The sequence below is a fragment of the Protopterus annectens genome, chromosome 12.part0 (assembly GCF_019279795.1).
Source record: "Protopterus annectens isolate FY-2018-M chromosome 12.part0, PAN1.0, whole genome shotgun sequence".
Taxonomy (NCBI): domain Eukaryota; kingdom Metazoa; phylum Chordata; order Ceratodontiformes; family Protopteridae; genus Protopterus; species Protopterus annectens.
The window spans coordinates 1105597219-1105664597 of NC_056746.1; the positions used below are offsets into that span (position 1 = coordinate 1105597219).

The 67379-nt window shown below is 39.5% G+C and overlaps 1 protein-coding gene across 1 annotated transcript; it reads right to left on the bottom strand.

Annotated features, from left to right (window-relative positions):
- Nucleotides 1-9681: 9681 nt before the first annotated feature.
- LOC122816255 (extracellular calcium-sensing receptor-like) lies at nucleotides 9682-60680 on the bottom strand. The gene is made up of 5 exons (XM_044088992.1): nucleotides 60672-60680; nucleotides 48241-49062; nucleotides 44009-44122; nucleotides 36748-36871; nucleotides 9682-10598 (listed from the first exon to the last, which is right to left on the bottom strand). Exons 1-5 carry the CDS (start codon nucleotides 60678-60680, stop codon nucleotides 9682-9684), a joined length of 1986 nt encoding a protein of 661 aa, XP_043944927.1.
- Nucleotides 60681-67379: the final 6699 nt, after the last annotated feature.

The window sequence follows — 67379 nt, forward strand, 5'->3', positions numbered from 1 at the left end:
CACTGTGGTCAGAAAGTCCTTCTACATGGCACATCTCATTACTAAGGGTTTTGCATCCAGGAAGAAAGAGGTCATTGTCTCCCTCTACTCTTTCCTCATTGGGCCAATCATTGAGTACAATACCCCATTTGGCATATACCTCACTAGACATCTGCAACAACTGGAGAGGCCGCAAAAGTACCTCACAAAGAGGATCCTAGGCCTTAAACATTTTTCCTATATGGACAGACTCAAAAAACTCCAACTATTCTCTGTCTCATATTGCTTACTTAGAGGCAATCTCTGCTTGACTTACAAAGCCATGTCTGACCCAGCTCTGTTAGAAATGCTACATCTAAAGAACTCCCAATCCCTCTGCACCACATGCTCCAGAGACCTCAACTTCATTACCACACTCAACAGAACATGGTGGATGGACAGGTTCATAACACAGAGACTGCCCATACTATGGAATAGATTTCCCATACATGTCAAGCAGAGCACCTCACTGGCCCTCTTCAAGAGAAATCTTGATGGGTAGATGGGAAATAGAAAATTCACTCCGGGGATCACTCCACTGGCTCTACTCAACAGAGACACTATGAACTAAGGTCGGGTGGCACGATGCCAGGGTAATCCTATGGGCTAGGCTTGTAAAGACTCCAGGGCCATTAGCCTAGTACACACCTATGAACCTATTTATTTATTCCTTTGTAGCAGATCATGGCTCAAAATGGACATTCGTGGTATAGTCAATCTATATTTGAAATAATAAATAAACAAGCTGTATTCCCTTTCCCTGAAAGAACTATATGTTGGTGGAAAAAATTTTAGCATAAAGAACAGTAAACTATGTGCAAAATTCCTTCTTGTGCTTTTGTGACGTTTTCTTTGTCCCATCAGGTGTACCACTTATGCAGAGAGTCATGTGCAGTTGCCTAAAGTGTACTTTGTATTGCTGCTTTAGAAACCTTGCTGTGTGACAAAAATTAAGACAGAGGAATCACCAGGGAAAAAAAAAGTTCAGACATCCCCTGTAGCACTCCAGTAATGACAATACATTCTAACACTTCCTGCAGATTTTTACTTAAAGTCTTTGAAATGGTGTTTTTCAGTAAGGCTCTTTTTCAAAAGCTCTGTCCCAAGAGAATGCATCAATAGATCAAGTTGTGTTGTCCATCTAAAGTGTAAGTTAAATGATAATAATAATTAAAAAAAACATATTAAATGGTCACTGTTGAGTAATCTTTAACATTCTACATATTTTTGAAATGACCTATAATTTATTACATCAGTGCCCACTGCCTATGAAAAAGGAGAGGGGTACAATGACTCCTGGATGAATACCATAGAGATGAAAAACTTGAACTATTCAAGAAGACTTCAGACACTCTTGCTATATTCATTTTCTTACTATAGATTACGTAAAGATGACCTCTGCCCAGCTGAGGATTACAATAAGGGCAATTTAGATGGTCGCCCAGGAATCTTGAATGTAGGGAGTTCATGGCTGGCTACATACTATTACTGCTTCCTACCCCAAGCTGCTTTTTTTCCTAATCTAACTGCTTTAATTTCTTCATATGTTTGTTTAAGTGTGCCTACAGGGTAAGCACAGGAATGGTAAGGTGCATCGGCAGACTTAACCTCACCTGTGCTTAAACTGCTTGTTCTGGGGACGTCTGAGCTAAAGGGACGCTAATGTGCATTAGCATTTTTTCCTTTTAAACACATTAAATTGCTGTTTCTGAATGAATGACTGACTTTATATTATTAGTGAGATAATCTGAGAGATACAGGCAATTTAGGTAAGGTGATAAAGTCAGTCAGTAAGGCTAGTCATTAGAGTTTCATAGTTCATAAAAGGGCTTCCCACTTTTTAAATTTATTAGTCAGATAAACTACTTTATGGCGACCTAGGAGCACTGTCTGGTTAAGAGACTTACTTAGATCACAGAATAGGTAAATGAAGGTAGAAGGACTCAAACCCCATCCCCTTAACTACAGGAAGCTGCTCATTAATAGCTTAGAGCTGTAGTCCTCTGCATTAACTGCCAGATCTCGATTAACTTCTTCATTTTCTGGTAAATTCCTGAGGATTATGGTAAATCAATAATACAAGTCATTAGAGTTTCATAGCTCTTGTCATTGAAAATGCACGTTGATGCCAAACCTATTCTATTAACTTTTTAAGTGAATTAGAACTGCCTGGTGCTCAGTTGTTGACCACCCAAGCCCTAGTCTACATATACACCTTAGAATAATCTTAAGATCACTAATTTTCTCAGATAAGTCTGGGATACATGTCTGGCCTTAACGAGGCCCATGTGGTCATTAGACTAATATGGTCTAAATATGTTGCATTTTAGTAATATAGGATCATAGGATCATAGGATCATAGGACGTTACTATTCTATTGGCCCTGAGGCCCATACAAACCTAGCCAAGAATTTAGCCCATGTTCCAACAAGTCAGCATCCTATGCCACTGTCCAGCAGGGACACAGGTGGAATCCCAGGGGTGTATTTTCTGTTTCCCATCCAGTTATCCAGGTTGCGCTTAAAAAGGTTTAATGAGGTACTCTGCTTTATGTGGAGAGGGAGACTATTCCGCAAAAGGGGGAGTCTCTGGGACATAAATCTGTCCCACCAACAAGTCTTATTGATGTCACAGACCAGGTTGAGGTCTCATGTGCGGATTACTTGAGTGGAGCTTGACTTAAGAATATGCAACAGTCCCACCAGGGCAGGGTCTGAGATTGCTTTATATGCCAGACAGAGGTCACCTCTGAAGAGTCTGTAGGAGACTGAGTAGAGGGACAGGGCTTTTAGCCTATCTGTGAAGGGTAGATGTTTGAGGCCCTGGATTCTCTGAGTGAGGAATCTCTGTGGTCTCTCTAGCTGCTGCATGTGCTTTGCAAGGTATATGCCAAAAGGGGCATTGTATTCAATAATTGGTCTTATAAGGGTAGAATACGGGGATGTTATGACCACCTTGTCCCTGGATGAGATACCCTTACTAATGAGGTGGGCCATGTAGAAAGCTTTCCATACAACGGAGGCAGTATGATGGTCAAAAGTCAGTTTGATATCAACCTGGGTTCCCAAGTCCCTCACGACTGATTGCATGCTTAGTGCCTTATCATCAGTGCGATAATTTGAGGGGACGTCATTCTCCCCAAAAGGGATGATGATGCATTTTTTGGCATTCAGTTTGAGGTCATGTTTCTGGCAGCAGTCATTTGTTTGGGTGAGACCCTCTTGAAGGATGTCCACATCACTAGGGGAATTGATGACAGCACCCAGTTTACAGTTATCTGCAAACATGGTCAGCCATAGCCCACTCGATTTGGCCTGCACCTCTGAGAAGTATATCCCAAACAGCAGAGGCTCCAAGACTGATCCCTGGGGTACACCGCTTGTTATGGGTCTACTACTTGAGGTGGCTTCCCCTGTTTTGACTAGGTGGGTACTATCAGTAAGCCAGTTTGCTACCCATCTGGTAACATATGGATTGATACCTAGTTGAGAGAGTTTATCTATTATACCTGAGTGGGGAATAGTAATGAAGGCCTTGGCTAGGTCAAGGTAGGTGGTCTTCCTCCCGTCTATGGCCTTGGTGAATGTCTCAAAGAAATAGACGAAATTTAACAGGCATGACCTCCCCTTGAAAAAAACAAACTGTGTGGGATCAAGTGTCTGGAGGTTGCCAATGTCCTTGTTAATGGGATCCATGATAATCTGCTCCATGGCCTTGAAGATCAGGCTAGTTAGGCTGATGGGTCTATAATTTCCTGTGTAGGTCGACACTCCACCTTTGTGCAAAGGAATGACAGTAGCTGTCCTCCACTCTAATATATTTTGCAGTGCCTTCTTTGCAGCCTCCAACAACTGTAAAAGGGTTGATATTTGTCAGGTCAGTATAGCCTATATTATTTGTAGTGGCGATCAGAGCTGCCTGGTCTTCAGCATCCATTACATAGTCATTGTTGCATATTACTGCGATACCGTCTTCTCTACAAGATCAGATTGTGAACGATTTCTACATTTAGTTAAAAACTGTTACTCTGGCTGGCATTTGGGTAAGAGGACATAATCACTGACTTATTAATGAACTGCTTCTCAGCCAAAGGGGCAGGGTTTGAATCTTTCCACCTTCATTTACCTACTGTGTGACCTTTAGAATCTTACTTAACCAGATAGTGCTTTGGTGCAATCGAGAATTTGGGCAAGCTCCCTTAATGATCTCCTGGGCTGCATGCCTCGTTTCTAATTATGAATCTGTGATTGCTTCTTTTGCCAGCCATTGCCTATGGCATATCTGATCTATTTAATTAATTAATTTATTTTATTTATTTTAACTGATGAGTATGGATATTGGTGGATTATGATGACAACAGTTTGACCGGCCATTTATGGTTGAAATGTTCTAAAATGGGTAGTTTGGTCACTTGTTTAATAAATTTTGTTTCACTACTTACCGGAAAAATGTTCAAAATTACAGATTTAACACATTGGTGTATTAAACAAGAAATTTAATTTAAAACAATGAGGAAGATGAATCTAAAAGAACACATGCATGTATGACTGGTCCTAAAAATGTGTGCAGTGGGGCCCATGGTTTGAAAACAGCACAGGGCGCAAGGTACACTTAATCTGACATTGCATTGGCATGGTGTGAAGGGCAACATTATTACATTCAGTGCTATTTGAAAGTCTAAGCCAAGAATGAATTGATTGGGAGCTAATGTAACATCAGGAGCATACCTACTAAAACTATGTGTCAGTAATAGAAAAAAGTTGTTGTTGTGTCTTTCGGCTTATCCCAGTTAGGGGTCGCCACAGCGGAACTCCGGTCCGCTAAATGTTTGGTAGTGGATTTTTACACGCCGAGTTACCAGCCCTGACGCACAACCTTCAACGAAGACACGTCCATTCACGCATGCCTCCACACAGAAGACGCTCTAGCTGAGAATCGAACGGGACAACGTCTTGCTGTGAGGCGACAACGCTACCAGATACATTGTGCAGTGCCTTTCCACGTCATGGAACAACTTTTCACTTGCAATCAGTATAAGATAACTATTAACTACCTTCTGAACTAATCACAGTAAATACATGGAAAGAAGAAAATATCATTGTGTATTTAGTCAACAGCCCAAAAAAGCTTCTTGAAGGTCAGTGTTTCTTGAGCTTCTTAATCAAACCAATGAACCTGTCTCAAAAATAAATATGACATTTCTGGCAATATGGCACACAGAATATTCATTAAGTTTTGCAAATAGAAATTTAATAATGTTCTTTTCATTAAATCTTTGCAGTGGATGTATTAGTTATTTTATGTACAAGTTTTATGTTGCAATTTCCCTGCTGATTCCAATGTCTTTCACTTGCTGTCATTTATTTGTCATTGCTTTATGTCCTTGATTTGGGTCAGCTGAAGACAACTGTTTAAATTGTCTTGTTTTCCTTGATTCAGGCTAAGCCAGGGTAGTCAAGGAAAATTGACAAATGCTAGACAGCTTCAACAGCAAAGGTTAAACAATTGTGATGCTCTACCACCACCATGTGGTAACAGTTATAAATTGCACACGGCTGTTCTTCCACAAATGCTAGTGAAACATAAAAGTGCAACTGCTAATGAGAACTGGAAGTAAGCAGAACCACTGACTGCTATTTTTTGTACTGAATTAAACATATGCCTAGGACATTAATTTCTTGAAGTAAAAAAAAAAAATAATAATAAAAACAGCCAGCATAGAATCTTTCAGAAGTTCAGTAGAGAGGTGCTCCTAGTTTGGTCAATGCAATCTGGAATTACTATGCCATTAAGCAGTAAGGTTCTGCTAAATCTAAATAAAGTCACTGGTCTGTTTCATATAAATAGGCTTGCAAAGCTAACTACTGTATTACATTTGTCGTTTGTAACTGGATGATCTTACTGATATGGGGAGGTCTTTTTTTTGTGAGAAATTTAAGTATTAATTTATAATCACTTGCTTTTGGAAATATGATTGCCTAAAACTTCCTCGCACAACTATTTTACATAAAAAACACTTGTGAATATTTTCCATGCATATTTCTGTATTTTTCCTCATTTACGTCACATCACAAATACAAAGACCACACACAAAAAAAATTTATTTTGAACCAAGATGCTCAGAGGGTTAAGACCACAAGCTGTTAATGAGCTTCATTATGTAGTCGTGGGTTTGATTCCTTTAGTTACCAGTTTCCTCTCACAAACTGCATGAGTTGAGCAATTAACTTAGTAAACAATGCTCCTGGCTTAAAAAGGTGCACTTATATTCGATGGACTTAACTAGTCAAACATAACTAAGTAAATACAAATAAGTTAAAAATAAAATTGTTTTTAAGGATATTCTTTCTCTGTCTGTCTGCTGCTATCAATATTTGCACATTAATACCCTGTTTGAGATAATTTATTCTCCATTGGGATATCAATGTACATTTTGCCCATTAACTAAAATGGAATAATCCATGACATCAGTTCACCAGGTTATCCAGCAACCAGGCACTTGTCAATAAATTATCAAATGCTATGCTTAGAACTGAGAATAAAATATTGCTGTTTCTGTTACAATAAACAACTCTGAATTGTACTACAAGGCCATCACTTACAGAATTATTCTTAAGAAGGCATGTCAGATCCTGACTGGGCCTAATGAAACCAACTTTGAGTGGGACTATTGGAAAGAAACATTACTTGCAAAAGTTCCAGCACGACAAACAAACTATAAACAGGACAGTCAAAAATAAAGATTGTGTTTATTTACAAAATACCACTGGGCATGTCGTAAGTGGATTAGAAAAAAAGGGTTCCAAATTCTTATTGAGCTCAAGGAAGTGACTGAAACATTTTACAATGCAGGAGGCATTCCAACCTAGACTTTATATAGCCGAGGGCACTGCCACCCCCTGAAGAAGAAAATTAAATTACACATGTATGGACAGTGACTGTGTTGATATGCATACCACAGAAGATATGACAGTTTTCAGTCCTGACTTGTTCCTTAAGACTATACAAGAGGCTGTCATACAAACGAGTATGAACTGCCGTACATTCAAGAATCCTTGCCTGAAATTAGAAAATCAGGGAGGATTAGAAAACAGCCTCAGCATCTTGCCTATTAACTAATAATGAGTATTGGCAGGTATACAAAACCTACAAATGCACTAATTGTATAACATTAATAGATGAACTACATCACCCAATGGACATTATCAGGTGGCTGTGGAAATGTTTTTAACTTAACTAAATGTGATTAAGTATGATTGATCTGTGAAGTGCATTATGCATGTAAGTGCAGCGTCTCTGTAACGGTGAGCCCACACAGAACAAGAACACGTGACTGTACATGTGCTGTATTCAGTGTGTGCCAAGTAATAATGTGACTTCAGACTTGGTCTGCGTGTGTGTGCATGTGTTGTGTTCAGGGTATACCACTCCTTCCCACTGTAATAAAACAAAAAAAAGTCAGTCGGTTGTAAAAGACTCCACACTGATCTGCTCTTCAAAAACTATCCCTGCAGTTAGAAATCAGTCACAAAACAGTTTTCTCCTGGTATAAGACTGGTTAGAAAAATCAGGACTTTTCCTCAGTGTAACAAATCCCAAAGCTATAGTGTTTACAACTAGTTATCCAAACCCCTGTGATTCATCTAATTTAAAAAAAATTCTGTCAAAAACAAAAGCTCTCTCATGGTTGTCATATCAGCACTATGAAAGTATTGGACATTAAAACTGATCGCGAACTGAAAGTCTGTCAACCCATCAAAAAGGTTATGTTAAGAACTCATCAGTAACAAGGCTTACTCTACGGTCAAACATTTCCTGACTGACTATGCATGTATTTCATTGGTTCATTTGTACCTTTTCTAAAAGCTACAATGTTTCTAATGTTTGTATCACTCTTCAGTTTGCACTGTCTTCAACAGCAGAGCAAGCTTACAATAGCATGGTCAGGGTTGCATTTAATAGCCAGAGCAAAACTTGGAAAAGAAAATAATTGGCTAGAATTAAACCAATATTAAATATAGTAGACTTAAAGAAAACACGTGCTACCCCTTACTCTCTGGAAAGGCACCCAGCCGTTCCGTTCTTAATTCAGGTGTACATTCCTGGTCCAACCTAAAGTTTCATATGAGCATTACATCACCTGGTGCAGATGAAAAAGTCACAAATGATTCACCTATGTAATTTCTAAATTGTGCATTATACTGCCTAAAAAGTCAAAACATTCTGTCTAAATCTCATTTAAGAAAGCATTAAAAAGCCACACCATCATAAATCTGGAGTGCATTTAAGGTTTTGATATTATATGACAGCATCTTTTAAATAGTTTACTATCACAATTTTGAAGCCCACAATATTGAAAATCACAATATGTGACCATAATATTAAAAAAAAAACAAAATGCTGAATACCACAATGTCTAAAAATCTTGAGTACCAAATCCCCCTACCAGGAAACTAAGAAAGAGTGATTTCATTGTCCTGCAGGGGTATGGACCCAGGAAGAAGTGCTAACATGGGTCTTGCAGGTGAGCAAGTCCAAGAGTTCAATATTATGGCCTTCAGAATTTGTTTTTTTCGATATTTATGGCATCAGGGTTATGACTTTCAAGACTGTAGGTTTCAAGATGGTGATAGTAAACAACTCAATATGTACTTATCCATTATCCAAACAGTTTTCAGTTATTTTCAAGTGAATCCTTTGCTTGTATATATGCTTAATCTACTTCTGTTTCTGAAATAGATAGATAGATAGATAGATAGATAGATAGATAGATAGATAGATAGATAAACAGACAGATATTGCCAAACCTTGCATTTTATAATAATGGAATCTGTTCAGTCACCAGTGTCAGGATTATATCATTTTGTTGTTCTTCTGGTATTATGATAACTTTCTGTTGGTTGTGGGAAGTTTGTTCTGGGTTTTGGAGTTAATGCTGTTTTTTGTTTGTTTGCTTGCTTGCTTTTGGATATTCTGATAATAAAGGTTTCTGAAAAGAAAAACATTTGACTCTTTTTTTTTGTTTTTTTGTTTGAATGCATTTTTTGTATATTTTGTGATGATTGTGGATTTTTTTTCTCCTTGGGCTGCTGCAGAAAATAGTTAATGTCCAATAATTTCATTATAATCAAATGCAAATAAATATATGGTCAAATAAATAAACAATTAAATAAACAAAAATGCATAAATAAATAAATACATAAATAAACGAGGAGTACAAGACTAGAACTGAATAACAAGCTTATTCATCATCTTATAATGAACAAACAGACAAAAGGGACATTCAATGCTGAGATGTGGCTATATGTGTCTCCTTCCCAGATGCCTAACACTATATAGCCTAAATACTACACCGGGGCAAAATATTTCAAACCCATTGTCATTACTTGACAAATTAATCTGTAATGCGCCAAGGGAGGATGCATTCTGGCAGCTTACTAAATTAGGGACCCATTTTTGACACCATAATTGGTGGTTACTGTTTCACTTTGATTTATACTCTAAATTTTGGTTTCGGTTCTTTGTTGTCTGTGGTAAGTATGGTATCAGTATTTTCTTTTGCCATAAGAAGATGAATTTATGCTTAATGAATCACTAGCCTTTGTCTGATCCATGTATACAGCACGTGCCTACTACATACTTAGATTTTGTTTATGTATATACTTACATTTTACCAATAAAGGTTTCCTTTCTTATTAAATACTCCCTGGTATTCATTTCAGACCTGACTAATATAATATAACATTTTGGAATAAATATACATATAATTAAACCACTGCTAGAAGATAAAATGGCAAATATCTCCACAGCAACCATATACTTTCCCCTGGTACTCAGGTAAGCAGGGATGAAGGACAGCCAGACACTGACAAACACCAACATGCTGAATGTGATAAACTTGGCTTCATTGAAACTGTCCGGCAGTGTCCTGGCTAAGAAAGCTACCACAAGACTTATACTGGCTAAGAGGCCCATGTAACCCAAGAGCCACCACAAAGCATTACTGGACCCATCATTACATTCTATTATTATTGTATCTAGTTTGAATTTCATGTTTTTTTCTGGAAAAGGAGGTGTAGTTGACAGCCACACCACACACAGAGTGATTTGAACTATTGTACAGAAACAGATGATGCAACCAGGAAGTACAGGCCCCATCCATTTTCTTAACTTACTGTTTGGATTAGTGGCCTTGAAGGCTATGACTACTGTGATGGTTTTAGCCAATACGCAAGAGACACAAAGAGCAAACATTATACCAAAGACAGTCTGACGGAGCATACACATTAATACAGTGGGTTTTCCAATAAAAATCAGAGAACAAAGACTACACAAGACAAGAGCTATGAGAAGAATATAACTCAGTTCTCGATTGTTTGCTTTTACAATAGGAGTGTGACGGTATTTAACAAAAATAATTAATACTGAAGCAGGAAGCAGTGCAGTGATGCTAGTGATGGTAGTCAGTATTGCTCCAAGGAAGTCCTGATAAGAGAGGAACTCGATGAATTTCTTTATACACTCATCCTGTCCTTTATTACTCCATGAATCATCTGGGCACTTAATACAGTCATGGGCACCTGAAAACAAAATGAAAGACATAGGTAATGCATTCTGTTTGCCATTCTAGGAAGGATTTCATAACAGCTAATATAACATACTTTGCAATATTGCACCTGGGAACAAGTATCCTCAGTCTATTATTCATTGCAATCTACTTATTAAAGGCAAATACAAAGCAAAGTAACATACTATGCTAGTTACTTTGTCAAATATATTGCCATTATATTAAAATTGATTTATCTATTTGGGAACAATTTGAAATGTTTGGGCCCACTAGAGTGAGTCCAAAATATGGAGGATGAATGGCCAAAAGAATGGAGTTACATATACTAAGTCCGAGATGCCATTTCTCAGCATATTCCCTTTTTTCTGAGGTATGGCGATCTTGGAGTTTGTATATATAAGTTGGGGGTGTGTAGGGGCTTGCCCCCACATAAGGAGGTGCAGGAAGGCTTGCCCCCCTGCAAAAAGAAGTTAAAAGAAAACAGCAATTTTCAAGATTTGCTCTTCTCCTATGTTTTCATTCTTTTTTTTTTGGTTTGTCAGTACTTGTTATTTCGAGTATCGACATTTCTTTAGGGAGCCATTTATTTGGTCCCTACTGTTCTGACTTGTGTGTATGGTTTGTTGTGGAAGGTTTTATTTATTTATTTATTTTGGTCATTGCCATGTAGAACAATGGATAGTTGCATTTTTTCAGTCATTGTTATGCAAACATCCATGACATCTGAAGGGAGTATTTCCAGTGGCATTAAGCAGACATGTTGGTGCTTCAGTGTCCTAGCAGATTAAAGGGACTTCCCCACCTCAGCTGAAAATCACTTTGAGCTCTTTATCTGCTTCTTATCACCGTCTTACTCTCCCGCACACTACATGCATTAATGCTTACTATCAGTGGTACTGGCAGGTGTTCAACCAATGTACTTCCCTCCAAAAAAAAAAATCACTAGGTGCAGCTAGTGTCCACTCCCTACCTCACCCAGGTGATATCCAATACCGTTACTCAAAACACAACAAGTACAGGTATTGGTAGTTCACCAATCTAAAGTGAGGTACTGTGAAGCTGACTTTAGGCAAAATAAAGTAATTAAAAATCTCATAGTGTATTCACTGCATTTTCCCACTCACACCAGATACATTACAAGAGAACTATATATATCCAGTTCCAACATGCCAGCAATCTCCCTAGTGGTATTGGTCAGTATGTCGTCTACAGTGCATCCATGAAATAATGAAAAAGACATTACAAATCACAGTTATGTTTTAATATTTCCAGTTACCCATTGGGGTTGCCCTTCCATTTCTCAGTTGCATGAGAAGACACATTCAGGATGAAGAAGTTTCCCAGCAGGCAATGGAGGAGAAGCCTGAGGAGGAGCTTGAGGAGGAGCTGGCTGCAGGGTAGGACTACGCCAGATGAAGGTGAGCACAGTGCATTGTGGCACTGGCTAAGATGCAGGTGCTGGTTCATAATTATGGGCCAGAATAAAGCAGTATACAGTCAATGCATGCAAACCTTTACCCAAGTTGTGCTCTTCCATCCATAGACTGGCCATACTGTGCATTAGACATAAGCTACCTAAGTAACAGAATAGAGAGTGCAGGACACAGTTATCATCATTAGTATAAGTTGGGAGGGCTACAGTGTTAAGTGTTAGTATAGGTGAAAGCAGCTTGGTAATGTGGGTGTAAGATATAGGGAAGGAGCTAGGGGTACACTAGCAGGAGGCCAGTACTGTTCCCATTGTTGTGCATGTGTGTTTGGAGCTGGGCTTTGTGAACATGTGAGTGTGTGTCTTTGTGAGGATACAGCCTTAGTAACTGTTTTATTATGGTGAGATCTTACATTTGGGTCCATGGCACCCACAGGAGATGTGCGTGTGTGTGTGTGTGTGTGTGTGTGTGTGTGTGTGTGTGTGTGTGTGTGTGTGTGTGCGTGTGTGTGTGTGTGTGTGTGTGTGTGTGTGTGTGTGTGTGTGTGTGTGTGTGTGTGTGTGTGTGTGTGTAGGCAGTGCATGCTCCCATCTATGAAAGCACCTTCTCCTGTGAGGGTCACAGGTATTATGCAGACTTTGCCTTGAGCATGAATGTGAGTGATGAGCTGTGCCATGCATCACTGTAGCATGAGCTGTAGCCCTTTATGCACAGTCACTGGATGGCAGAGTGTAAGTAATGGCAGTGGACTCCCCCTTCCATGACAGCCCTCAGTAATAGAAATAGATGTGGAGCAGCCATAAGTATGTCTGGCATGCTTCCTGTGTGCACAGGCAGACATGGGTTATGCAATAGACCTATATAACACATCCATGATGTCATACATACAAGACATGCAGGTCATCATGCATACCCTGTAAAACACCTACCATCTTAACAAAGGCCGAGGTGTTTTTAGCCTGACCATCTATGATGGCCCTACGTAGTAGCTGGGTTGCATACATTGATACAATTTGTTTGGGTAGGGGTGGCACTCATGACGTATATGACCATTGGCATGACATCCAGCCCTGCCTTCCTCAAGCTGAATGGATCTTGTGGCAACTATTGGGGACTGCACTGCAAGGGGTGACATCCTGTCCTGTGTAGACAAAGGTGTGACTGCTTTTCCTTCTGTTTCTTGATGTGTGTATGAGTTGGGTTGCATAGGCACAGAGGTCATGTTTACTGACTGGATTGGAGATTTGGACTCCACATTGCCTGAATCCAGTACTGACATCCTGCCCCTGGCCATGCCAAAGTTTGACTGACACCATTGTCAAAGTCTCAGTCTTCCCTAATATCAGTCAGTGGTACATCCATAGTGGAGGAGTCTGATAATTATCACCCATGAAGACTTAAAATGAAAATAGTCAGAATAAATAATATCATAATTGCAGTGAATGAATGGATACTGTTGTCTGATGTGGACTTCTAGTCTGAAGTCTTGATGTTTCTAAGAACAAAAGCAGCACTGCAATTAATCTGCTGTGGACAGTGTGCAGATACTTACATGAGGGGTATCTTCAGCAGAAATTCTTGGAGGGCAGTGAAGCTCTGCTTCAACATTCAGGACATCACCATGGCCTCCTGATGAGTGAGTACCCCCTTGCGGTCAGGCAAGAGCTCCTTAGTTTCTGGTACAGGTGGTTAGGTTGAAGTTATGTCTCCTGCTTCCCCTCAGCTCATTTGCTAGATATGTGGCATGAGCTCATGTTGGTGCCTAGCACGTGACTTGCTTAAATTTTCTGCCTTAGTCACAGGAGCATTGATGTCATTTAACACATCCCACCAAGGATTTTTGCAAAAGGGCTGGTCGGATTTCTCATGGCTGATCATCCACCGACTGTTCCTTTGTTTCCTTTTCTTGGCATCTTGCAGTGAGTGTCAGTAATACTATACACACCGAGCAGAGTGGATGAGAGCTGTTGACTCCAACTCTTAGCTGAGATATATAAGCATCCTGTTTTTTTTTTTTTGATTATTTATACAGTTTATTGTTTCTAGCAATTTATTTATAGCACTTTTATTGTAATCTGCACGGGTAACTGATTTGTTTGCAGTTAAAGCATTCTGAATCTTTACAAATCTTTATTTGTTTAAGAACTTTCATTTTGTGGCTTTCTCTAGTGCTTTGTAGGCTAATAGCGGCAGGCTAGTGGGGGCTGGTTCTTTTGTGTTTTTGTAAAAAAAAAAAAAGTTGTTCTGGTATTTAAGCCCTAACTTTGAGAGAGTTTCTGTCTATACACACTGAGCAGAGTGGATGAGAGCTGTTGACTCCAACTCTTAGCTGAGATATATAAGTATCCTTTTTTTTTCGATTATTTATACAGTTTATTGTTTCTAGCAATTTATTTATAGCACTTTTATTGTAATCTGCACAGGTAACTGATTTGTTTGCAGTTAAAGCATTCTGAATCTTTACAAATATTTATCTGTTTAAAAACTTTCAGTTTGTGGCTTTCTCTTAGCAGTTGCCTGCCCCATACTGTAAATCTGATCGGGACACTCCTCCCAGTCTAGTCTCATTAGCTCATTCTACCTAATACAGAGAGAGCATTTGATGAGGCCTTCTGTTTCTCCTTTTTCCCTTAAAAAAAAAATTTGCCTGAATTTCCGTATGTTCTGACTGTGCTTCTCAAACATTTTGGAAATATAGAGTATATTTTAGAGCATTTATTATAACTGTAATTGCCTTAATATTGCTACAACTCAGTTGCTCTAGGTTGCACTGTATCTGAAGTGTTTGTGTGTTTTAGCTGCTTTTCTTTATATATATATAGACTTCTCTGTATATGCAGACTAGCTACTTATTCTGCTGTATTACTGCCACTTAAATCATTTTTCAGTTGTGCACTTACCTTGCTTCATTTAAAAAGTTTTAAATTGCTAATTTTGTAGAGTTTTAATTGCATTTACTGTTTAGGACTACACATCAAGTGTGTTAGACTTTTTTGTGTTTATTCACTGTATTATTGCATTGTTTAGCCTGTTGCAAAAAAAAAAAAAAAAAATATATATATATATATATATATATATATATATATATATATATATATATATATATACTACCTTGTTTGCTCATTTCCCACCTTTTCTAGCCAGTCCATATCCCAGACCTTGCTTGTCTCAGGACTTTATTTTCTGTGCTCAGAGCTATACAGACCTTGCTGTGGTAGAGGGAAGTCCTACTGCTTACCAGTGGGACTGGTGAGCATTGTACTGCCTATCTAACGCTAGAGGAGTAGTTTCCAGCTCTGAAATTGCAATTTTATTAGCCTTTTTGGGCTGATTTCTATCCCTTTCAACTTTCTGGCTTAAAAACATGTGTGTTTGCACATTTTTCACATCGTGCAGCACTACGAGGTTACAGTTAGTTAAACTATTCCAGGTTCCAGAAAGTCTGCTCTTCAAATTTTCCCTTAAAACTAGCTGGTTTTTCAGTAGTAGCACTAAAATCTGAACCCCTGTGACTAGCACTTTTTCTAGAACCTGCTGTAAAGCACTAGGAAGCCTGAAACTGATACAAGCATTCAGCTCTCCTTGTCAATAAGGAGAAATTAATCATAGGCACTAAACAGCCTACAATTGCAAAGTACCTTGCAAAGGTAAGGGAAAACAGCTCTTAAACCTTACAAAAAAGCACCTAAACAGGCATGTCCAAGGGTCAGCTTCCGGTGGTTTCTCCTGTCCACCTGGTGAATCTGGGCATACTGGGGCAATGCGGCAACTGCCTCATGTACACAGACAATCCTCTCCTCCTACCACCCAACACTACAACCTGCGAGAGATGCACTTACATAGCCAAACTGGAAGCAAAGCTCTCTCCGGTCAAGACTGTGCTAGACAGTCAAGAGGAGAAGGCTAACACCTGCATTACACCTCTAGCAACTCATAGCCCTTCAAAACCCACACCATCAACTCCCACACATAGTAACACTAAACCCACATATGCAGAGGCCCTTAACATTAACCAGCCCAAGCAACAAGGACCTCCGAAGCCGAAACGCAAACAAACACCAGTCACAACCAAAGTGACACATAGCTCACAACACCAGTGTGCCACCCAACAACAGCCCCTAAGGCAAGACAATGTACCCAACACTTTAGTCATAGGTGACTCTATAGTCAGGCACACTGATGTCCCACTCACCAGGCTGAACAAGGAGAAAATTACAGTCAGCTGCCTGTCGGGTGCCAGGATCCACCACATAACGCATGCACTCAAGTCTCTCCACAACAAGTACAAATAGGACTCTGTCATTGTCCATGCTGGAGTAAATGACTTGAGACATACCTCCCTGGACTACATGAAAAGAGACATGAAAGAGCTCTTGGATCATGTGACCCAGGCAGGTATTACCCTAGCTCTGAGTAGCATCCTGCCTTCGCCCAGAATGATACTACAGTATAAGGGCAAAATGATTGACGTCAACAATTGGCCAAGCTTCTGGTGTCATTCAAAGGGGATCCAGTATTTTTCTGCCTGGGAAGACATGATTGACAGACCACAATGTTTTGCCAGATATGGTCTGCACCTGTCACCCCTAGGATTCAGGTTACTGGCTAAAGCTCTTGCCACCCCTATAGTGCATTTTTTAGGCAAGGTTCAAAGGGTAAAACCACCACCATAACAGATGTAAGCATGCGAAATCTGAAGGTTATGCTACTCATTGCTAGAAGTCTAAACCTCAAAATGCACTCTCTCTCGAGGCACTCCTAAAAATGGAGAACATCGATATCTGTGCAGTGACTGAGACCTGGTTCAAGGCTACAGAGAGCACCCCTGCAATACCAGGCTACAATTCGTACCACACTTTTCAAGACCGAAACACTAAAGGTGGAGGAGTGTCCATATTCACCAAGGATATTCACACCTCCAGGCTAGTTGCCCAATACAATGCATCTGAAATTCTCCAGGTGCAACTAACACTAGGTAAGACCGCAATCCAAATTGTAGCTTGCTACAGATCCCCCACCATACCCCAAGATTCTCACTACACCTTCCTAAACATACTGGAAAATATTAAGATACAACCAAACACCCTAATACTAGGTGATTTCAACTACCCTGCCATTAATTGGGAAAACTACTCAGGTACCAACTCCTTTTCCCAACGGTTCTTGGAATTCATAAATTCCAATGCCCTGGATCAACTAATCCATTGTCCCACCAGGGGCTCCAATATCCTAGACCTGGTCATTACCAACATGGGAGATAGATGCTCCACACCAGTGGTCACCCCCTCATTGGTCAGGTCTGACCATAAGCAAATCACCCTTGACATCCACATCCCACCCCCACCCCAGTAAGGAAACCTCCTTAAAAACTTCTCCAAAGCCAGCTTCATGCTACTGAAGTCAGAAGTGACAAACTTCACAACACCCATGCAGCCGGGATCTGGAAGTTCGACTGCAGAATCCTACACTAAGGCACTGTACGAGCACATCCACTCGTGCATGAATTGTGCCATCCCTAATAGAACCAAGATGCTCTTCTCCAAAAAAAGGAAGCCAATCTGGTGGTCCCCTGCTATAAACAAACTACAACAGAAGGAAGAAACTGTTGCAGAAAAGAGGAAAATCTCAGGATGCAAAAAACTCCCTCACCAGCCTCAGTAAGAAGCTGAGATCCCTCATAAAATCCTCAAAAGCTAGTTACGAAAATAAAATTGCCAAAGATTCCAAAGACACCCACAAGGCATTCTATAGTTATGTCAAGAATCTAAATGGCAATGCTCAGATCTGCTCTGAGCTACAACAGAATGGCATTAAATATACTGATCCCAAGGATATTGCCAATATCCTGGCAGATCGATTTAGTGCCAACTTCACTCTGCTCTCACCCCCTAAAAGGCCCATCTCATTACCAAAAGATTGCAAAATTCCGATAATCACAGCCACACAGGTAGAAACCGCACTCTCCAAAGCTAAGAATACAGCATCCATGGGACCAGATGACATCCCAGGCTGTGTACTACATGAACTACAAAATGAACTGGCACCCCACCTAAGGGTCATGTTTAATCATAGCCTCACCTCAGGCTTCGTGCCCACTGAGTGGCACACAGCTACAGTTATCCTGATCCACAAGGGAGGATCCACTTTGGATCCCGGGAACTACCGTCCCATCAGTCTGACAAGCCTGATCTGCAAGGGCATGGAACGCATTATCATGGAACTTATAAACAAGGACATTGGCAACCTCCAGACACTGGACCCCATCCAGTTTGGGTTTGTGAAGGGCTGATCTTGTCTCCTGAATCTGATTGACTTCTTTGAATCGGTCTCCAGAGCTATGGACGAGGGTAAGGAGGTCCACACAGCCTATCTGGACCTCGCCAAGGCGTTCGACACCATCCACTATTCTGGAATTATAGATAAACTTACTAAGCTGGACATAAATCCCTACGTCACTTGATGGGTTGCCATCTGGCTTACTGACAGAACCCAGACTGTAAAAGTAGCTGACTCCAAATCCAGCTCCAGACAAGTGACAAGTGGAGTACCTCAGGGTTCAGTCCTGAGACCACTCTTGTTTGGCATCTACTTCTCTGAAGTACAGGCCAACACTAAGGGACTCTGGCTAACAATGTTTGCAGATGACTGCAAACTGGGAGACATTATTGAATCCCCAAATGATGTGGATATTCTACAAAAGGGCCTTACAGAAACAGATGCCTGGTTCCAGAGCCATGGGCTCAAGCTTAATGCCAAGAAATGTATAGTCATCCCCTTTGGAAAAAAACATGTACCATTGAACTACCACATAGGTGGCAGGACACTAAACATCGAAATTGTGATGAGAGACTTAGGGACACAAGTGGACAGTGGTCTCACTTTCGATAACCACATCACCACAACAGTCAAGAAATCCTTCTACGTGATACACCTCATCACTAAGGGCTTTTCATCCAGAAAAAAAGGAGGTCATTGTCCCACTGTACTCATCCCTCATTAGACTGATTATAGAGTATAATGCCCCATTTGGTATGTACCTCACAAGACATCTGCAACAGCTGGAAAGGCCACAGAAATGCCTCACTAAAAGAATCACAAGCCTAAAGCAGATGCCATATGCTGACCGTCTAAAAAAACTCCAGCTATGCTCTGTGGCATATCGTCTACTCAGAGGCGATCTCTGCTTAACATACAAGGCCATGTCAAACCCTGAGCTGTTGGACATGCTCCACTTAAAGAAATCCCAATCCCTCAGAGCCACACGCTCCAGGGATCTAAACCTTATCATCACAATGAACAAAACATGCTGGAGGGATAGGTTCCTGACCCAGAGACTCCCCATACTCTGGAATAGACTGCCCATACATGTCAAGCAGAGCACCACACTGGCCCTCTTCAGAAGGAACCTTGATGATTGGATGGGAGATAGGAAATTCACTCCGGGGATCAGGTCAGTCGCCCTGCTAGACAGGGGCCCAGAGAAGTAAATATTGTGGGAAAAAAATTCCAGGGAATTGTTATGGCTAGGCTTGCATAGGCCTTAGGGCTGATAGCCTAGTACCAACCTATGAACCTATATCTATGCGGGCCATAACTCACACATGCTTCATACACATGAACAGTATTTATCGCTTGTCCTGCATCCTTCTAAAAAAGGGCATTCAAGTGATGCCATGTCACACCTGCAGTTGGCAGCCACAAACAATGAGCTGCTACAATACTGCAGAACTGACTACCATCAATGTTAGAAGTGCTAACATGTTAAAACAATGTTAGAGGGCTGACCGTCACAATGCCATGCTTTTAATACTGAAGGGATTTAACAACAGATGGCTAATATGACTATAACATTGACAGGTGCAGCATCTGTGCATTCAGTCAAAGAAGATGGTTAAGATCAGATGTACCTCAGTAGTGCTGCAGATACCTCCTTATGTAGGAGGAATAGGTGCTTGTCTGCTGCAGAATATGTCATGCAGGTAGAAGGATAAATATATTTAGGAACTACAATTTTGTTCATGCAGAATACATTCTCATATTTTTTGTGGGTGGAATACATGACAATATCTAGTCTATCTAATGTCTGTAATCATGTAGCCTTTTGTAAAGTAACATGCTACTTACTTTCCTCTGGATTGTGAGAATTCCTGCTTGTAATTTTCCATATTACGATCAGGGTAATCAAGACTTCTACCATGGGGGTTATGCTAATTAGATACTACCTAATGAATATTGCTGAATAGCTGCTATTACACATCACATCTGTGGGAAAAGTTATACTAAGAGGTTCTCTCAGTCTTGGGTACATGTATGTGCAGCTGAGGTGCACATTGAGCATGTATGGGTGATTCATTCACCATTATGGGAACATGGAAAATGTATTTAACTTTTGTATTTGATGGATACTCTAATGAACTAAACTGCTGTCATAGTTATGCACACACCTACCACACACATTTCATGGAAGCGTTTGCACCTTATCACCACCCTGCCATGCCAAAATTTTGTGCACTACATAATGTTCACACCATTAGAGATTGTGCTAATAGAGTACCCTATAGTGCACAGCACATGCCAAAAAAATTAAATGGGCCTGTCTGTGAGAGGTCTGCTATAGTTCTCTGGAATGTGACCTGGTAAATGGTCATGGCTTCCAAGGCACTGAGTGTGACAGGGCTCCTTGGTGGTACAGCAAGGAAAGCCCATATTTCCTTTACTGTATGGGGACCATCATGGAGAGGGTCCCCGATTTAAAGTGGAAGCCTGATAGTCTTCCCAGAGTGACGACTAATGTTACTGGCATTCCCCACTCTGGTAAGCAGTGTGGTTATCAGTACAGCAACCAGAGGAGGCCCCATCCTGACCGTCTTTACCAGTGGGAAGAAAAGACCAGAGAAATGGCACTTGAGATGTATTGTGAGTAATCTTCCTTGTTTTACAGAGTTGTATTTGTTTTCTGTTTCATAAATGTGTTTATTATAAGCTTGGGGGGCTATATTGGAGAAGGTCTGCAATGGAGGTAAATGTAGAGACTTTCAAGGTCCAGGGGTGTGTATTATTTCTTTTCATTTTGTTGTTATAACTGTATTCAAAGTGTCTCAAATGTATCTGACATTTATCAGCTGCATGAAAAAGTGTGACCCTGTAAAAGTAATAGTTTTTAGCTTAAGGAGTACAGGATACATATACACCACATTTCCTGTTATTCCAAATATTTAACAATAGAGTTATGTAACTTCTTAGTATATGTGTGTACTCTTTGAAGTGTTATTGCTGTATACATGATAACTTTAGATGTATTACTGAAAATAGCTGTAGTATGACAGAGGTACGCCGCATCATCCAGGTAATTAACATTATTTTTGGCCACAACTTCCATGGCATAGTTGCACATACACATGAGGAATGGTACCTGTTTTGCTGCCTTTCTTCTAGCACATACTAGTACATGGCCAGTTTTATAGTACACATGGACATGTAGTGCCACAACACCACTCTGTAGCTTTACAGCTTTAGTAATACATAGTCATCTGATGTTCTGTATCATACATATCTTCTTTGTCTTTTGCAAATGTATATTTTATTCATCCCTCCCTCCCTCTGTCCCTTTGTTCCTATGCTTTATTTTATAACTATCTTCTCTGTTGATTTATTTCTCTCCATTTATGCTTGCATTGTGTACAGCAGCTGCTTCAGCCATGACAATGGCATGGCTTCAGTCTCCAGCCCCCCAGCAGGCCTAACCATCCCCTATCATACCTCTCAACCTCCTACTGTAAGAAATCTGGACAAAATCTGACAAAATGGGAGGACAAAGGCCCAAAATATGGACAGATCTTAAATATTGCTCTTATAAACTTAGAAAGTTGATAGAGTAACAGGGTTTATGCTAACATACATTTTCTGAAGGATTTGAAGTCTAAAACTCAAATGTATGTTATTATGAGATGGAGTTGTCATGTGGTTTGTTCTGTAGGTCCAGTGGATGATTTAATTGTTTTTTGGTGCTATTTGGCTTTTAAATAGAATGTACTTGAATGGATGATTTGTATTCTAAAGAAGATCCTGTAATAAAGTTTTGGGTCGAAAGCACTCAATACAAGTTCATCCCGTTTGTGGCTACTTTTTGTTATATAAATCCCTTATGGTATAGATCACACTACCTTCCACGATTGTGTTTTTCTTTGGAGTTGTCATGTGATTTGATCTGTAAGTCCATTGGATGATTTAATTGTTTTTTGCCGCTATTTTGATTTTTTTGGCACCATTTGGCTTTTATATATAATCTACTTGAATGGATAATATATATTCTGAAGAAGTTCCTGTAATAAAGTTTTGAGACGAAAGCACTCAATACAAGTTCATCTCATTTGTAGCTACTTTTTATTGTATAGATCCCTTGTGGCGTGGATCGCACTGCCTTCCATGATTGTGTTTTTCTTTGGTTCTTAGTTTTCGGTTCCTGGATTGTTGGTTTTTCTGAGTATATGTCATTATTAAGTAACTTCATTCCTCAGATCATCCCAGTGAATTGCCAGAAAACCATACATTTTATGAGGTAGAGACCAAAAATATGAGGCAAAAATCTGGACATTCTGTTTAAGTCTGGACAGTTGAGAGGTATGTCCCCTGCATATACTTCACTTGGAACTTGGCCTGCCTTCTCACTAGGTACAGCAGGGGGCACCCAAGGGACTACTTCTGCCACCTCTGATGGTACTTTACTGGACTGGAGTGCCACTGTTCCCTCCAGTGGCACTGCCAGGGGACAGCAGTGTGCCACATCCATGGAACCGGTTGAGGTGGTGGGAGATCTGATAAATTTGCAGCTGGAGGCCCACATCAGCCACTTAGAAAAAGTCTTCTTGAGTCTTACAGTGGCATATGAATGTCTGCTCCTACTACCACTACCATCTCCAGTGAGAAGGGATGTCAGGGTGCTGTCAGACGTCTGCTTTTGTATTGCACAGGCAGTGTAATACAGTAGGCCATACCCACCCTAATCTCCATCCTGCTGTTCCTCTCCCTTCTGTGTTATAGCCCTCCCCTCTTTGTGGTCCAAGCCTGCCAATCACCAGTGTCCACCCTTTGTTTGTCTATGTCTAATGTCACTGTTCCTGCACTCTTGTCAGGGTTTTGTCTCTGTTATATGTTTGTGAATGTGCCCCTGCTTCTGACCCACTCCATCTTACTCTATCTTTACATTTTTTTACACACTTTCCTATGTTCTAAATTTTAGTTTTTCTGTGACCCATTAAATTGGTGTGCTTGCTTTCCCATATTATTATGAATTAATGCATTTGCACATGCTGAGGTGTATCCAATCTCCATGTCAGCTTTCCTCATCACCTCCCAAGCCACCACTGCTGCAGGAGTTTCTCCTTACTTTTAGGTCTCGTGGCTTGTGCAATCAGTTTTTTTTTTAATTGGAAACAAACTGGACTGCAAATTTCTGCCTGCATAATTAGCATTAGCCCCTGTTGTTCTACGAGCTGTACCTTTGGCAGGCACACTACAGTTGCACTAAGCAGGTTCCTGAAATCAGGGAATGTCTAGTCACACTAATGCAGGTATACCTCTGTGTCAAGAGTGCAATCAGGAAAATGATATAATGGTTTATATTATCATATATCGTTTTTCTAAATATCATATAGTAACTACCATCTAGATCATTTTGTGGTGTGACTCATTATGAATCTACCCATTTTAGTTGTTATTTCTTCTGAACTATTTGTTTCAATGTATTTGTTAACTAGGTATGTGTCTCTTTTCAGGTGTGACCCGGGAGTACAGTCTAGTTAAGTGACTTGTTTAGAGTCACAAAATATACAAATGCAGACTGAGGAACTCAAACCCAGAACTATACACTGAAGCTCACAAGTTACTCATAATCATAATCATCTGCACTAAAATGCCATATATTATAGTATTTATTTTCAATTATAAACATATTTGTCAGCATTTGTAGGTCATAGTTTACAAATCCACTAATATGAACAAAAAGAAAACTTCAATGGGTTTTGTTTATGAAAGCATCTTCAGAGATGACACTGAAACCAGAATATGAATATCATGATGCTTGTGCATTTCAAGCTGAAATGTATAATTACACAAACCTATCAGAATCCAACTGCTTTATAATAATATATTAAGGCATGCAAAAGTGTTTTTAATAATTCACATTTTCTGTATATATGATCTTAAATGTGTATTTCCATAGGACACAGCATCCAATTCAATTATCCTAAATGTTTTCTTTTGCTTAAAAGTAATTCCAGGGTACCACTTCTTGCACAAAAAAATGTAACTTCTATGTTCCTGAACTAAGCAAGCTATATAATTTAAACTTAAATTTTTATATAGAATAATACCACTTCTTTTTTGTTGTTTTATCATGGGTGTATTTATAAACAATGAGGTATAAAGTTCTCTTTGCTTTGCTTGGATAGAATTTTCCCAGACAAATTTGTCTGTTATTTATTTTTTTAATATCTTACAATAGTATTGTTTAAGCATTTATCTCTTTACTTCAGGAAATATGTTGGACTTTTTAAATGGAAATAAAAAGCTAATAATACAGGACACATCTAGAAGATATGTAGCAAGAAACACCCATGTGTTTAAAAAAACTTATCCAATATCTGGTATTACAATTTAGATTAAATATTTATAGCCAAGCTGGTGTATAAACTAGCATTGTAGCATATTCAGCTCCTCTACAGTTGATAGAGGGTGGAATTCCTCAAGCGTCTGTAGCTCAAAGAAAAAAATGCAGAGGAACATAACCTCAGTCTCTGTTTTCCCCTAGGAAATCATTGCTGGTGTGACTTTTTTAAGTGTGATAATTACAGCAATTATTTCTTCTTGTCTTTGCAGTTTATACACTCTTTCCCAAGTGGTTTGAGAAGAGCTACCTAAAGTTCCCTTTGATTTGTACACCAAAAATGCTGGAAATGGAGACAATGGAATAACATCATTCCCTACAAAAAGTGACTTTACAAAAACTATATTCTATGCAAGGACCTAAATAGAACAAAAATGGTTGACTTCCTATGGATCAGCCATCTGAATGTCATAACCTTGGAGGTTAATTTGGTAGGAATGTCTTTGTAATGAGGTTACTTTGCTAAAATAGTACAGCAATTCAAAAGAATTCAACATCTGCTACATGCAGTTTTAAATAAATAAAATTGTTGGTGTTGGCAGTGGAAGTATGTCAGGGAGTACAGTAACTAGATTACAGACCCTTTTCATATCTTTGCTCCCTTCTGTACCATATTGTGGAAGACCTTTGCTATGATAGTCTAGTTTGGGAAGTCCTGTTATGTTCAGCTTTGCATTGCTTGGTTTCACTTCAACCCCCCCCCCCTTTCCTACTTCCCACATACTTCAACTCATTTCATTTCTGGTTACAGACCCTAGTCGCTTAACTGTACAACTTTGTATCAACCCACACCTTTATCTCCAGGACTTAGGCCTGTTGCATCACTTCTTTCTGCAAGATGAGAAAACCAATAAGTAAAATCTGAAGTGTCCCAGCACTCATAAAGCTGGACAGTACAAGAAGAAGCCCCTACAGTGGGCTGCCAACTGCATATTCTTCATGTAAGCACACATTAAGTTCCTCACAATCCCTATACTATGAAATCTCAAACCTCCACCAGCTCATGTGACATTTACTAAAGAAATTACAGCTAAAAAACTAATAATATACATATTGTCAATAAAAAAGTGTTGACTAGTGTGTTGGCGAGTATTATGTTAAATACGAGCAATAACCTGCTCTTAGGATAAGCGCAATACTTTATATACAACTATCCCTTCAGAAATAGTGGCAAAATATCACAAACTCGTCTGATGTTCCGCAATGGTATACAATAATGCTGTATAACCAGTGATGCCTAATTTCAGAGAACGTACATTCACAGTTATAGCAAACAGTACCTTATTTCAGGAGCATTTATTCATCGGCATTCTCAAACCATCATTGGAATATATGAGTATATAAGTTAGTAGCTAAGTCGCTCAGTCGGTATTCACTTCCCCAAGAGTTACACGAAAAACCTCTTCAGGTGATTCGAACAGCAAATAATGGAACTGGACGATGCACAACCAATATTTTCAAAGCAAATAATCAGCAGTGTCTCTCGCAGTATAATCCAAATAATATGAAGCCACAGTTTCTATTCCTTTAACATGCGTTTTACGAATGCACCACTCATATATCTTAAAAATAGAGACTTTTTATTATATCAAGTATTCAGCAAACAAACGATTCGGCAAGCGCTTTCACCTACTGGCTTCCTCAGGCCGTTAAATTAAAAATGTTAAATTGGGATATATATAACTTCAGAATTTGAAAAACATGATGTCATTTCCTGTCCCAATTTAAAATACTTCGTAACTATTCAATACAACATTGTTACGAATTGTTACATTTCAGAACAGCTTCAAATCAATCTTCGTCTCAGCCTCCATAAATCACAAGCACATAGCCAACACTATGGCAATACATCAAATGCATCATTCAAAGTGCATAAACAACAAACATCTGAATAGCACCATTCAACATTGCATCCCGCCATTGTTGCCATGACACTTGAATAAGCCACCAGGTCCAAAAAATCACTTCATCAGACACACTAGCATCCAAATGCGATCACCAGCTCCAATTTATCAGGAATACTTAAAAAATACATGTTTTAAAATTAAAATAAAAATAAGAATAATAATATTAAACAAAAATTGTTATTTAAAATGTATCTATGGTGTGCTATTCATAATATGACTACGCGCTCTGTCTTAAAACCTTTTTATATATAGCGCTCATAGTAAAATATGTGCAGTGAGGAATTTGTACTTCCGTAAACAATATTTACAATTTACGGTTATTTAATAATACTTGTCGGAACTTTAGAATATTTCTTCTACCTGTTCATATTTGTAAGCTGATCTCTCAGACTGTCATATATATGCATAATAAAATTATATATGTCTCTCCACCTTTAATTACCGATAACATTACACGGTGCTCCATATTTATAACGTGGAAACAAGATCCATTACATATTATTTGGAAGGTAGCGATGGAATATAGTGGGGCATAATATAAAATACTAAACACAAAATTATTAATATGTAATATTAAGTATAAACTATATGAGTATTACATTATATAAGTATTAATAAGGCATCCCATTGTATATTATTCGTTGTAGAATTATTCTTTTATACTAAAGAATTATATAGCACTACTTGTATTCTATAAGCGGTAGAATTCGGACGGAATAAGTACAAAAATGTTCGAGTGTATTGATTAAATTCATGTATCACTTAATATAAAATAATACGTGAATTTAACAATATCAAAACAGATATATATTATTTACATTAATAATTAAACTGTTCAGTAGATAGTTTATTAACAGTAATCTAAATATATAATACTATTCAAGTCATAAATTAATATAGGAGAATATATCATATTCAATTAAATTAATTATTTTCATTAAAAATTTTTGCTATTAAAATATTTACATTATATTTATATAGTTAAAATTATCAATAAATAAATCTCAGATATATATTTCTATATTAATATTTATATTCATAACCTATAATTATGCTTGAAATTATTAGTATTATAAAGAATAAATATACTAAATATTAGTATATGCCGTCTATAGTATTGAGAAACAAAATGGAGAAACAAGCTACGGTACCATGTATGAATTGTAATCATTGTAAATATATTGATATGAATGCAACGTTTGTACATCCTGTTACATTACATGAATATAAATTAACAGCAAAAGCCACTTGTAACACTAAGCACATAGTGTATATAGCCCAATGTGTAGCCTGCCCCGCCTTCTATATAGGCAAAACTGATAGACGGTTGAAAGACCGTATCAGGGAACACCTATATAATATAAGAATATGCTCTATAACTAATGCCTTGTCTAAACATGTTATGAACACATCTGCAGAACACACATTTAGATTTAAAGTACTACAAAATAATTCTATTAATATTAGGAGGGGAGATATCTCCAATAAAACAGAAGAATTGGAAATGAATTGGATTATTCGCCTAAGAGCTGACCAAAAACCGGGACTCAATGATAGAATTCCTATTAAACCTGTATTAAAGGCCAGAAAATTAAGTATAATATCTAAATAAAAGTATATTTTCATGGATAGTTTCTTATACATTGAAGATATGATAACTATATACTATAGACGGCATATGTATATTTTCATGGATAGTTTCTTATACATTGAAGATATGATAACTATATACTATAGACGGCATATACTAATATTTAGTATATTTATTCTTTATAATACTAATAATTTCAAGCATAATTATAGGTTATGAATATAAATATTAATATAGAAATATATATCTGAGATTTATTTATTGATAATTTTAACTATATAAATATAATGTAAATATTTTAATAGCAAAAATGTTTAATGAAAATAATTAATTTAATTGAATATGATATATTCTCCTATATTAATTTATGACTTGAATAGTATTATATATTTAGATTACTGTTAATAAACTATCTACTGAACAGTTTAATTACTAATGTAAATAATATATATCTGTTTTGATATTGTTAAATTCACGTATTATTTTATATTAAGTGATACATGAATTTAATTAATACACTCGAACATTTTTGTACTTATTCCGTCTGAATTCTACCGCTTATAGAATACAAGTAGTGCTATATAATTCTTTAGTATAAAAGAATAATTCTACAACGAATAATATACAATGGGATGCCTTATTAATACTTATATAATGTAATACTCATATAGTTTATACTTAATATTACATATTAATAATTTTGTGTTTAGTATTTTATATTATGCCCCACTATATTCCATCGCTACCTTCCAAATAATATGTAATGGATCTTGTTTCCACGTTATAAATATGGAGCACCGTGTAATGTTATCGATAATTAAAGGTGGAGAGACATATATAATTTTATTATGCATATATATGACAGTCTGAGAGATCAGCTTACAAATATGAACAGGTAGAAGAAATATTCTAAAGTTCCGACAAATATTATTAAATAACCGTAAATTGTAAATATTGTTTACGGAAGTACAAATTCCTCACTGCACATATTTTACTATGAGCGCTATATATAAAAAGGTTTTAAGATAGAGCGCGTAGTCATATTATGAATAGCACACCATAGATACATTTTAAATAACAATTTTTGTTTAATATTATTATTCTTATTTTTATTTTAATTTTAAAACATGTATTTTTTAAGTATTCCTGATAAATTGGAGCTGGTGATCGCATTTGGATGCTAGTGTGTCTGATGAAGTGATTTTTTGGACCTGGTGGCTTATTCAAGTGTAATGGCAACAATGGCGGGATGCAGTGTTGAATGGTGCTATTCAGATGTTTGTTGTTTATGCACTTTGAATGATGCATTTGATGTATTGCCATAGTGTTGGCTATGTGCTTGTGATTTATGGAGGCTGAGACGAAGATTGATTTGAAGCTGTTCTGAAATGTAACAATTCGTAACAATGTTGTATTGAATAGTTACGAAGTATTTTAAATTGGGACAGGAAATGACATCATGTTTTTCAAATTCTGAAGTTATATATATCCCAATTTAACATTTTTAATTTAACGGCCTGAGGAAGCCAGTAGGTGAAAGCGCTTGCCGAATCGTTTGTTTGCTGAACATTTGATATAATAAAAAGTCTCTATTTTTAAGATATATGAGTGGTGCATTCGTAAAACGTATGTTAAAGGAATAGAAACTGTGGCTTCATATTACTTGGATTATACTGCGAGAGACACTGCTGATTATTTGCACTGAAAATATTGGTTGTGCATTGTCCAGTTCCATTATTTGCTGTTCGAATCACCTGAAGAGGGTTTTTTCGTGTAACGCTTGGGGAAGTGAATACCGACTGAGCGACTTAGCTACTATCTTATATACTCATATATTCTAATGATGGTTTGAGAATGTTGATGAATGAAAGCTCCTGAAATAAGGTACTGTTTGCTATAACTGTGAATGTACGTTCTCTGAAATTAGGCATCACTGGTTATACAGCATTATTGTATACCATTGCGGAACATCAGACGAGTTTGTGATATTTTGCCACTATTTCTGAAGGGATAGTTGTATATAAAGTATTGCGCTTATCCTAAGAGCAGGTTATTGCTCGTATTTAACATAATACTCGCCAACACACTAGTCAACACTTTTTATTGACAATTTCGTTGGATTAATCAGACTGTGTGTTTTTGGAGCAGTAGTGATTGTTTTTACATTTAATATACATATTGTAACTATATCAGAGCATGCACAAATATTTATAGCCACTGTATATCCTCGTGTCTTCCACTTCAGATCTTCAGTAACACAATTTACAGGATATTAATACAATGACAAGCCATAAAAAAACTCATTGCACTCTGGAACATCTATCTTGATTACCATACAACGCTGAAATCAAAACTTTCTTATTTAGCTTGTCTAAAACATCTCACTTAGCTTATAAACAGTATTACTAGGCTACGTATCCGTACCCAAATCTGTCCACAATGGACATGGCTTTCACTAGCATTTCTCATCTCTGTTTCAGTTTAGAAATACTACCTGACATCCTCACTAATTACAACCCCATTTTTTGATGTGGAAACTAAAATAAAATGAACAAATAAAAAAGAACATCCAAACTATATAATTAGAAACATGTCACATAGCTCAGAAAATGCTCTGTTTTCTGAACTTAGACAGGCTTTTACAATTGCAACCCATCTCAGCTAACACTGAGCATGTTCATTTAAATACCCCAGTGACATTCAAGATAAAATCTATCTACTAACTACCAGGACCTTCAAATCTAACGCCCCAAGATAAATAGAAATTTCTGAAGTACACAGCATAAGATTTTGAAGATAAAGATAAAGGATGGTAAAAACGTAAGAAAGATCCTCAGGATCTATAAACATGTAGGCTTTGTACAAATACTGCAGAATCCAACAAGAATCCAACAAGCAGCGTCACTGGGCAACCACAGATTATTCTGGATCAACATAAAAACAGCAGCTGTCTGCAGCATATCCAATATCACTAACAGCTCAAAAAACCTGTCTGAAAAAACAGAGCAGGATATCAAAGATGATAAACTAATCCTCCAAAACCACAACATAAGAAATACGCTGACATCACCTCTCTTTCCCCAAGCACCATTACTTGAATTCTTAAAATATCTACATTTCTATTTTAAAGTCATAAACAAACATGAAGTTAAAGAACACATGGGTCAAACTACACCTGACTCCAACTGTAACTTCAGCTTATCCATCCTCAACTACTGTACTTAGGGAGACAGTTAACAGCAGAACCTCTCACACAAATATTTAATCTAACTCTCACCACTAAATATATACTAGACCTCTTCAAACTAGCTTCATTCACTCCCTTCCCAAAGTAGAACGTGAAAAGTAACCTAAAGACTTCAGACCAATAGCAAACCTAGACTGTATGGCAAAAATACTGGAAAATTGTATACACGCGAGTACTAGACTTTTTTATTAAATATGATACACTCTCATTCAAGCAGAATTAATTTAGTTTAAAAAATAGCACTACTACAGCTATTTTCAGGTCTATATTAGATAGATGAAAGACGAATTAGACAAACCCAATATGATCTACACATAAACGTTGATCTACAAAAATGAGCAAAGGATGGAAATGCTCAAAGACACAATGCCGAGTGGGTGATTGTGGGGATGAGGAAATACATCATTTTCCCCACTGTAGAGTGGTCTTGGAGTTGGTATATATAAGTAGGAGGGTATGGGGGCACATTAATAAAAGTGTTTTGTGTTGTGTTTGTTTACACTGAGTTTACTTACGTGTATGGCTCTGTTGCTTCCGGGAATGTGTTTGGCATTGTGCGTTTCGGCATTTCTGTCCTTCGCTCTTTTTGTAGATCGACATTTATGTGTCGCTCTTTTGGTGTTCGCATATTACAGGTTTCGTGCTTATAATATAGACCCCTATTTTCACACTCAGCAAATATATTCTATCCAGTGCTGATCATGGAAAACTTACAGTTACTGGATCTTTATTTATTGACCCCAGAAGAGCATTTAAATGTTTTGACCTCAGATACATCTGGATAAATTACAAAAATTTTGATTTTCTAATGAGGTGTGTGTGATAGTTTAAAAACTATCCCAAAGACAGGGGTTTAAATTTACCAGTACAATAATGGCACCACTCCCGTTACATTAGCATGAAGAAGTACCTCAATGTTCAAAACTTGGCCCACTATTTTTTCACTATATACATCAATGCTCTACCCCCAGAATATTCCTAACCTAAACTAGATCAGATAAGGAAATAAGGAATATTAACACCTCCCTCCAGAATCACTTAAAGTTATTCTAGAATTGTTTGGAAAATAGTCTCACAGCTAATACACAAAAAAAAAATCCACAGAATTGCTATTTTGAATGTCTAAAAGACTAAAATATACATTACCCCACTCAGGTATCGTTGAAAAACTCATCAGCTTGAATGTAAACCCATACATTACAAGATGGGTTGCAAACTGGCTAAGTGACAGAACCCACAGGGTCAGAGTTGCTGGCGCCATGTCAGACTCGAAGCCTGTCAAGTGGTGTCCCACAGGGCTCAGTCCTGGGCCCACTCTTGTTCGGCATTTACTTTTCAGAAGTACAAGCAAACACAGGAGGGTTATGGCTGACAAAATTTGCAGATGACTGCAAACTGTAATGCTTTGTGGTTCATGTTTCCAGTGTTTTTTTAACTACTTTAGTATTATAATGTTTGCACAATCCGCAATGCAACAGACTTGCCACATTATTATGCCTTTCAGCATACAGTCCTTATGCCATTAGTATATTACAACCAGCAACAAGATGCGCAGCTGTTTCCAATTCTGTTTTACAAAACCTACATTTGTCGTTTTCTCCACATGTTCAATGGACTTTGTAAACCAACGTGTACGTAGTCCATTATCATGGGCCACCAATATTAACCTTTCATCTTCTGGTTTAAATTCTCCACTCCTTAACCATTTCTGCATTCGATCCTGATCAACATGAGGTTGTTCCAGGAGTTTTCTATACTTGCAACTATATTTATGCATTTTCCACATTTCTTGCCTTCTCATCTGATCCTTCACCTTATACTCTGTCTTGTTTTTTTTGGCACTTTCAGTTGCTACCTGATTTTTATCTACTTCTGGTTTGATTTGCATTCCCACTTGACACCAATATGCTTCTGCTAGACTAAGCAGGGAAGTCATCTTAGACTTATTCTCCTCATGTTTTAAAACATTCACTATGTTTCGGTCTTATGAAGTCAGTAGATATGTATGCAGTCCTATGATTGTACATCTATACATGTAATCAGTTTCAAGGAGGTCTATACCTCCTTCAGATGAGGAATATATAGTCTTGGTATACAGTGATATTTGCCCTTTAGGGGTAACATTATGCTAATGAAATGCTGCAGTGTAGTTAAGTACAATCAGATGGTGTGTTAACACTGGACTAGTCAGTGGGGGCCAATTCACACCATATCTGTCACTGAAATGTTTGATATAAAGCCTGGTAGCTGAAGATCATAGGATGGTATTGATGACTTCTGATGGATAACATAGAAGGAGATAGAGAAATGGTCATTGACATAAGTGTAGGTGTCTGTTAGGGAATGTAATCTAGATGGGAAGCCAGGGTAGAACCAATCAAGGATGGCATGATTGCCTAAGGGTGGATTATGCTGCATGGTTCAGCTACAAGCTTGGTGTATCCAAACTCAATAAATGAAAAGTAGGGCTAAAAGTTGGTCTTGTTATCCCAGTGAAGACTTAACTCCATGAGCAACAGTGTGCTGTTACACTGCAGGTTGTAAAGAAAAATCTTATGGCCTTCACTGACTGTAGATCAGGCGGTGCAAAGCGATTTTGATAGATTTCAGCAGTGCAGTATTTTATATTCTCAGATAAGTCAGATGGGCTTGTGATTGATGCCGGGGGAAGTAGCAAGCAAGAGCAATCAATATTGTCTTAACAAGTAACAGAGCCCCTTAACTAATCCTGCTTCCTGGCTTTGGTAATGGTTACTATCACTAAAGGGAGGATGTCTTTTGCTTTTACCAGGATTCTTGGGCTCCCGTAATATCTAGGTTATGTTCATGGACCTAGGCTTCATGCTGTGCACACTTGTTCCTGCCACTGCTCAAGTCTGATTAGGAATGTCTTTCATGTAATGTACATGGTAGGCATCATAGTTATAACACTGAAGAAGCAGGTAAAGGAGAGATGTATTTAGGAAATGTGTGACATCTACAAATAATGTGGTATATTTAGGATATGTGCGGCATCTACAAATAATGTGGTTACAGGGGTACACAATGTAAAGCTGTAGCAATGTCCTGATATGCCAGATACTGTAGGAAGGCTACTGTGGTTTTCTGTAGGAGTTAATATATGGAATTACAAAATGGTCAGGTCTAAAGAGTTAAACAGCAACTTGATCTCCTGTATGGATATCGCATATATGGCAGTCATGGTTTTGGTTACATGCTACTTGAGAATATTCTAGTAGAATTTTACACTCAGTGACCCCTACCATGAAATATTGAAATACATTTTCCATCTTCAAAAGATTTTACTTTCACATTGTTAGAGATCACAAGCAATAAATATTGGGGTGCATAGGGTGTGCAACTTAACATTCTCATATCCTTGTGTTCGTGTTGAAAAATGCACTCTAACTGGTGCTATGACACATTTTTCTTACTTTTTAAATAATCTAATGCCTCAGTGTCTAAGGCTATAGTTTTGACGGACAAGGCAGTGTTTTGGCTCACAGGAGAGGAACTGTGCTGAAACCCTATGCCCATATATTGACCCTTATGTTTTCTCTGTGAAGTGGGCTCAAGGCTTCCATGTTTTTGAGAGTACATATTGATATTCCCTATATAATATGCTCAAGTTAACAACCCATAATATCTGGATACAGTCCAGCTCACACATTTGATTCCATTCTCTGTCTCATGCTCATTCTGTTATTTATCAGATGAAGTCTGCCCAAACATGAGATCTTTGCTCTTACTTATTCTCCCCTATATGAGATTACCATTTATTTTCTGGAAATACTCTAATTTCAAATATAGAAGGCTACATCTTTAAGAAGGGACTGTTCTAAATGAGTAGAAAGAAATATTAATAGACAAAGACCACATATTAATAGATATTTAGTAACAAATAATGGGGGACACCAAATCTGCAAACTAAAAGGAATGTAAATAAAACCCATTGCAACTATTATGCTTTTAGTTTGTTTGACACTGCTGCAAAATAAAAGCTATTTCAGTTTTGCTGGTATTGTCTCATGTTTATCATTACACCTGTCACTCAGCAAAGCTCTCAGTCTCTTACTTCAGGATCATGAACAAAGCCAAAAATAATGAGGGACAAAGGTCCCATATATTATAGATGCTCTTTAAATGTTTGTAATCACATCCGAAAATTGCTAAATATAAGATGATGGGAATTAATATGTATCTTTCTGAATTAAAAGATAATTGCAACTATTATGGTTGCCATTATATATTGACTATAATTCGCCAGCATTTCCCAAAAGAATTATCAGTTTTTGGAGGGTCAGAGCAAAATTTTGAGCCTAAATCAAGGGCATCCCTTAAAATCAGGGGCACTTGAGAGGTGCCTTCCTCAGATTACTTAGAAGGTAGGTCAGTGTATTTTACTTAGCCGTGTTTGCTTCAGAATTTTAGTAATGCTTGATGCTTTGTGGTATCCCTTCATCAGTGACAGACTTTCAGGCTATAGACTTAATTGTTCCACAAATATTTACAGTTTAAAGCAACAAATCAGTTACCTCAGACATGTAAATAAAAGCACTTTACTTTTGTTGCACTAACTCTATACCAACCCCCTGCTATATCATCATGCCTACTTTTTTATAGAGGCTAGGTTTTTCACATAAAGTCTAGAATCATGCTGATGCCTTGGGGACAACACTGATTATATAATCCAGTTGCAGGGTGCTGACATTATCACAGCATTTGTTGTCCTGTTTTGTTTCACAACAATCTGACTGAAAATTCCCAAATAACTCCATCCATTCATTTCTCTATAGTTATGACACCTTTACTTAACAAATGTTTTTTGACAGTAACTATGTATGTAGTTAAAGAAATTGAATTGACTTATATTAAGGTGTGAAATCGGTTGAATCAATTTATTGATAGTAATAACTGAAACCAATGGGAGATAAGGAATAAACAGAATTTATTCTAGTTTATACTTATCATATTAATACAATCATGACTACTTCTAAGTTAGTTTTTGTGCAGTCCTAAAATGTATGTCTGTTAAAGACCTGGCTTAAATTCTGGAAAGGTGAAATCGTATCTGCCTCCAGGGTACCCATCAGAAATATTTCATTTTTTGTGGAAAATTGATTTGGAAGTTGTACCACACTAGTACCCAGGGTCATGGCTGAAAATGATTCACAAGTGACAGCTGTCATACCTAGTTAACATATCGTTAAATACAAAGTTAATGCCTTTTTAAAATAACTAGTTAACATATTGCAACAATGCATGAAAACATAGAAATCACCACACTATATTTAGCTGTAAATTAAGAATGTTAGTATTTTACCAGTAATATTGGCAATTTCACCCTGTGAGCAAGGAATACAGTCAAAACAACATGGTGGTTGCCCGTTCTGCAATACTTTATGATGTCCAAGACCACAGCTTTCAGTACAGATGGAAACAGGGACCTGAAAAATACAGAAATGACATCAAAGGGCATTGCAGCAGAAGAAAAAAAGGTGCTTGAAACAGACAATTATCAGAGGAGCAGAGACTATTGTTGAATCTATCTGTATGAGCAGCTGCTGATAACTTGTAAATATTCCGAATATGCTGTTAGAGATTCATAAATATGAAAACATTATTGCTTATCTCCTACTGGTTTCATTTATTACAATCATTAAAGTTCATGAGACTACATTCTTCTACGGGAAAGGCTGTGAGCTTGCGTGAACATTATGGAAAAGGGGGATTGATTCATTGGGCTGTGCAGAGGCATTTATTTACTAAAAGAGACATAAAAACATGGAACAATCTGTTATAACTGTGATGGAATTAGCAACAATGGGAAACATCAAGGCTGGATGGGACATCCACAGAACTGTTTTGGAAAACAGCAACAGCTCACAAGTCTGTAGTAGCCCAAGTAAAAAAATAAGAACATGGGCAAGTAGAGACTAAAGGTTAAGGCAAAGATTTGTATAATCAGGTAAGAGACCTGTATCTTTAAACCCACCATCTCAGTCTAGAAATATTGTTTACAGACCAGAAAAAAAGGCATAATGTTAAGTTGTCATTCTCGCCTTCATTCTTGCTGGATGGGTCCGGAGCTGACCCTTGGTTCCGACTCGGCCGATACTATAGCTCGAGAGCTATTTTTACCGGCTCAAGGCAGCCCTATATCCCACAATACCATGTGCTAACTCCCCAGATCTCGTTTGCTGCTTCGTTGCGAGGTTGCGTTTTTACCGGCTCAGGTCAGTGTAAAGATATTTTGTGTAGATTTCTTCAATTTTAAGGTTATTTTTTCCCTATCTTTTCATATTATCTTACCTTAAATCTTATTAGCAGTTTTTTGTTAAGCCCTTCCCCCCTCCTTTAGTTAAATTTACAAACGGGCCTTTGGGCTTTAGTTTTACTGTAGTTTTTCCCTTTTACTGTGTGTGTGTGTGTGTGTGTGTGTGTGTGTTTCTCCCAGTCAGCACTTTAACTTCTCCCCTTGTGTGAACGTTGAGTGTGAGTTGTGTGTGCTGACTGTATTAGCTTATTAGTGTCTGCTGTAATGTCCAAAGACACTAAAGTCTCAGGATTCAAGAAGTGTGACTCATGCTGTCAGAAGATGTCTCTGACAGACGGTCACACTTCTTGCGTTTATTGCCTGGGACCCTTGCACCTGCACTCTTGTTCCATTTGTCACGGATTTAGTCAAAGAGTCCTGCAGGAGTGCCGTAATAAGCTAATTTTGAGGGGCTTATTGAAGCTCTATGACTCCCCCACTAAGTCTGGCACGGGGAAGTCGTCCAAGCCCGCCAAACCCTCGGCTCCAGCTTCTGAGTCGATGGTTGGCAGAACCGAAAGTGCTCCGACATCGGCTCCAGTTGGATCCGATGTGAGCAAGACTTTGCCCGCTCCGAAACCCGTATCGGAGCCAACAACAGCGCGCAAGTGCTCTAGATCACCCTCAGTAGAGTCCGTTCGATCGGCTCCAGCATCGTCCTTACTGTCGGAGCGGAGTCATAGGACTCATTCCTCCAGGTCTTCCAGGCTGTCCGACCATGATATTGAGAGGGTGGTCAGTAGACTCCTCAAGACTCAGGCACTGGCCCAAATACTTCAAAGCCCATCTCACCAGACTGTGGCTCCCTCGGTGCCACTTTCGATTCCTCCTCCGACTCTTCAGTTGAGCTCGGAGCCGGAGTTTGTCGGAACCGGGACCTTGCCTACATCGGAGCCAATACTACCACCTTCGGCCCCGGTGTCGTTGGCTCCAACCTCTTCATTGGTGCCGTCCGTGGAGAGGTCCGGGCGCCGGGACTCCATCGTCGGCTCCGAGGAGGTGAGTGGCATTGGACCCTTGTCTGACCCCATTCTCCCTCTCGGAGCGTTGGCTCTGGTTAGTTCGGCCCCGACATCATTCTCGGAACCTTCTCTGTCGGCGCCGGGGGGTGGTCCTGGTATCCTCGGAGCCAGGACTGTCTTCGGTGCCTGATAGGGGAGCCTTTGAGGTGATGAGGAGCGTGCTGGATCCGGTGTCTGCTCCAAGGTTGGTTCCTTCAGCTCCTCCCTCTACAGTGCCTGTTACGGTCTCTGGTCATCCTCTTGCAACTGATAGCAGAGATCCAAAGCATAGGGTACCCACTTTGGGTGTCTCTTCCTCATCCGAGGCATCCCCTGAAGCTTCAGGGGAACCCCCTAGGAAAAGAAAGTGCAAGAGGAAGCACGTAGACTCTCCCGAGTCTCTCACTTCGGACACCGACTTGGATGAGTCGGAAGGTTCCCTGAGATCCCCCTCTGAGGATGTCTCCTTTTCAGACATCCTAGAGATCCTGAAACAGAGGGGGAATTGGTCCACCCTCAAACCCTCCGAGGACGAGTAGGTTTACCTTGATGCTTTTGGGCCTCACCCTTCCACCTCTTGGGTGTCCCCTCCTTTCGACCCACTGATGGAGGTAGTGGCCAGAAAGGTGTGGGCAGCTCCTAACTTGATGGAACCTACCCCTAGGAGGTCTTCTAAATTTATTTCTGCTCCGGTAGACAAACCATTTCTGACCAAAGGTGTCTCAGTAGATGCTATGGTGGTAGCAGCCGCCACTAAGAAGGAATTAGCTGATCCTTCTGTACCTGTTCATCCTCCTAATAAAGAGTCCAGGACTATGGACAGGTACGGTAAGTGGACATTTGCTTCAGCGACCTTTGCCATGCGGTCACTGAACTATTTATGTCATTTCACCCGCCTTCAGAGAGATTTGCTCAAAGAACTGGGTGAAACCATACAGGATTATTCTGCTGTGGGTTATCAGTACAAGATTAACTCCCAGCTGGCTACCCTGAATTCCATTGCCAACTCTTCCATGCGGCTTATCTCTTATGCAGCTGATGGAGCGAGTAGGGCCGCAGGCACAGGTGTTGCATTAAGACTTCACGCCTGGATGCGACTCTGTAATTTTGCTGATCCCTTCAAGGCATCCTTCACCAACACCCCCTTTGATGGTTCAGAGTTGTTTGGACCTCAGGTGAAGAATACCCTCACCAGGTGAGAGCAAGATGGTAAGACTCTCTCTGCCGTGGGAGTCCACTTTTCCACACCATCTAGACCATACCCTAAAGGTCAGAAGGGCGGAAAGATGTGGTTCCGCAAACCACAGGGAGTCGCGCCTGCCACACGTTGTGAACTCCCCCCCCAGAGGCAGAGGGGGGAACAATAAAAGATGCTGCCCCAGGGGCAGAGGGGGGTCCACAGAACCAGGGTTCCAGGGGATCCTTCCCTGACCAACCCTGTCAGCATCCCTGAGAAGCTGCCCGACTGTCCACCTTCAGAGGCAGTCGGGGGAAGATTATCTCTGTACCCAGAAGCCTGGCAATCCCTCCCTCAAGACAAATGGGTACAGTCGATCATATCCAAGGGTTACAAAATCTCCTTCATTTCCCCTCCGATCCAACCGCCGAGACCCCTCCCAGTCGTACCACCCAGACAAAGGGGTCAGGCACAGCTAGAGACAAAAAAGCTGTTAGAAAAAAGAGTCATCCAGGCAGTCCCAGCAGACCAGCTAGGATCCGGAATTTACTCCAGGTTCTTTTTGGTAACAAAAAAGACAGGAGACTGGAGACCTATTTTGGACCTCAGCAGACTGAACAAGTCTGTGCAGAAGACAAAATTTTGGATGGTAACGCTGCAGTCCATTCTGCCCTTCTTGGGCAGAGACAACTGGATGTGCTCGTTAGACCTTCAGGATGCGTACTATCATGTAAAGATACACAGGCGCTCCAGGAGGTTCCTCTGCTTCCGGCTGGGAGCCAGTCATTACCAATTCAGAGCCCTGCCCTTTGGTATCACCACAGCCCCCTGGGTGTTCACCAAATGTTTGACAGTGGTCACAGCTCACCTGAGACAAAAAGGATCAGGTGTTTCCACATTTAGACGACTGGCTCATTACCACTACCACCAAGCAGCATCTTATCATATCCAGGGATTACACCATTCGCATTTGCAACAAACTAGGTATTTCCATAAATTTTGCAAAATCCTCCTTGTCGCCTTGTCAATGTCTAAACTTCATAGGCGCCATGTTAAACACCACAGAAATGTCTGCAACATTACCACCTCAGAGAGTGACAAACATACGGCGGAATGTTCAGTTTCTGTTTCAGTCCAACAGAATTCAAGTCGAGTTAGTACTGAAAACATTAGGCCTCATGGCAGCGGTGATTGTCCTGCTCCCCCTGGCCCGCTTTCACATGAGAATTCTCCAGTGGATGCTCTTTTCTCAGTGGTCCTTTCAACAGCTCCCAATGACTCATAACATTTTGATAACCCCAACTTGCAAGAAACACCTCTCCTGGTGGATGGTCTCCCCTCAACTTCTTCAGGGCAGACCCTTTGTTCTTCCCCCTCCAGTTGCCATGGTGATAACGGATGCCTCCCTGATCGGGTGGGGGGGCAGTATCAGGGCAGGACTGTCCAGGGCACATGGCAACAGTTAGAATGCCACCTGCACATAAATGTCCTGGAGATTAGAGCAGTGCTTTTATCGTTGCAAGCCCTTCAGGACTCTCTTCCCACTGGGACTATAGCAATTCAAACGGAAAATATGTCCGTTGTGTGGTGCATAAACAAGCAGGGTGGAACAAAGTCCTACTCCCTATGTCGAGAAGCACTCAGACTTTGGCAGTGGGTGATCTCCTCTCAACTGTTTCTGATAGCAATGCACATCCCCGGGAGGTCCAAAGTCATAGCGGACAGACTGAGCAGAACAATTCTCATGCCTCACGAGTGGTCTCTAAATCAAGCGGTAGCAGAGAGAATTTTCCAGAAGTGGGGCCAGCCTTGCTGTGACCTTTTCGCAACACCTCAAAACAGCAAGTGCCTCGACTTCTTCACACTCTTCCCTCTACCAGGCCAACCCCCCAGAGACGCTCTTGTCCACGATTGGCCTCGGGGTCTTCTATACGCTTTTCCCCCTTTTCCGTTGATTCCGCAGTTAATTCAGAAAGCAACCGCATTGAGATCCAAAATGATCCTCATTGCTCCGTACTGGCCTCGACAAGTATGGTTTCTGTTCCTGCACCGTTATCTACTGGAACAGCCCTGGCATCTGGAACCATTTCCAGACCTTTTGACCCATCTGACAGGCAAGCTGCACCAGTCTCTTCAGTCCCTCAACCTCACAGCTTGGTTGCTCCACTTCCAACTATAGCCAGGATTCCCTTTATTTCTCTTCCTGTCCATGATATCATTCTTGCCTCCCATAAGTCCAATACTAGGAAGACTTATGCGAGTAAATGGAAGCGTTTTTCATTCTGGGCAGAAGCTAGGTCCTTAGATCCTTTTAATGCACCAATAAATAAAGTTCTAGATTTTCTGGCGGAGCTTTTTCATTCAGGGTCGTCGTCGGCCACTATCAGAGAAAAAACTAGCGGTCATTGCCAATTTTCATGTAGGGCTCTTGGAAACCAACATTATGTCCCATAAAGCTTTCCTCAAGGGCATCTTCTTGCTCAGACCACCCATTAAGGATCCTCCTCCACAATGGGATCTAAATTTAGTGTTAACTTCATTAATTCTCCCTCCCTTTGAGCCTGCAGCTTCTTGTTCCCTCAAGTTTCTCTCTTGGAAAACTCTGTTTTTGGTGGCTATAACATCTGCCAGAAGGGTGTCGGAACTTCAGGCCTTGTCTGTCCATCCCCGTTATTTGGTTTTTCATGAAGACAGGGTAGCTCTTAGAACGAATCCTTCCTTTCTACCAAAAGTTTCTTCTGAATCAAATCTGAACCACACTATTGACTTGCTTATTTTCTTCCCCAATTATTCAAACCGGGCTGAACAGAAACTACATTCCTTGGATGTTCATCATCAACTGCAGTATTATCTAGACAGGACAAAACAATTCAGAAAGTCAGAACAGCTCTTCCTCTCTTATGCTGAAGGAAAGAAAGGACTTCCAGTATCAAAGGTAACTCTTTCCAGATGGTTAGCATCCATCATTACCTTTGTCTACGAGTTGAGACACAAACAACTTCCTTCAAGACCTAAGGCTCATTCAACCAGGGCACTATCAACCTCAACAGCCTTTCAAGCAAGGTTACCATTAGATGCCATTTGTGCAGCAGCTACATGGGCTTCTCAACATACTTTTATTACCCATTACAAACTTGATATAGCTTCCAGAAGTAGAGCTGACTTTGGTTCCACCATACTCAGGAGTCTGTTCCGTTGAGCCACCCAGGACCAAGGTGCTAGGGACGCTGTCCCATCCAGCAAGAATGAAGGCGAGAATGACAACTTAACATTAAGAAGTTATGTACCTACCATAACGTTCCATGTTAGTTGTCTTCTCCTCGCCTTCTTTCTTGCATCCTCCCCTCCTGCCCCCTAGCCTGGACAGACTTGAAGGTCTCTGAGTCCTTCTATTTCATGATATATAGTACTTCAGGGTTACCCCGTATCTTGAGTGTTACCAGCAGGGAGACCGTATTTTTGGTAACAATAAAATTATACTATGTGTTAGCTGTCAACGAGATCTGGGGAATTAGCGCATGGTATTGTGGGATATAGGGCTGCCTCGAGCTGGTAAAAATAGCTCTCGAGCTATAGTATGGGCCGAGTCGGAGCCAAGGGTCGGCTCCGAACCCATCCAGCAAGAAAGAAGATGAGAAGAAGACAACTAACATGAAACGTTATGGTAGGTACATAACTTCTTATTATTTTGTAATCTGTCCAAAATGCATTCAGAGTAACTAAATCTGTAGTAAACTTATGGCATGACGTGTGGAAAAATGAACATATTATTGCATAAGTAATGCACCCTAACATATGGGGGATATACTTAATCATTCATCATTTGTTGTTTAAAGTACAAGACTGCATGTTGAATATCACAACACACACAAAAGGCACATTCAGCTATAAGGCAGTTTGAAACACTACCAAGTCTCAATAAATAATACATTTGCTCTTATTGAATGAGTAGCAGACAAATGAGAAAGACGATAGGCACCTTTTCATGATCCTTCCACATCAACGCTTCTTCTCTGATGACAAGGTCTTGTCCTGAAGGAGCAGCAGAGTCATATTTTCCCACATGTACATATTTAGATTCTCCACTTACATTCAGGTACCAAGCTATGAGGTCGTACACTGCAGGTGGATCTCCATTAACATCAAAAAATATCTCTTCTCCAGCTTTGTTCATGAACCTCACATTTCTGAGATAATGGAGTAACTACAAACAAATACACAAAAGATATATTTAAACCATTGCACAGCAGATTAGTAACAGACTATATAACAAAGCAGTCACTATAAAAAAATAATCGGATTTGTGCATTCAGTGGAATGATGGCATAAGGAAAGTGGCAAGTTTTGAAAGGGAAATTGAAAAAAATGAAAAAAAAAAGTGTAACACCAGGACACAATGTCAGTAGGGTATATTACCATAAGAACAAGATACCTAATTAAGATGAGAGATAAAAAAAATAAGAAATGGAAATAAAGATGAGCTAAAATACCTCTCAGCCTCTTAGAGCAAAACATTTGGACAAAGCCATCAATAATGGGGGGGGGGGGGCAAAGGCCCAAAAATAGGGACAGTTTTTAAATATTGCTTTTACAAACTTAGAAAATTGATAGAATAACATGTTTTGCATTACCATGATTTTTTTGAAGGGTATACAACCTGAAACTGAAATGTCTGTCATTATTTTCTGACTTCAACCCTCAATAATTTGCCAGTGATTTGTCATAAAACCACAATTTTATGAGAAACAGACCAAAAATGTGAGGCAAAAACCTGGACATTCTGTGAAAAATCTGTACAGTTGAGAGGTATGGATAACTTCCAACATGGAAACAAATAAACTGGATAGAGAAATTAAAGGTAATGTGAGACAAGATCAGGAAACATTTGACAAAAATTTCTTTATATAGATATTCAGCATAATAGGAAACAATTTTATGTGTATATAAGATATGGTAGGATTAAAGATATACAAATCAATAAACTACGTGTAGAGTCTTAATTCTTTTCTCGAACACAACAGGATGTAAATATGTTTACTAAATCTTTTGCAAAATTGTTTTGCTACACAAAGTGGGAGATGATTTGTGATAGTAACATCCAGGTTAACTGCAGATGATGAAATAAAATTAGATCATGTTAAAAAGTATTATGTAAACTGGACTCAAGCAAAGCAAAGGGAAGAAATGGAATTAGCAACAGTGACTTGAAAACACTTCAGCTTATACGTAAAGTGCCATTGCATGTTTGTATGTCTAACTACAGTTGCAGTGAAATTTGAGCTGTTGTTCTGCCTTTTATTCAAATTAACTTTCTAAAGCTGCCTGCCAATCAGAGTGTCTGAACAAGAACAGCCTTGTTTCCTTGTTTAGGTGGGAATTCCAACTAAACTCTAGCTGTTTACCAGAGAAAGCTTCATGTGTTCTAAATGAAGTAAAAAAGCTCAAGCTATGGAGCGATGGGCTTCATTTTTAACTACCATAGAAGCATCTCACATATGGAAATCCAACAGTCACAACAATTTCCATATTTTTCATATTGAACCTGAACTTTTCATCTATGCATAGAGACTATTTCAAAGCCATTTAAAACTTTGCAATCTCTTCACTGTTAAACAACATCAAAACATGTGTCCATAGCAACTGCAATCACCCACCCAATCCAGCACATCATAACTCATTCTATTAAATAGAACAGTAACATATTATCTAAATCTATGCACTAGAAAGATAGGCAGCTTTTAGGTTTTACTATTAGTTTTAGTGAAACAGCTTTTCTAATGATACTGTAGTTAATGATTGCATTGAGTTGCTTCCACACTTAGGTGAAGATGTTCACCTGTCATTTATTTTAATATACTATTTAAGTAGAAGTTTTAATTTAATACTGTTAATGTATTTTTCTTTTTATAACAAGAAAGTATGAGATGTCACTGATAGTGTGTATTTACCTTTAGTAGGTAACTGCAGTTTACATGAAGTAAACAACTTTAAATTCTGCTATGTGTTATACTACAGCTATTTTCTACTTCAAATATAAAGTATGCATTCATTTCTGAGTAAGAAATTCTGTATGCAACCCTTCAGATCATATACTAGTATAAATGCTCAATGCTTCATTTAAGGGAAACTAATATTTTGTCATGACTTATTAAAATGATTCTTAATTATCTGTAAATTAGATAAGCATAAGACAGAATAAAAGGAATTCAGTTACCTTACATTAGTAGACTGCTTGTTGACTTTCTGATTCCTATTTATGTCATAGCTCAGCATGTTATCATTTCATATTTTGCTGGTAAATATAAGTAAAGAAATAAAACTAAGCTTGTTTACATAAAACAATCCTTGAATAAAGAACACGGAAACAGAAGCTCTTTATTTTCCCCTTAATTTCTTCTTTTTCTCATTTGTCTTATTTCCATTTGTCTTATTAAGGATATAATGGACCAGTCCATATCCTCTGCTTGTTCAGAAATGTTATTAGTTTGAGATATAACAGTGCAAGGTCAAGATCTTTGGAGAATTTTACTGCATTAGAAAGGAAAATCTTCAGCCTGGCCAGGAACAGTAAATGTACTTTAATCTGCTTTTTCTTAAGCTCTGTTATAAGGGGAAGGAATTTAAACATCACTGTTGCTGAATACTCATTATCAAAACAAATAATATTTCCTTCTGCTTTAAGTGGTGACTTAGCCCTGGCAATTTTGAGTACCAGTTCTTTATCCTGAGATGAAATAAATTTAACCATGATGGATCTTGGGGAAGTACTGGACTTTGATACAGGATTAACCAGAGATCTGTGTGCTCTCTCTCTCTCTCTCTCTCTCTCTCTCTCTCTATAACAAAAGAGAGAGCTTCAGGCAAATCTAAAGTTTTAGGGAGCCAGGTAGACAAGAAATTAACCATATTGTTACCTTCTGTTCCTTCTGGTAGACCAAAAATATGAATGTTGTTTCTACAGGACTTGTTCTCAAGGTCATCTATTTTTGGCTAGTAAAGAGTTGTTCTGTTTTAACAGGAATTCAGTATTGTTCTCCCCTTCACTTAGTCTTTGTTCCATATCATTCAAAGAGTCTTCAATTCTGGAAATCTGGTTTCTTTGTAACTGTCTATCTATTTTCAAAGACAATTATTGAATATTAGTCAATAATGACTGAAGCTGTTTTCTGAACACAGAGTCTTAGGATGCTGCCCTTGTATAACTCATGATGCTGCAGGATATGGTGAAGAAATTTTCTCTTGCCGATTTTGACAGGAAAATAGTTGAATTTTAAGAACATTTTTGATATAATCCTTTAGGACACCAAAATTTATCATAATTCATTTAATTGAGTTGTTTAGGATTATTTAGAAATAAACTTTCCTGTCACAAAAATATATGTAGCAGCAGAGCAGAAGAAAAGTGCTGCTATCCTAGTCTCATCCTGGCCACTGACTCAAGGAATGCCATTTCTGATATAAGTTCCGGGATTAAGTCCCAAGGTAACATTTTGACAACAGCATCTTTCAAATCTACTTCTGACTTCATTATGAGATTAAGCATCACAGTAAAGAGATGCAAATCTGTTTCTTTGTATTTGCCCCAGTGATTCTTATTTGCTCCAGCCATGCTGCCATGCTTATGGTGGACCTCCAGCACTACCAGGGCTGACACATCAATAACACTGTCCTCTGCGAAGGGCAGAAAGCATTGTTCTGCTAGGGCAAATGGCTAATGTATGTTCTGTAATGATCTGGCAGCTAACACAGAGGGCTAAAGCTCTGACTTATTAATGAGGTATTTCCTGTGCCTTGAGCAAGGCACTTAACCAGATAGTGCTTTAGGGCATTTGGGAATTTGGGCTAGGCCCTCCTAAGGCTACGGGTTGATAAGGAGATTTTATTCTTTAGCTTATACTTTGATTCTGTTTGCCATAATCATTTTGATCTACTGTCAGTAAACTAAGCAAGCACCACCATATCAAAATAGAAACCACTTTCAGCAAAACAAAAACATTTTTTGCAAGGGCAAACCCTCCTGCATCTCATGTAGAGAAATACCTCATCCAACCAAACTCCATGGTCACACAACAGTGTGGAAAGGACAAAGTCAGTTTTACTAATGTTTTTTAGAAACTGTTTTATTAGATTGGAACTAGAATAACAATGACAATTCAGCTATCTGATTTCTCATGTCTTTACCTGCTGTATAAATCTGTTGGCCTTTTTTTTTTTTAGTAATTATCTTACCACTAATAACAATTGTACTATTAGATTTATAGTTGAATTGTTTAGTTTATTGTCACCAGCCATTATTTTATAAATTGTTTAATTTATTCTTACCTGCCATGGTTTAAAATTGTTTACATTTGCACATGTTCCATTTTCAAATGGGCCTTTGCCAGTTATACACAAACTCAAATCCTTCAGTCCATGAGCGACTGCGTAGATAGCATTATAAACAGTATATGGTTGGCCAGAAGTTGATATGTCAAGTAACTGAGCATTAACTTTCAGTAAATTTTCACTACCAGTGCAAATTCTGGATTCTGTTACATTATCACTGTCGGTATTGGGCCATTTGCAGCCAAACACTTCCTCCCAGAAGATTTTGATATGAATGTCATTTGGGTATGTGAAGGGGTGGAGACTATATAGGAATTGTTGAAATCCAGCCATCTTGGCTGTACGTGGCACAAACATAATAGAACCATTTAGTATTTTTAAAAATGTGTTACTGGAAAATGTTGCAGACAGAGACAAGGAGTCAGAAGTAAGCCAAAGCTTTTCAGGAAGGTTTTGATTTGCCACTTCTTTTATCAATGGATATATGTTGGATTCATGTGCAATTGCCATAATAACCTTTGCAGAGGAAAGTTGGATTACTTTAGTGATATACTGAATTTTCTCTTTGGAGTACACTATGGGAATAATTTCAAAGAAGGCAGTACAAATGCCATTTTTAAATAAGTCTTCTTTTAGGAGTTTGCCTCCAATTTCACCAAAATCAGTTCCTTCTGACAGAATCCCAATCCAGTTCCAATGAACATGTAATGCAAATCGAGTGAGGCCATATACAAGAAACTGGTCACTTGGGAATGTACGAAGAAAGGATGGAAACTGCACCTTGTCACTTAGCAGTGAAACTGAGGAACCATAACTGATCTAGAAATTAAATATATGTTTGGTTTAATAATTTAAATGCATTTGCTGAATGCAGACTCAAGAGAAACATTAACTCCAGTACTGAGATACACATATATTACAGATATGCTATAGAAAGCTGGTAAAGGACCCGCTTTCCATTTGAAAATTCTTCACAGAAAGTATTTCAAATTCACATACAACTCAACTCTGGAAAATCATCGTAATATGGATCACAAGGGAACAGATTGACAAAACATTACAATCCATAAGTCAGTGTCCTCAGATTTCACAAAAAACAAACTAAACAAACAAACAAACAAACAAACAAACAAACAAACGAAGCAATTACAGTGAAACTCTCTCCACTCTTTAGGGTGGATCAAGAATTCCACCAAATAGTCTGAAGTTCTGAAACTAATATTGGTCTGAATAACCACTGAAGAACTTCTCAAAATTAATTGAAAGTGGCAATCATACTTCTAAACATCCACACGATGAATTATGAATGCTTGGCAAATGCTTTGCTATTCATTTGATCCATGCACTACAGATTACATACTGCAGCAAGCAGGAATCACCCAAAGTAAAATTGTATAATATTGTGAGTTTGAAAAACTGTAGTATTGCCAAGTCACTCTTGTAAGAGATGCCATCTAAAAATACAACAGCCTTAACTTGTAATAATAAGTAAACAACATCAGTTCAGAAAACAAACAAACAAAAAAGTATCAGTCACAAGCATAAAATAACAAAGAAAGTTATCCCAACATTTCAGCTATAGACATATATTACATACTTCCAACATCTTTGGACATGCTTAAGTCTTTAACTAACCTAATTTTAAATGAATGAATCTTTATTTCATTGCATTATTGAATTAGAGTATTACACATTTGTATACTAATATGTGGGTTTATCTGGCATAACTAAGGACATTATTTTGAAACTCAGTCTGAAAGAAGAATTCTGTGTCACTAGTTAAGTAAGACAGTACAGTTGTGTAAAATCTTACCATAACAGCAGATGTTCTTCTCCTCACTGTTGCAGTTCTCTTTACCAAAGGGATCTCCTGTCAAGGATAACCTAACATCCAGCCAGTATACCAAAGCCTCCAGATCTTACAGGGCATAAAGGTGACATACTTATGCAGATAGCCACAACTGAAAAAGCCCAGGAGGAAAAGAATGCCCTCAGGGACCAAATAGGAACATGTGCATCCAGAAGGAAAAATAAAGAAAATAAAGAATGAAGAGAGAAGGGCCTCTCAGCGAGGAGGACACGCAGAACACGGGGCAAGAGCAAGACAGAGGGGGAAGGGGGAAGGGATAGAATACTGCAGCAGTGAAGGGAAGGAAATCTAATGCTATGGCAAGATTTTGCACAACAGTACTATGCCCTTCCATTCCACTGTTGCAGTATTCTTTGCCAAAAGGAGAGTACAAGAGCTCAAGAGGAAGTCTAGAAAGAGGGAAGCACATAAGACCCCTCTACAAAGCCATGCAGGATAGCCCTGGCAAAGCCTGCCCTGGCCCTGGAAATAACATCTAACTTGTAATGCTTAGTGAAAGAATGAACAGAGGACCAAGTAACAGCCTCAAGGATGGAACTGGTATCCAGATACTTGAAAAAAAGCACCATAGGAGGCAACTGTCCGAGTAGAATGCACCTTTACAGATGAGGATAGACATTTTCCATTAATAAAATAACAAAAAGAAATGCTTAAAAACAATCAAACTCTAAGTCATGGAATGAAAGGAAACAAAATGTTGCTGAGATTTGCGAATAACTTTAGATTTATCCAGATAACATCTGAGCTGTCTATGTAAATCTAAGGTGTGAAGAAACTTTCAACTGGCAGACTGAGGAGAAAGAAAAAAGTCAGGAAGATGAATACACTGATTAAGGGACAACTCATTGACCACCCTGGCCATGAAAGAAGGATTAGTATAAAGAGACATCCTGTCTCTGTGGAAAACTAAGAAAGGAAGAATAGCCATGAGAGCCTGAAGTTTAGACAATGTCTTGGCTACAGTGAGAGCTAAAAGAAGTCTTAGAAGTACAATACAATGTTGTAAGGAAGCTGAAGGAGCATGAGTCAATTTTTCATTTTTTTAAATACCTTTATTGAATCATCAGTTGTGACATAGGCTCATTTACATTTCCTGAGTCAACTTTTCAAGGACAAACTAGAGGTCTCAGGAAGGTGGAATAGGCTTTCTGGGAGGCCTGATATGAAGAATGCCTTTAAGAAATTTTTGACCGCAAGTCTAGAGGCCAGAAGAGGATTGAAGGACAGACAGGCAAAGATTGCTGACAGGTGTGCTTTAACTGAAGAATATGCCAACCCAGCATGGAGCAGATCACACAAATAAGAGAGAACCAGAGGAATCTCCACAGAGAAAGGAACCTGATGGTGAGAGAAGCACCACACAGGAAATCACTTCCATTTAGACATATATGATTTCCTGGTAGTAGTTTTCCTGGCCTCCTGCAGAACCTGAAACAAGTCCACAGAAAAGAGATGCCTGAAACTGATCAAAACCTTTTCAGGCACAGTGACAGTTGAAGAATGGACAAATGAGGATGGATAAGAGATCTCTTGTTTTGTGCAAGAAGATCCACCTGGTTAGGTAACTTGTGGGGATTGCCCCTAGCAAAGTGAAAAAGAAGGGGTAACCAATGCTGTCTAGGCCAAAAGGGAGTCCCTAGCAAGATTTTTAGAAAGTCCTGTCTGAGGAAAGGTGTACAGAAACATCCCCTTCCAAGGAAAAAGACAGGACACCGGCTTTCCAAGCCAGAGAACTTGGGACAATGGAACAGAATAGAGGAAGCTATCTGTTCAGAGTGGAGGCAAAATGATCTACCTTAGGAATAATCCACCAATAAACAATGTCCAGCAATACATCTCTGTGAAGCATCCATTTGTGAACTTGTGTGCTGGGCCTGCTCAAAGAGTCTGCCCTAGATTATGCTCTGAGGGAATATAAAGTGCCTGAAGAGACACTTGATACTGGGTATGTAGATCCCAGACCTGAAGAGCTAGTCTGCAAAAAGATAGGACCTTACACTTCCTTGCTTGTTGACATACAACAGCACTGTGGTATTGTCTGTGAAAACCTTGAGGGACCTGGGATGAAAGAGGGAATGAAAAGTCTGAAGAGACAGAAACAGTCCCCTCATTCCCTTTATATTGATATGGTCTGACCTCTAATGAGGAGGCCAGGGTTCATGAACCTTTTGCCACAGGAGACACCCCACTCCCTGTTTGAGGCATCCATAAAGAGCTACTGAGTTGGAACTGGAAAGGAAGCCCCAGGTTGAGTGAAAGTTGATGAATCCACCACTGAAACTTCAGCTTGGGACAAGGAAGGAAAGGTACCAGGAAGTCCAAGGAGTGATGATGTTGAAGCCAAACGGACTTGAGATAGCCCTGAAATTTCCTCATATGGAGCCTGGCAAGATGGACCATATGTAATGGAGGAAGCCATGAACCTGAGAACCCTGAGAAATGTCCTGGCTGTTACAAATGCTAGAGGAAGAAGGGATTATAAAAACACAGTTATAGACAGAGCCTTGGGGGCAGGCAGAGATGCCAGAATGGAAACTTTTTGAAGTCTGTAGCCAAGGAAAATATGATCCTGGAAAGGTGTCAGAACTGATTTCTGGAAATTTATGGTTAACCTCAGACTCTGTAACACAGAAGTAGTAAACTTGAGATCCTGAAGCAGATTGTTGGGGGAAGGAGCTTGAATAAGCAGATCATCTAGATAGGGAAAGATCAGAATTCCTTACATCCTGCAAAAAGCAATGACAGGAGCAAGGCATTTGGTGAACACCCTTAGTGCAGTAGAGAGACCAAATGGTAAAGCAGAGAACTGAAAGTGAAAGGAAGAGACAGAGAAACATAAAAAGTTTTCTGAAGAGAGGATGGATGGGGATGTGAAGGTATACTTTCTTGAGATCCAGAGATAGCAGAAAGGCTTGAGTATAAGAAGAGGGAATAATGTTTGCAGAGATAACATCTGAAATGAAAGAATCTTCAGAATGGTGTTTAGCTGGAGAATATCCAGAATCGGTCTCCAAGTGCCCTCCTTTCATGAGACCAGAAACATCCTGGATTTAAATCTCTTCCCTACATTGGCAGGAGCCATGGTTTGAATCATGCTCTGAGCCAAAAGAGAGAGAAGAACCTCTGAGAAATGAGAAAGATGTTCCCAAGGAGTTTGAGGAATGCCTGAAAAGGAAGGAAGGGATTCCCAGACCATAAAGTATCTCTGATGGATAATGGACAGAACCCTAGAATTTGAAGTGATCTGTAGCCAATTTGAAAGAGACAGGGACAGATGGAGGGACAAGGAATCTTGGAAACAAACTGTCAACTAGAACCCAGTTTATCCTGAAAAGCAGGTTTCTGGGAGGCAGGGGTGTAAGTACACTTAGCAGGAGGCACACATTTAGAATCCTTTTTGCCCTTAGGAAGAGGGTGGAATTGCTAACAAATAAAAGTAGACTTAGAAGGATAATTGCTCTGAAATTTAGGAATAGGAGAAACAAAAATATATTTAATCTCCGACAAGGCGTTACCCTTGTCCTGAAGACTTGAAAAGTTCAGCTGTAGCAGACCCAAAAATATTTTTATTATCAAAAGGAACATCCAAAAGTTTGGCTTTAATGTCATTAGGCAAAGCTTAAAGACAAAGTCAAGAATAATGCCTCATAACTGAACTGAAGGCAGTAGCCCTGGAAGAGGCATCGGCTGCATCAGAGCTGCATTTGACTGGGTGGTTGGCAACTTGAGAAGTAGAGCCCAGCAGGGTAAGGGCCAAAGTCTTGATCACAGAGTCAGGAAGGTCAGAAACTGCCTTAGAAACCCAAGAAAGGAAGGCCAAAACATACCTGGCCATGTGAGTCTGGTAGTTAATGGCCCTAAAAGATGAAGTGGCTGCAATGCAAACTTTTTTGCTCAGTCTTTACATAGTCCTACTATCCTTATCAGAAGGCAACAGCTTGGTAGAACGCAACAACTTGGACAGCTTATCAAAAGAGACTGACACTACAGAAGGGACAGCAAAAAGCATTTATAAAGAAATTTGTACCTGACACTACAGAAGGGACAGCAAAAGGCATTTATAAAGAAATGTGCACTCCTCAGGCACTTTATAGAAAGAATCTGGCTTCTTAGGTGCAGGGGGCTGAGAGTCAGGGGCTACAGACGTAGCTGTGAAGGTATCCAGGAGGGCAACCAGAACAAGAGGAACAGCAGATGACTTAGAAGACTCCATCTGTAAGAGCTCATAATATCTTTTCTGAATCCCAGAGGCTTGAGAAGAATCACACTTAAAATAATCAACCATGCAGGCAAGAGTATCCCCAAAGGAAATTTCCTCCGGGGGGGACATCTGGATTTATGGGGTCTTACTACGCAGAACCATAGTCCAAAGGAGAAGGAATTTGGGAAGGGTAAGACAAAGATTCTTTCCCTGAGTCCAGGTCTATATCAGAGGAGCCCAATTCCCCGGCCTTCTTGAGTGGAGTGGAAGACGAGGGAGCAGCAGGAACAGAGACCCCTTGAGGAGGCTTAAAGGCCATCAAAGCATTAAAAAGACCCTAAGTGAAATCCTACCATTCACATTGGGAATCTTTAGCAAAAGGGAAGGGTCCCTATTATTTTAGTGAATGCAATGAATTGCAAACGCTGTTTAGTTGAACGTCATTACGTGAAATGGCAAAATACCGAAAGTATGGAACAGAGATTTTTTTTCCTAGGGCATAAAATCAGTGAGCTGTTTTCAGGACTTTGCCATTTCCTCCACTGTGGTGCGATCTCAGAGTTGGTATATTTAAGTAGGGGAATGTGGGGGGCACGGTGCCCCACATGGGAGGTGGGGGCAAAGCCCCTCCACTTTATTTTGTGTTTTGATTTTTTTTTTTTTTTTTATGGATCAGCAATTTTTTTCCCTTGGAAAAAAATCGCTGATCCGTGTGTTTGACATTTTGTGTTTTCGGGGATTATGGGTCAATTATATAGCATTCTCAATTCAGTGCATTCGCTTATATAATATAGACCCAAAAGGAAAAATATGCTTTCTTTTTTGTTTCTTCTTCTGCAGGATGTCCATAAGAAGCCCCCTCTGGTGGGGGGGGGGGGGGGTTGACACCTGGTGACACTCAGTAATGGTTGTAGGAATCTCCTTCCAAATTAAGACCTGTGATATTCCCCTCGGTCCTTTGGATATAATCAGTTGATGTTTCCCTTCAAAGTCAGGTACAGGCATTTGACAAGCCTCCAGGAATGTGTGAGAAGCTGGATCTATGCCAGCCTGTGACAGGGTTGTGGCAGAGGAATCTGAAGCAACCACTGGATATTCCACTAGGCTTTCACCAGACTCAAGAGAGTGATGTCCAGGAGTGGATGGAGAGCAGCTGGATTGGACCTAAGTTTTTTGGCCTTCTTCTTGGTTGATGGCTGCTTTAAGCCATCATATGACAGACTGGGCAGCAGGAGGGATAGGGCCACCAGATCTAGAATTATATTCATTATTATCAATTATAAAAACAATATATCTTTGGATTAATAGCACTTACACAGCTATGTGGAAAAAGTTTTTAAGAAATCTTTTTATAAATTCTAAACATAATAGATTCTGCCATGGCACTTTGAGTCAACAACTTAAGTTGGTTCTCCAGGTAGATTGACAAGGATGAGAGACAACTACAAAGGGTCTTAGGCACAAATGGCTGAGAGACAGAGCACTGCATATGGTCATGGGAAGCACCTAAACAGAAGAGACACTGGTCGTGATGTTCTTTATGGGGAATCTGCCTCCTACACTGACATTTTGCCTTTGTGGATGACATGAACACAATAACCACAAAATATAAAAGAAAGAGAAGAAACCCCAACAGAGGACTTAAACGTGTCTTGGTAACCAGATCAGCAGAATGGCATTCAGACCCTCATTCAACAATGGTATTTGGACTGGCTGAAAATAAGTTTTGAGTGCCTGCATCCATATATTACCTTTATGCCCTATGTCATGCATGGGGTCATAACTCTCAACTGTCCAGATTTTGAAGACTTGCCAGATTTTTGTCTCATATTTTTGGTCTATTCCTCATAACATTTGTAGCTTTCCAGATTTTTGTGACAAATCAGTGAGGATTGAACTCCCTAAATAATGACAGGCATTTGAGTTTCAGATTTCATATTCTTCAGAAAATGCATTGTAACCAAGTCCTTTTATTCAAGTAACTTTCCAAATTTATAATAGCAATATTTAAAATGTGCCCCTATCCTTGGGGTTTTGTCCTCTCATTATTTTTGGCTTTGTCCAGATATTTTGTGCTAAGATGTTGAGAGCTAAGTGTGAGTTGCATATGTGTGACATACAGCACCAATAAGAGCTGAAGGCTTTGGTATACTGGCCTGACATGGGGCTATCCTTGGCAGTTGATCCTTTTAGTAAAGAATACTGTAACAATGATACAGAAGGACATAAAATGAGATGTCTGAGGTCTCACTGAAAATCTGTCAGTATTATGTTGAAGAACCTCATGATAGCTAAGCACTGATTCAGGGCCACCTGCTATCTTGCATACTTTACCATATCTGGCAAACACACTCTAAAATATTTAGGTACATACCAAATGGAGTTTTTATAATTCATCATAATACTGCTTTTGAAAAAAAAAGAAAAAAGAGTATTCTCCTTTAAAATATGCCTGTTTTCATCAGTTGAACAGATTAATTAAACTAAAAACTAATATTTGAGATCTGGAAGTTTTACTTACTCAAACCAAGGTGGGTTCATTCACAGCATGGCATGATTTATTTTTGGATTTATTTTATTATGCTTTATTGTTTTATGATTTTGTTTTATGAATTTATTTTTTTATTACCAAACATAGATTGTGACATATCTGAAGTACCTTCATCTGAAACTACTTGGAATGGGGTGTTTCTGATTTGTGATTCCATGATTAATCAGGTCAGGTGTCTGACGAACATTAATAGGAAAAAACACTGTCTGTAGCCTTACTAGGTCTAAGTGAAATGATATATATATAATGTCTTGAGGAAAATAAAAAAAACAAGTGATAATTTAACAGAATCATTTTTCACATTGGAGTGAATGATTTACATACCACCCATTGGTATCATATGTATCAATTTGAGAAAATATTTCATTTATGCAACATCCAGAATGTGGATCTATGTTTAAATGAGATCTTACCATCCTCAAGCTTCAGCAATTATCAACATTCAAATACATTATTATATAATAAATGGTGAAAGGAATTTTGTTTAGACAAGGAAATAGACTTGATCAGGACTCCGGAAAAGTTTTTGGGTAATGCTGAATTCTTTGATAGGGGTAATTTTCATCCGCTTTTTTTTTTCTTGTGGCAAATTGCTAAGAAAGAGATTCTATAAGCTAATGAAGCTTTTTCTTTAGATTGCAACCTCATTTTGTCAAAGAATATGAGCAGAATTACAAATATAACTGAACAGTAAAAATCCATTATGCTAATGCACATAGGTTAAGTGATAAGACTGAGGAGTTATTGGCTATTGTTTATCATGCAGAGTTCTTAGTTATTACTGTCACTGGGGCACGGCAATATGGTGATCTTCAGATACCAAGATTTATTAAGTTTTAATGCTTAAGAATGCATAGCTCAGGAGGGAGAGTCGTAATATTTGTACACAACTCAATTGTTTCTAGACTATCAGCTAACACACAAATGGTATCACTTGCAGTAGAACTTCCAGCATTCTTTAATACATCAAGTTTATACATTATTTGTGTCTAATGTAGCCCTAAAATGAATGTGGAGCAGCAAACCATTTATTCAAATTTCATATGGCTGATAAATGGAATTTGAATAACCTGATAATTCTAGGTGATTTTAATTTCCCAAATATCATTTGGGTTCTGCGGTATATATATTAAATTTTATGATATGATGATGTTGAGAAACATGATATAAATGACTGAGTTTCCAATAGAAATAAAAGATTTTAAATTTACTGCTTACAAATAGTGCCATTAAAATACATACAATCACATCACGCCCTTTACCAGGAGACATTTGTTTGAAAATAAGCATTCATATATATTAAATATATGTAAGACAAGTAAGATTGGTTGGCTCTAATTTAATTTCAGGATGGTTCAATCATAGTTTTTCTGTTTACTTGATACATCCACTAACCTTGCTATTTAATATGTAATTAATGGGCAGTATTATTCCTGATTTATGGAGGTTAGTAAATATTGTGAAAATTCAGAAGAATGGATCTCATGATGCATGCAATAATTATTGCCCTATTAATCTAACATCACTTTTGGGTGGGTGCTTTGAGAGGCATCTACTATCTTTATTAAATACCCAAGAGGATGTATTTACACTTACTGACCCAACTCAATATGGCTTTTCGAGAAAATAACCTACTTTTACCAACTAGTACAATTTTATGAAAATGTTAGTGTAGTACAAGGTAATGGACTTAATGTGGGAATTGTATCCTTGGACTTATAAAAGCATGTGATAGCATTCTGCATGCATATATATACATTACTGTATGTATGTATATAAATACATACACACACACACACACACACACACACACACTCAGCATCCTCTACCTAATCCACATAATGTGACTGTCCATGCAGACAGTCAGACAAAAAAGAAAAACAGATGGACAGACATTCAGACATTCATCCAAACTCATTCTTGTCCCTACAGTCATGCACATGTACGTCTACACACTTAAAGACATGGTCTCCCTCCCCCACAGCTCCACTGTTCCTACCTGTCTCAGGAGTACTCTAAGGTGATCGAATTTGTACACACCATCTTTTGACAGCTGTCAGTCATCCTAGCATAAAATTTTATTTAACTGAACAATTCTCACTTAGCCGAGTGAATTGGGAGCTGCAAACATTTCCAGGGTAGGGCATATAGTTATATAGTATTTAGCCAATTCTCTGACTGTCATGTTAGCATGTAGCTTCTCCAGTGAGATCTCTGCCCATGTTAAGTCACCTGCAAGGGTTAAAACATTAGCAGTAGAGCAGTCTCTTAATCAGACAGGCTTACTGTGATGCAGAAATAAGGTTTCCACATTGCAATAATTGCCTTTCTGAATTCCCTAAGCATATTTATTTGTTTTTATATCTCTAATTAGTGAATGATACATTATTTATGGGAAACAGTAAAACACATTTTAATAGTGGTTAGTGTTATTGTTTACCTATTAATGTACGCTACTTTTAACTAATTCCTTAATACTGAGTCAACTTGAGAAGATAATAAATATTTATATTTCAAAAGGGGCAGGACTTGTAGCAGGCATACATTCATGATATAATCATATATACATGTTGTAATCTCCATAAATATACATCTCCCTCACACTAGTTTTCTTATTTCAGCTCTCTCAGTCGACATAAGTAAACATAAATCAGTCCTGTATACCTTTAGATCTCATATGCTGTATATTATGCACACTATATTCTCATATATATTATAACATCTAACAAATTGCTGCTTCTTTTAAGGTTTGATTTTGATAATTATTCTGATTCCATGCCAGTCTGTTGTTTATATGTTCAGTGCACCCCTTTTGTTTACCGTAGCCCCTTTTGTTGAGTGAAGCTCCTTTTGTATTCTGCTTTGCAATGCATTTGCACAGTTTCTTTTCTGTACTTTATATTCTCCCTGACTTTATTAATTATTAATATTGCTTGCAAAGACAATGACTGTTGCCTCATATACTAAATTGGTTACATGTTCTGTGACAATTTCTGTCAGATGCATTGCATGTGTGTGGCTCTCTCGGGTGCTGCTCTCTGGTATGTGATTTTAATATGAAGGACTGTCACTATATTGGTAAAAGATTTTAATTTTTATTAAATGGTTGTGATGCAAGATATTGATAATAATGTAAAACTTGCTTTTAATGGGATTTGCAAAGACAAAGACAGTTGGCATGAGTTGCTTAACTTCAAAGAAAGGAAATGGATAGTAAAACTGGGAGCCTTGTTTCCACCTGGTCTTAATGATCAATTTTAATCTAATGACTAATTGTCATCATTTATCATGTCACTATTGTGATTGGTGATGTTGTTAATTATCAGGTGTTCACATACATATATATATGAGTTGCTTTTGGCTTCTATTGTTTTTGATTTTTACCTGTGTCCACTGAAGAAGGCTCTGTTGAGCCGAAACCGGTTTGGATGTATTTTGTTTCAGTTTTGGTAACCTATTGGATTTTTCCTTTGGGTTAATAAATCATTGCTTACACCTTCCTAACTTGCTGGCTTTGTTTTGTGGATTTATCTTTTTATTGCCGTGCAAGAGGTTTCAACGTGCATCTGTTTCTTTTTGACTGTTGTATTTTTCAGATGCTGTTTACCACTATTGGTCGGTGTTTTCCTTTTATTGCTGACTTTTTGTTTGTGATAATATATCACATTTTTTACTTTTACATTTGAAGCATTTTGCAACTCAATTTGGTGTTTGGAATTTAATTACATGGAAACGGGTCCATGCACGAGCTGTCATTAGCTCCCGGTGGGCTTCCAGTTGGTTTGTTCTTGCTTACGCCAACGTACCTGCTGCATTTCCGGTTTTTCATTTACCGGTGAAGCTTTTGGCGGTTTTCAGTCTCAGCACTGTTAAGGAACTGGCGTTCTTCATCTACGCTTGTCGGTGGCATTAACTTTGCATTCCCAAATGTTGAACTGGCGTTTTTTTTTTGGTTTACGCTTATTGGTGGAAGTAACTTTGCACTTTTAAAGCACAAGTTTATTTACGCTTCGTAGTTCTGGTCGCTGGATATATTTGTGGTTGCTGGACACATTCAGTCTGCTGAATCTGGGAATTCATCTGTTGGACTCTTTTTGGACACTGGTTAGATATATTTTTGGTTATTACAACTGGTCTTGTAAGACCTTCATGATTCTTAGATAGATATCATTGTTCAAAATATATTTTTCTGTGTTATGAACTTTATGTCATGTTTTATTCATGTTTATGCTATGTATGTTTTTGATATTCAAGTTTTGATTAGTCTACATCAGACTTGTTTTTGATTCCTTGCAGTTGTACAGGGCCAGATTTAGGGACTGTGTGCTGATAGTGTTCCACATCCTTTTGAGAGTTTATATCCATGTATTGTGGCTATATGATTACTTTTTGTAGTATTTGAATCATTCTCATATATTGTAATAATTACGGCTGATTTGTTTCTATTGTTCACATCCAAAGCTTTGTCTGTTTATTTACAGGTATATTTTGGCTGTATATTTCTTCTAAGACCCTTTCCTATTTATGTATGTTTATTTATGTATGGTTATCTATATTTATCTTATATTAACAGCATCTTTGTGTTGACAGTTATATTATCTATGGTCTCAAGTAAGCAGATTTGGTATCCATAGACATATATTTTTGTTCTTTGGTGCCAACACACTTTTTGGTTGTGGCCATTTCTGTGTGTTTTCTTTACAAAATAATTTCTTTACATCAGATTAATATCATTGCCTATTAGGATGGGTACAAATACGCAGTATAAATATTGGATTTTTTCAATAATAGTGTGACTGCTCATTGTATTTGTTATACCTGATCAAGACTTTTTGTGCTGAAGACATATACACAGTATACAGGTATATTATATACCTGATCTGTTTATTGTATATTGGTCTTTTTTCAGCTTTTGTATCTAACTTCATCTTTGGTATTAATCATTGGTATTGTGTACCATTCTGCATATGCCCCGGGATTCATGAACGTTGCGCTAGGCGGACGCATAGCGTAGGCGTTACAACGCCAAATATGGCCGCCGAGCGATTCAGGTACGATCCAATCCCACGTGCACTACCGGCATGCGCCGGATTTGCGCCGCCTCTGGCGTAGGTATGTTAAACACCCCATGTGCGGTGTTGCACCATGCAAATGAAGGCATATAGCGATCCACAAAGTGGCGCAGGCGTAGCATAAGGACACGGCAATGTAAACCAAAAAAAAACAGTTTACATTTACCCAAACATGACATAGGAGTAACGGAAGGCTGTCAACGTCAGGTATCACACTGTTGCCACATGCCAATGGCGAAAGACACAGAGAATGTCAAAAGAAAACATGCACAACACGTAAATAATGACATAAATGGTATGTCCACAGAAACACACAGCAGAACCCCAGGACATGTCCGCGGAAGGTGCTAAACAATGAAATAATATGACAATGTCATAAAAGAGCAGTGTAATACACATCAGCTTCACAGCCACAATACACCATGGTATGCATGGAAAGCCACATCCACGGTGCAAGGGTTGCCAAGGAGTCGCGGCAGTGTTCGGCTCGGTAACTATGAATTAGTAGTCAATGCCATGCAAATGAGGCAGATGATACTGAATCGCAAAACCCCCGCTTGGCGTAAGGCTGGACCAAACGGGCGTAGCTGTAATACACCGAGGAGTGGCTCAGAGGGAATACATGTCAACCGCAGAGGGGTGTGCCACTGTAGGAGGAAGCACATTGGAGCCCAGCAAATATGGGCTGTACATCGCACATCACAGCAGCAGGACCGGCGTGTGGGGAAATAGTTGAGCTGAGAGCACACAATGCGCTCAGAGATGCATATGCACGAGGATGACTATGTTCCCTTAACCCAGTCATGTGACGCCCGCCCCGTCAACAACAACGGATACAGGAAGGTGATGCTGAGAATATGAGGAAATGCGGAAGCAGTGAAATTGGAGTAGTAATGAGCAATCAACACCAATCAACCCACGAAGGCCAATTGGCGGCAGCTGACAACTCTGCATGCAGAAACCTGCAAAACGGGATAGGGGAGGCATATGAATGCAAAGAAAGTAGGGGAGGTAGCAGATTGCAAAGAGTGAAGAACCGACACAGCAGAGCCAAGTAGACAGGCAGCATAACGGCGGTGGCAGACAAAACGCACGATATGCCATGTCCCAGAAACTACACATGACAGGGCTCTGCAGGATGCAAGCCAGGAAATAGTAGGCGCAACATGCAGAAACAGTAAGGTAAGGTCGAAAGCTAATCCAATGCAGGCAAGAGTAATGCAACACCAAAGGCAACAGCATTGCAGTGCCAACGCTAAAACACGGAAGATAATCCACAGATACGGCCGCACAGACACACCCTATGACATCACCGGGTGTACAGCACAACAGTATAAAGTGCGAATGCACACAACACACAGCCGTGTATTCCCAAATGCCGCACTCTAGGTGTAAACACATGGGGAACTTTTAAAATGTACATGTTGGGTGCCGCCATGGCCGTGATCCATCAGCATGTGTTAGAGACAGACGGAGTTGTGGAGGAGGGTGCCGACAACTACTGTAGGCCTCAGAGGAGAAGGAGAGTGTTCAGACCAAGGGTAACCTACCAGGGGCTAGAAGACCTGGAGATAGTAGAGCGTTACAGGGTGGATAGGGACACTCTACAGCAAATAGCAGAGCTGTGCCGGCCACGCCTGAGAACAAGAAACAACAGAGGGGAGCCCATCCCAGTGGACACAAAGGTATGTGTAAGCTTGCGAATACTGGCCACAGGTACCTTTCAAAGGCCAACTGGGGATATAATGGGTATCTCACAGGCATCAGCATCCAGGGTACTACACCAGTTTTTGGATGCCATGTTACCACATGCCAATGAGCATATATACTTCCCCAGATCTCAGGAGGAGTTGGCTAGCAATATGCGCCACTTCCACCATGTGGCACAATACTCGGAGGTACTGGGTGCGATAGACTGTACGCATACAAATCAAGTCACCACCTGGGGAGCAGGGTAGATGCTACATAAACTGCAAGGATTCCTCCATCAATTGCCAGGTCGTGTGCAATCGCAGGGCATTATCATGGATGTGTGTGCTGGCAGCCCTGGAAGCTACCACGACTCCCATATCTGGCATGCCTCACAGCTGTATCAGGTATTCGCCAGGGGGGACATCACACAAGGCCACCTTGTGGGGGATGCTGGCTATGCACTGGAGCCGTGGATGATGACTCCCATCAGAAATGCACACACACACATGCAAGAACGCCATAATGAGGCACACGCACAAACCAGAATAATCATAGAGCGTGTGTTTGGGATGCTGAAATCACGGTTCCGGTGCTTGGATACAGCCGGTGGAGCCCTGCACTACTCTCCAGGCACATGTGCCCACATATTCATAGTATGTGCCATGCTGCATAATATGATCCTGCGGAAGCAGCTGCTGCAGGGACATAATGGTGAAGGGCCACAAAGCCCACCACAACTGCCAAGGCCAGTACAGGCACAGAGGGTTCAGGACCATGAACACACTGTGCCAGCCCCAGTAGGCAGACGGAGGCGCATCAATATGCCTATGCCCTGGCAAAGAGGGAACGTATAGCACATACTCTGACAGCGTAGGCCCCATGGACTGACACCTCCCTACCTGCACACACAGTGAAATGGACGGCACACAAACATGGCCACCCGTAAAGTGTACCGTATGGGTGGCCCCATGTGTAGCTCCAACATAGGCAGCACCCAAACACTGCACACCCAACAGCTAGCAGAGCATGGAACGCCAACACCTGAACCGTACGTGGGTCCTATAGCAGACGGCGTTGCTGTATGCTGCCACGTTCGCCGCAAGGTGTATACATATAGACATGTACATATGTGCATATACAGATATGGAGATAGATATAATTACACACATAGAAATATATGTACACATATACATATAAAGTACAACAGGTAAGACAGGGAATCAGAGGGATGCAAGGTGACAGAGAAGTAACACGCGATATCTGTACATGGTAAACATATTGAACTACAACCTGAGCATCCGGGAGGTTTAACAGAACAGGAAACTGCCACCCATGGAAAGGTCAACATATCGAAATGCATAACCGCGAGTCGGGATGATCGCCAGGCCACAGTACAGTAACAGTACATGTGCGGGTAATACTATGATGATATGAGGGGGGAGGTAGACACTGCCGACGGTGATGCGGGCCATGCAGGTACTGTCTGCAACCGTCCCTGTGACTGCCGCAGTATGTGTATGTGTGCAGTGACAGTGCTGTGTGTTCCGCTGTGCGAGTGTAATGTGTGTGCCACTGTAAAATGTGTATGTTGGTGCCATGTGACAGGCAGAGTGGAACAACATGTGTAGGCATACAGTATAGGAACCACAGGCGTATGTACACCAGTACTCCCAAAGTAGTACTGAGAGCCCCTCCCTGGCTAGGCGTGTGGCAACGTATAACGATGCAAAGTGAAAATGTCCCAGAATGTACCACAGGAATATAGCCAGCATGAAATGGAAAGGATGTATGTACAAATCATGACCGTATGTATGACACCGATATGCTAATTGCAAAATGATACGTCGGCAAAGTTACACAGCAATAGGTATGTACCGCGGAAATACGCATGTGCTACCCCGGTACTGATCGTGGCCACGTATCGGCCCGTAAACACCGCTGTGTGTACTGCAAGTGTCAAACAAGCAATCGCCACCTGAATAGGTGGCAACCACTAGCAAACAGGCCGTCCCAAGTACAGGACCACAATGACTGTAAATATCCGGGACAGAATGACAATGGATAGTCGTCACGTACAAACAACCGCAGATATACCACCGATGTGATGGAGGAATACATGCAGGAAGCACACACGCAGGCGATACCAACACCACATGACAACAACACAACCTACACTCCCAGAACAACAGACAAGTAACTGCCAACTTCCCAGGCAGGGATGGAGCACACAGACAAGCATACCGTGTATGTAGAGATGCAAGGCCCACAACCCGTATCCGTCACCTACAACCTCCGATATTCCCCATCGCACATATCAAAGGGATACAAGCCGTAATAGCAGCACAAACATACAGGCAGTCAATGACAGCTGCATAACCGCAACATCTCGCGTGTGAAACACTATCAACAGCGGATGCATACTTGCATCCATTGTTTAAAGGAATACAACAGCTATGTTACACATCCGAATGCAAAACGCCATCAACAGATGCCGTCAGGACAGGGACACCCACATGTCGAACAGAATACCATACCCAACACACACAATCCACGGCTAACACCAGTGCGAAATGTACCTGACGCCACACATAGCGGCTGCAGTTACACATAACATAACACAATACAGACCATCTCCACGAAGGTAGGGCAAATAACCAACGCCCAGGTGAGGAATGCAATCATGCCCTAGTTACGACGCGTAATGTACGAATGGAGTAGATGCACAGGTGATATGCGCACAAGTACACACTGAGGAACAGCCATTGGTGTGATGAACCCACATGTTGCAGGTAACGACGGATATAAGGATGACTCCCAGGATATTCAAACCGTATGCTCATACCGAACTACAACCCACAAACGGATAGAGTGAGAAAACGCAATAGCGAGACATGCAATGAAAAATGGAAGGAAACACATAAAAGGTATGTAGAACCCACGATATGTACGGGTGTGTAACGCATGATGTGTCTGACGAAGCTGCACTGTATGTGAACGGTGTTTGTAAGTAAGGATACTTGTACATAATGCAGAGAGTGGTGAAAGGTGGTTATGTAGTGCTATCCTGCTGAGCATACCAATGACTGTGGACACCATGTGCACAGCAGTGGGACATCATGTACACAGCCGGGATAACACAAGGGCTGCCACAGGGGGGCATAACACAGAACAATGCCACACCACACGATGCTGGCAGTGGATGTCCAACAAGGAAGTGCCATAGCAGGATAGGACATGTATGTATACTGTCACAGCACACATGTGTATGGGCATATACCGCCGATGTCATACGTAATGTGCGCACGACGTGCACGTATGCCTTGCAGTAGGGGATACTATGTCAACTATGTGTAATGTAAAGCTGTCATGGTGGATATGACAGACATCATACACAGTATCACAGGCATATCATGCATAATGGAGTTATGGCCTATTGGTATGTACAATAACAGGATACGTATGGCCTGTACATATGGGACAGAGTAGTAGCATAATAGCCATCCGAAATGGAAGGAACACCAAGTAACCATGGACAAACGATCTGTAGCAGGTGCAATGTGGGCAACAATGAAGTCCGTCAGGTCCATGTGTAAACACATGTGCAGTGGACACAGTAGTGTCACCTCCCCATGGTAGTATCCAGTGAACAGCAGAGGTGGGTGTCAACTGCATGTCTACACAGTACTGCTGCTGTGGTGGTACCATGACTACGTGTCAAACCGGCAACACATGCAAGTGGTTGTCTGATGT

Coding starts and splice junctions, on each gene's coding strand:
- LOC122816255 (XM_044088992.1), bottom strand. Junction 44,123..48,240: donor ACAATTTTAAACCATGGCAG/GTAAGAATAAAT, acceptor ATTTGTTTGTAG/TTACTCCATTATCTCAGAAA. Junction 36,872..44,008: donor TCATAGCTTGGTACCTGAAT/GTAAGTGGAGAA, acceptor TGTATTTTTCAG/GTCCCTGTTTCCATCTGTAC.